We start from the raw sequence: 69,094 nt of genomic DNA on the forward strand, positions 1-69,094 counted from the left end.
ATGTCATTAATTACTTCATATGGGACTTATTATAATTAGGTACTTAATGAGAGTAGATATTAGTATTATTTATGAAATGTGAGGGAGTAAAATAGTAAATATTCCAAATCTCAACATAACTTTCGATAAAAATATAATAGTTTAATTAAAAGAAGTAAAATGGATGTCACTTGTTGCATCGATGGACAGGGCTTACTATGATCAAGAACTAAACCATAGAGGGCAAAACACATTGGCCTTTCCTGAAATTTAACAAGAAGATGGCGATTTTTATTAAAATTTCAAAATTTTTGCTTATCTCCTCGCAATTTTAAAAAATTTCAAAAATTTCTCTCAACATTCGATTTTTTATACAATTATAATTTGAGGGATTTGTATCTCTTGACAAATCTCAAGAAATTGAGTTTTGTAAAAATTTTGAAATTTTAAGAGAGATTTTTTGCCAAATCTTAGAAGATTATATGTTTTCACCAAGTCATAAAAGATGTAAATATTATTTACAAAATGTACACAAGCATAAGTAATTATGTCAAATTTCAACGGTGCCAACGAAATTTCTCCTATATGAAATATAGTTAATTTAAAAACTATTTCCCCTAGCCATTAAGTTCAAAGTCCTTGTTTTGCATGGTAGAGATGGTATATAAGGATTTGATTCAAACAATAGCTGAAGGAATTTTAAAAATATAAACCATTAATCAAATATTTAAACAAAATATAATCATTATAATAATTAACAAATTAAATAAATATTATATATATATATATTTAAAAAAAAACAAATTAAATATTTACTTTCAAAAAGGAGTTGCTCTTTATAATATTTGGCTAATGATGCCTATGCATAGACCCTATATGTGTGCAGAGGGGTGGTCAACTTGTGGCCCTTAGGGGCTAGGGCCCATAAGCCTAGTTGCAAATTGTAATATGCCTGCCCCTATATGGAGCATGGAGCAAAGGGCCCACTTTAAAACTTTTTTTTAAAAATTAAATTTATTTTTCTAAGTAATTTTTAAAAAATAATTATTTTAAAATCTCTAAAAAGATCGGTGCTCTATTAAGCTTTCTATTTATAGAAAACTTAACCTCGAGTTTTGTAAAAGCAATAAGTCCATTGTTTTGCGTAACTGCTATCAAACAGTAAAATGAAAAACTAAGTCGTATTACATTCTTAATTATCATGAAAGTAATAAATGGGTTCTTTGATTAAAGACGTTCAAATCATTGATATTGTGCTTCGTATGTGACAACATTAATGACGACGATGTAAATGTTTTAACGTGAAAAGTATCGATTGATTGAGTAAAGTCGCGTGTAAATACAAAAACCCACGATGTTCTTTGATAGAGTAACAAGTCCTCCAATGACGAGTTAATTAATATCCAAATCTAGTAACAAATTAAGTAAATGCACATTGCCCATATAAAAAAAATGAAAGGAAATGTTTTATTTGATTTGTTTAAAGAGAATATGGAGGGAAAAGAAGTAGGTGATGGGTGGACATATTCATTGAATGGAGAAGAGACCTCAAAGGAATTCTAATCAACATACTCGCTGATTAAAGAATCTTCAAAATTTTTCCAAAGCAACCAAATTTGACTCATCCTTGAGTTAGGTGTGCATGAGGACAAGTCATGGTTTGTGCTTTAGTCTAAAAGAATTATGAGTTATGTCCACCGTGGACTAATAATACGCAAACCATTTAACATAATCGTGATACTCAATGTGATATATATCTTTCACAAGTTGAGTCTTATCCTGAACATTTTGTACAAGGACCGAAGCAACCTCTCACCCTTTACAAATTGCTTTTGGTCAATAAAACTCTCGAACATTGAAGTGATGGATGGGATGAAATTAAATGGATAGTAGTAAGGATTAGGGTTTTGTATTTTAGGGTTCTTTAAAAATAGCTAATGGTTGGATTGAAGTGAGGCTTGAACTAGTAGATGAGAATGTGTTGGATAGTAATAAAGTTTGAGGGTTTTTTTATTTTTAGGGTTTTTCTAGATGGGTGGATAGTAAAACTGAAGGGAGTCTTGTGCTAGTAGGGGAGATGACTTGGGATGGGAATGAATTGGATAGTAACAAAGGCTGGCACAAAGTATTTCTAATACCTATTGACATAGGACAAGACAGGGGAGAGAAGACATGGAGAAATAAACACTTTACAGAGAGAAAACAAGGGGAGAAGGCTAGAAGAAAATTAAAAGAGAAGAGAAGAGAAGAGAAATAGAAAGCAAAGAAAAGAGGCAGAAGATGGGGAGAGATGGAGTTTAGATAAAAGTAAGTTGTTATTTTTTATTTTTTATTTTAATTTTTCTATAGTAAAAAAATATATTATAAAAATATGTTTGTTTCTGTTGCCAGTTTTTTATTTCTTTTACTGATTTTTAGCTGTTTACCAAAAAATCGAAAATCAAAATGCAATCTGTTGTCATAAATTTTAATAACCAGGAATAGGTTTTTTAGACTAAATTATTCATTTTATACATTTAAATTAAAAAAAATCAAAATTAAATAATCATAGAAATGTAAATATAACTAAAAGAAAAATATGCATAAATTTTAAAAAATAATAATATACCAATTATAAAGTACTTTTACTATTTTTCAATTGTCATGTCTAACAAAATTTTTATTGTAAAGTAAATTTTGAAAGTAGAACAAGTAAGTAAAATAATTATAATAAATTTTACTTTTATTATAATAACTTTTTTTAATGTGTATTATTCGTAATTTTATTATTTTAATCACATTTTTATAATATTTTCATTTAAATATGAAAATAAAAATTTATTTAATTAAGTTTTTAATTTGTATTAGTTTTATAAATGCTTACCAAATAGATTACTGGTTTTTAGTTTTTAGTTTTTAGTTTCTATTTCCAATTTTTGGTTTTCATTTCTGATTTTCATTTCTCTAACTTTTGACAATGATGCCAAATGGTCCCTTAACTATTCATCCTCGCAGCATCATAAGCCTATATTTATAAGCAACCAAGAAAACCTAAAGAAAAACAATCAAAAATTACAAAATTACTCCAAATTAATCAAAAACTATAAATTAATCCCAAATTAATTATCAAAATAAAAGCCACTATAACTGAAATATCCAAAGCAAGCCTACATGAACTAAAATTCCTAAAACATCATATTCTTGAACAAAGAAAAACCTCTAATTTTTAAATCTTTTGAGCAGAATATGATTGCCTGGAATTATCCATAGGTACTCCATCAAGAGTTTTTGAATATTTAACATACGAACACAATTATAAAGAAGGCCTTTGCATCCACAAAAACACAAAGAATCAACAGAAGAAAAGTGGATATCACTGTCGAACAATAATTGCACTTGCACCACTGCAAGTTTCCACTTACATTGACCTAATTTACATTTCCATTCACCATATTGATATTGGTGAGCCCTACCAAAAGAATTGTTGCAACAAGTATGAAGAGGTGGGAAGCTCAAAGTTGGAAACTTATCAGCATGCAGTACAAGAGGTGGAGATCCATGTAAATTTAAGCTTTTGCCTGCATGTAATTCAATTATCCTAACAAAATTTGTACAGTTTAGAAAAACAATCTGACCCTTTTAAGAAATAACACATATATTTACCAATCTTAAAAAGAACAAATGTTCAGAATTTTAGCTCAGAAGTTCTCTGAAGGAAAGGAGATATCCAGCAGGGAGTTTCCCAGGACAAAAATCGCAACCAAAAAACATTCAACACAAACAGTGAAGGGGGAAAGAATCTCAAAGGATGAAGAAGTCTAGAGAATGAATCAATATTTAGTATATTATTATAGGGCAACCCAGATATGTATCCTGGGGCCTGAAGAGTTTAAAACTAGTAAACCAACCACACCTTGGGTACAATCCATGAAACCCAAAACCGAAACCCAGGAAAGGGAATGAAAATAAAATAAGACAACAGATCTGACAACAGCCAGCAACTTGCTGGGATTACAGAAGGAAAAATTGAAAAAAAAAAATCCTTTTTTTTTAAAATGTATTTCCACATCATCTGGGACACATGATACAGTTTCTGATTATATCCCGCAAACTGATTTTACATCTCAACGAAAACTGAAAAAAGAAAACCTATATTTTAAAAAACTCAAGCTCAAACCTTGCATGAAATTCTTCGCAACTGCTCACGGTGATAATTCTTCAAACCAGTGCTCCAATTAATTCTAATAACATTTTCTTTAGACTGAAATATCCCAACAAGTGAAATGTGTACCAAATTCACAGGCGTTCACTGATTCACCTATAATAATCTTCTCATACTGAAATGATTATCTTCCTAGGCAGCAATACCTGAAACAATGATGATCAACATGATGTAAATACCATATACTCCAGGTGGGTAAGGTTTATCATTTACTGAGAAAGGTCAGCAAGTTTCAAAAAAGGTCATAGATATTAAAAAAGATGCATTCACACCCAAAACATCTGATTGCTCAGTATTTGCATTTTTATTTACATGGATTAAAATAGTCAGAAGGGCATGACAAAATGTCTGTATTCATGAACTGTGTAACCATTTCACCTAATCACCAATATCTTGGTGGGCAAAATTAGCTAAATTTAATCCCATGTTTGTGCAGCAAACTTGCAATTAATGGAAAAGGTGTTGGGGGGCAGAAGAAGGAGAAATGCATCTTACCTCTATTTGCTTGTCTATTAGTAACACTATAACCACCGACGTAGCCAGCAGAGTTTTTACTCATAACATCTGAATCCGCATTCCCAAGCCCATAACTAAATGAAACAGGCCTCTCCAGCTCTGAAGATGATGACCTCCAAGTGGAATTCCCATAAATTGAACCACCTTCATAAAAGTCTCCATATGCTCCATCATAACCACCATTTGAAGGAGCATATGAAGAATCTGGTGCCCCAGTGGTACTGCCATTTCTTCTGTAACCTGCGCCTCCTGACTCAAAATTGAGGTCTTCACTCCCATAACTAAGTTTTCCACAACTATAAACAGAACTTTTCCCCCCAATTTGAGTTGAGACGGGAGAGGAACCCCAAATTGCTCCAATACTGCCAAAAGAACTTGCACCAGTATTATTCCCAATTCCAGAGCCAATAAAAGGGCTGGAGTTTGCTGAGTTTGAAGCATAATTAAGACTATCATTTCCCCACAAACTACGATTTGTTGAACTCAAAATAGAGCCAGTTCCTCCATTACCCCCACCAAAACCATTGGGGCTACCATACCTGTTAGAATTTCCACTATAAAAAGAGTTCAATCCCCGCCCATAGCTAAGATTAGAACTAATGTTTGCACCTCCACCATAGCTCGGACTAAAGCCTGGCTCAAAATTCAGTCCCATCCCATAACCCGAAAGACCAAATGGGGAAATTCCACTCCGACCAACAGTCACAGGACTAGATCTGCCATCTATTTTAAGTCCATAGCCTCCGATCGTGCCTGGATTATAACCCTGAGTGTAACCATTAAGAAAGCTACTGACCTTACTCAAACCATAGTTGTATCCGCCTAATTGGCTCCGACTTGGCCCAGGAGATAATTCTTTGGGGACAGCTCGCTTGACCTCAACCATTTTTCCATTAAGTTCATGAAAAGTTTTAAGCAAAACTTTCTCTGCTGCTTCCTCTGAATCATAAGTGATGAATCCAAAACCTCTCGGCCTTTGAGTGTTGTGATCATACATGACAACAACATCTGTGATTGTCCCAAATTGATCAAAGTACTTCTTAAAGTCACTCTCTGTAACACTGGATGCTAAACCTCCCACAAATATCTTTCTTGTACGGGCAGGACTAGGTGACCCATGTATGCTACTATTATTTTTGTTCAGAATGTGTTGATCATCCCTGGGAATAGCTTTCTTTGCCTCAACCTGAAATAGAAAGTGCAATAACAAAAATGATATTAACATATTTTGAAATGACAAACAGGTAGATGTAAGCTTTTACAGAAGGAATTTAAAGTTTCAATTGATCTAGAAATGCCTCAAAAGTTTGAATTATCAAGAATTAATCATCACACTATTGTTCTGATATGAATTTATATTTGGAATTTAGAAGAATCTGAAAGCACCCGCTCTGCATGGCAGGCAAGGTAAGGTAATATATCTTGGATCTTTCTTAAGTCATTCTTATTTCTTACTCTGAAATCTGAATGAGGCCATCCATGACAAATGAGCCTCCAAAAGAAAATGCAGATACCATCATTTTAATTTTCATATCAGTATGAGAAAATAACAAGTTATGAATTTGTTCCATTTCAAACCACCATATAATCACAATGCTGAAATCAATTATTCAAATCATGATACATAATGCTCCAATGCAACAGTGACAAGAGAAACATATTAATTCAAACATATTTCTCTAATATCACACTGTTAAAAGAAATTCCACTTACAGTTCTACCATCTATCATGTGCTTTTCCATTACAACTCTTTCGGCAACAGCAGGGTCAGCGAAGACAACAAAACCAAAACCACGGGCACGGCCAGTGGTCCGATCTTTCATTATCACAGCTTCTGCCACTTCTCCGAAAGTTTGGAAATACTCCTTAAGGCGGTCTTCATTAGTGTCCCAAGAAATTCCACCAATGAAAAGCTTACCAAGTTCCATATCCATTCTACACATCCCATTTCCAATAAACCGATCAGCTAGATTTCCATCAATCATGATCAAACAAATTAAGCTATACAAAATTTCAACTTCAATCTCCACAATAAACAACGTAACCAATAATCCAATCTGCTAATTTCCAGTAAACATGATCAAGTAAATTTAAACTACAAAAATTTCATCTTCAAAAACATTTAACCAATTCTTTCTCCGGACCAACCAAAGTAAACATTGGACAAGGAAAATTACTATGCCGGATCTAACCCAAAAAGTACAATATAATAATAATAATAATAATAATAATAATAATAATAATAGTTCAATTCAAACTTTCCGTGAAAACATAAAATTCAATCTGCCATCAAGAACAAAAATATATATTGCAGAAAAGAACAATTCAATTCAAGCTTTTCATTTCCTTCAGAGAAATATACAATTCAATCTGTCATCGAGAAAGAAAAAAAAAATCCACAGAAAGCAGCAAAATGTGGATTAAAACTGGAGGAAAAGTCACTTGTAAAAAAAAACAAATACCCGAAATTTGAAATATTGTGATGAATAGATGCGAAATGGGTACGTTTAGATTCAATCTAGAAACTTCAAATCTTCCACAGATCAAAAATCAATCGACCCACAATCCTGGATTCCTGAAAATTGTAGAAAAAAGTAGAATTGGCAAATATGTAACGAAACAAAGTAACGGGAAGCGAAAAACAGTGGGTACAGATAGAGAAACAAATCATCTTGTGTGAAAATTTACCAATTGAGAAGAACCCAGATGAGAAATCGAGAAAATCTAAGATCTGAGGGAAGGCATAATAAGAAGAGAGGGCAATAAGCCCCCTTTATTCCTCTCCCTCTTTCTCTCTCTCTCTCTCTCTCTCTCTCTCTCTCTCTCTCTCTACGTTCTTCCAATGACTAACTGTCGCTGCAATTAGCCAAAACAAAATGAATGAATTTTATGTATCAAAGCAGAGAGAGAGAGAGAGAGGGAGAGGTGAGTTGGAGCAGATGGGCTTCTCTCTAAAATGGGCAAATATAATATAAATAGAGAGAGAGAGAGAGAGAGAGAGAGAGAGAGAGATAGGCTTGGCTATCCTCTCGTCTAAGAAATGAAGGGGAAGAAGATGGAAGATGGAGACTTCCCATTTTAAAGCTTGATTTTTTTGAAAATAAAGTTTACTGTTTTTCCTTCCAAATTGTTTTTTGTTTTTAAATTTAAAAAAAAAAATTATTACTTAACCATACAAAGATATTTTAGATGTTTGGCTAATTTGCAGTTATTGCCCTCCTTCATATTTTATTTACTCATTATTACTGTTGTGTTGGCTGTTCAGCTTCTTGCAATAATATAACTTTTCTTTTTTGAAAATTGAAATTGTATTATTTTTTCTTCTAAAAATATTTGTTGCTAGGCAAGAAAAACATTTTTTTTAACTTAACCATGTTCATAATAATATATTACATTACATACATTAATTATTTTTCAATTTTAAAATTTAATTTATATTTATAATTATTTAACTTTGTCGCAATTGTTCTATCTTAGGCTTTTACTAGGGTGAACTCTAATTTAATTTTTATAAATCTTGCGTGGTAAAATGTTAAGCTGCAAGCACAATTATTTTAAATTATTTATAAAGTTTTAATTTTTTAAAAAAATAAATTATTTTTTTCAATGTGTAGTGTTAGATGAATTTGCAAATGTTATCGTACTCTATTTTCTCTACAATCCCCTATTAAGTTTTTTATAGTCATCTATCTACGATTAATATTTTAAAATTTTAAAATTTTAATATTTTTTCTAAAATGTTATCAATATAAGTAAATAATCACTAATTATCAATTCACCAAAATCAAAGGTTAATTTCAAATTCAAAGATAATTTTCTAAGCTTGGACGTCCTTGATTTTTGGAAATAAGAAATGGTAATAGTGCAAAATTTAAATTTTTTTTTTGGACAATTTTTATTACCACATTAACACAATTATTATTATATTTTTTTCTAAGAGGCCCACCTTAAGTTGACTACACAAAGAAAGGTAGTTGATCTCCTATTTCAGTCATGATTTGAAATTAAAACATTTAATATAAAAGTTTCAAACTTTAACTATTGCGATATTCTTTAGGGACATCGCAGACCCATAAATTAATCGGAGGCCTATACTGAACCTAAATTAAAGAATAACGGACAATATCTCACCAGAGTTGGGTATGAGACAATTACATTTGGTATCAGGGTTATCCTGGGGATACTATCATGTGGGTAGATTCTATACAGAGTTGTAAGCTACTCTAACGAGTGCATCAGAGATCAAAGAGGAGAGTGTCACGGTCCCACATAAAATGTGTACTAAGGAGATCTTGAATTAAAAAGAATAGTTTAGACTTTAACTATATGAGGCATCTTTTATAGGATAAACCCTACTTTACCAAAATTGAGTCTAGGACAACTGATAAATAATTCATTTTTTATTTTATATTCCTCCCAACTTATAATTGCAACATAGTAGGACCACATTATTTATGTGAACATAATAATTTTTTGCGTGACAATATTGTCCCTCAAAAACCTATTACATGCTTTCTTCATGGGGAGGCAAGGGATGTTACATTTAATATTAACCCCAAATTAGGATTCAAGCATCAGTCAAACCCCAAAAAAATATTAACCAAAATTTAAAATATATATATTCAATATTTAATTATAAAAAATAAAAAATATCTCAAGTAATATTTGATTTTCTTAACTGATAATCATATTAGAATAATTTTGTATTTTTAATAGAATGTAATATACAAAGAAAATATAGTAAAAAAATAAATTTCTTTTTTTTATGGCAAATATTTGCATACATAGTTTATTGGAATTGTTAATTTTATTGTTAATCTGTTAATTAGTTTAGTTGTTAATTTGTTAGTTATTATTTTGTTTTTTTAAAGTTATCTTTACGGTAATATTTATACTAGTATTTATACTAATATATGAAATGAAAAATACAACTGAAATAATAACTAACAAATTAACAACTAAACTAATTAATAGATTAACAACAAAATTAACAATTCTAATATAGTTTCTAAATTGTTAATTATTAAAATTAAATCCTACATTTTTCAATATTGATATAATGTAAACTGGTTGACTCTCCATTCGAAGCATTAATAACATCGTGAACTTTGCTCCGTTATTTAAAAAAGACTAATTATTGCATAAATATATGGGCATTTTAGAAAGAAAAAAAAGCTGTTTAGGGCTTTTTTAAATTGTGAAACACATTTTTTATTCTTTATGTTTTAAAAAATTACAAAAAAATTATTTTCAATTTATAGAAAATTCAAAATATCCTTCCGTTATTTTGTAATTCGTATAAGATTTTTTAAAGATGAAAAATAATGCGACGCATTTGTAATTATTAAAAATTAAAATTATTCCGCAACTCTTACGTAAATAATTAAAATCAAAATTTAATATCTGTAATATCAAACCATTCAATCTGTAACACATGAGTAAAAACTGAACCATGGCCATATGGGTACGTCTGCAAATTGTTTGCAAGTTCAAGGGCTAAACTGCAAAATTAGAATATTAAGAGAATCATAGAGATATATTTAAGATAAATGATGATCACAAAAATCAATTCATGTCAAACTTAATTTGTATTAAACGAAAGAAGAATAACAATTATAAAGTATGAGACGTGTGAAGGACAGAAGGGATTGCTTGTGTGCCCACTCATCCAAAGAATACAACAGATGGGCTCATCAACATAAATATGTAAATTGCACATGCTTGAGAGAGAGAGAGAGAGAGAGAGAGAGAGAGAGAGGGGGTTTTCGAAAAATCGGAACTTGGTATGATTATACATTTAACAAATGTTAGGCAAATATTGATTACATAAAGATAGATTAAGGTAAATTTCAATGTTTTGTGATATTTTTGTGATGTAAATTTTGAACTTTAATGCCTTAAAGAAGAAAATACTTTTTGCATCTTAGGATGAGATGGGGACGGCATTAGTATTTTAATGTTGGAGGAAACAAGATAAAGTTTAATTAAAATTTTTTTTATGTGAATGGTAATGACAATGATTTTTGAAAAATATTAAAATTGAAATAAGACCTTTGAAGATATTTGTTTATTGTATGTTGAATTTATTCATTGTCATTTCAAGTACATAGAGCAAGTAAATTATAGTAGGTAAAGAAGAAGAAGAAGAAGAAGGAAATGTGGTAAAGAAAGCCAGAAATAAAAAATTATGAATAAGTTATAGTTAACTTTTATAAGAAAATCTTTGTATTGTTAAATTTTATGCTAAAATATCATGTATAAATTTTCTTCAATTATTTTTGGTGAAGCATAACTTGTCCAACAAAAGGGTATTTAAATAGAATTTGATTTTTTTATCATCATTTCTAGAGTAAATGAAACATGAAATATTGCATGTCACTTTTAAATCAAAGGTGAATGTAACGTCCCTCAATTTCTTAACATAAAATATCACATAATAAATAAAATGGTCAACTTGAACCCGTGGGTAGCGGGAACACCTATCAAACACAGCGGAAAACCTAGCAGCAGTAAACATAAAATCTCAAACATCCAATTATAAAACATAATACCAGAGCATTCTATATATCCTCACATACATCCAAATATCTCTAGGGTCAAACACAAAATAACTTTGACGCTATTACAAAATCTTACCCTTCTCACAGGGTAATCTCACTAGCTCAACGGCGGCCCTGACCCGCCAGTCTCTCAGGAGCTCCTGAAAAATTAATTAAGTTTGGGGGTGAGACACTTCTCAGTAAGGGAAAATAAACTAAATACAGCTGTGTGGCAACATGAATATTTAATGCATTTGTACGTATACAGTACATTTCATAATTCTATAAACATAATCATATCGTACTGGGTAAACATATATTTTCACATCTGTTACTAAATCATATCATACATAAAGTCATCTGTTATAACTGTAGTACTGAAAACAAACCCAAGATGACTAGCTAGCTGGTGTCATGTATTACCCCCCATGACTGGTTGTGCAGCCCGAAGGCGGGACCCGACAATGGCTGGCCGACCACTGACGAATCAAATATGTCTGTAAGTACGATGAGCCCGCCACACCTTGGTCCGGACTGCCAGGTGGACGTCCACACTCTACTGAAAGTCACATCGACTATCCATCTCCCATCCCCTCGTGGGACGGTAGCACTAATAAGGCCTCGTGCCAAAATTAACCCATAGCTACGGTACCGAGCTCCTGGTTTGAACTAAACTAACATCCTGGTTGTGAAAACATATAATATATGATCACACGTAACATCATTACGACCTCGTGCCGAAAACATAGATACGGCCTCGCGCTGAAATCATACATATGACATCGCGCCAAAATCATAGTAAATATGGCCTCGCGCCAATAATATAAATACGGCCTCGTGCCGATAGCATAAATACGGCCTCGTGCCGATAACATAAATACATGGCCTCGCGCCAATAACATAAATACGGCCTCGTGCCGATAACATAAATATATGGCCTCGCGACAAAAACATAGATACGGCCTCGTGCCGATAACATAAATATATGGCCTCGCGCCAAAATTGTTTCAGGTATATATATACTGAAAATACATCATTTATTACATAATCGTCAAAACCATCACAACATAACTCATATTTTCATAATACCTGAAATCATGCTTGGTTCGTAAAATCTTTCACATCATAATACATTTCACATAAAATAATATTCATGCCACACATAAGCTGTTAAAAGTCATACTTCATATTCTAAAATCGTGAATTCCTTACATCTCATACATACCTATACATTTTAATCATCATAGCAGTATTTTCCCAATCGTACATTTCATTCGTAATACACAACATAACATATGCTTTTCTGAAAATAAATTTACTCATAATCAATAATAATTTGTATGAAAAATTACTGCTTTAATTTATTCCCTTACCTGCCTACTAAGAAATTCCTTAGGACCCAAAATTTCACGCCCTTGGCGCCTGAAATTTAATTCCTACAATTTATATTTTCTCCAGATTAATTAATTTATTTCTCCAAAATAATACTCATCTAGCCTTCCCTAGGCTCCATATATCTCAAATTAATATTTAAACTATTATTTAACATCCCCACTTAATTTTTCAAGTTTTGCCTGCGGGTCCTAAAATTAGACCTGCGGCGCTCACCCGGGTCCTAAATTCCAGAAATCCTACTTCAGTCCCAAATGCTTAATATTTTAGCATTTCTAAATTAATGCTAATTAATTGAAAATAAGCCCCTTAATAATCGTCGCACCCCAAATTTGGGGTTTTGGCCCGACACCCCCACGAGAATTCCGTCCCACTAGACTTGTAGAGAATCATCCCTAGATTCTCGTGGTGGTGTCCGTTCGTCAATTGGGCTTATATTTTGCAAAAAATTAAAGAAAAAGGGGGAAATGGCTTACCCTAGGGAATACGCTTACGCCGCTCCTACCACCGATCCGCTCCGGTAGAAATGACGGCAGTAGCGAATGGAGTCCAGTGGTATTTTTGGATTTTCGATCGGGCGAAAATCCATCACGAAATCGATGAGAGAGGGAGAGAGAATGAGAGGAGAGAGAGAGAATGTTCAAAGGCCGCAGGAGCAGGAGGAGAAAAGAAAAGAAAAGAAAAGAAAAGAATGAGAAGAAGAAGAAGATAGATGATAGGGGGGGTTGAATTTAAAATAGGAATCGAAGCTTCAGGCGATTTAACATATATATAATAATAATAATAATAATAATAATAATAATAATAATAATATATTTAATTAATATTATTAATAATATATTTTATAAATAAAATAAAAATAAATTTTAATTAATTAATTTTTTTTCTTTTTCTTTTTTAATTCTTTTAATTAATTAATTAATTAATATATTTTTTTTAATTAATTTTTTTATTTTTATTTATTATTATTATTATTATTATTATTATTTTTGGAATCATTCTATTAATCTTTTATATCTCTTTTTTTTGGGTTTTTACAATGAAGATCCTATATTCTCAAGAATTCTATATCTTGGGCATCACAATTCCCGGAAGTCATGATGTTCGAGGGCATCAAGATGCCATGAACCAAACAACACATTAGGGGGCTTCGATCCCAATGACTAGAGTTTGAAACTTTTATATTAGAAGTTTCGAGTTTGACTATTAACAAATTTGATACATAAGATAGAATTTGCATAGAATATACTTAGTTAATCATGACAACAGTTCTTAGAGTGTCCCTTACCTTATTCTCAACCTCCCCTTTCATAAGTGAGCCTCCACTAAGTCGAACACCCAATGATTTAATGTCCCTCATTAATTGGGTTTTTTGCTTTAGTGTACAAGTTACAAACCGTTTATTCATCTTCTTAACTCCTTTTGAGGTTACTTACGCTTTTTTTATCACTTGAGGATGACTAAGAGGCATCCCTATTAATTAATTGCCATAGACTTCTCATTTTAACCTCTACCTTAAGTATGTATATATATATATCGAGGTAGAGCTTAGTTCTTGTTTTGAAGGGGCCTTTGGGTCATTTTTTTGCATCACATATGCTTACATCAAGATGGCCTTTGAACTTCAAAAGAGCATTTTTTCAGGCTTGAGAGTGTATTCCATAGTTCCACATTTTAGAAGATGATAGTTTTTCCTTTTGACCTTTATGTACAATTTTCCCATTTGTTGAGAGGACATTAAGTATTTATATCGAGGTGGAGCTCAATTCTTGTTATTGAGATGGCCTTTGGGTCATTTTTTTTGCATCATCTGTGCTTATACCAAAACGGCTTTCCCACCCACCCCACCCCCCAAATCTTTCCCTTGGAAGCTTGGATTATGGTGATGGTTGCCTTTTGACCCTTTTTCTGTACCTCGCATGCTTGGATTGAGGTGGCCTCTAGGCCTTTTTTTTTTTTTTTTTCCTTTTTTCTTTATTCACTTCTCTTATAATGACTGGTCCGAGGTGATCTTTGGGCCATTGTAACGTCCTCAAAATTTTCAGCATTTTTGTATAATAATAAATTACTCAAATACTTGCATGTAATGGACATCCCTATGCAGCGGAAAAACATAAATCACATAACCACATATACATGTATATACAATACCAGAATTTAGTATTTTCAACCATAGCTACATAATACATCTCTCTCTCCAGTGTCAACTACCCAAAAATACAAAACCCTACACAAAACTTACCTTATAACTAGGGTAACCAAGTGATCTCTATCCGCGAGCCTGATCTACTCGCCTAGTTGGCTCACTTGAAAAATGTTAAAGTAATGGGGTGAGTCGACGCTCGGTAAGTGAAAATATGCTATTACTAGTGTACGGTGACCGAGTCATAAAATAATAATAATAGTACTTAAAAATTGCATAATCTGGTAATTTTGTACAACACATGTATAATATCTTAAAACATTTGTGTCATCTGAGCTTTCTATCATTCATAGTGCTACATCATACTATATACAATAAAAGCTATAAAACTGTTTACATATACATAACTGCGTTCTTTCCCTAGGACTCTGTATGTCATGATTTGACCCCTCATAACAGGGTTGTGCGGCCCGTAGGCGGGACTTAGCTTGGTCAACCCTCCAGGTAAGTCATCATACTCTACACTACCTCAGCCTGGCCAAACTGCATCCACTCCTAAGCACGGGACTGGTTGCTACCTCGTCTAACTGGCCCCCTCTACCCAGTGTACTGGGGAGCTGCGTCCTCTTTGAGCACAGTTAGACTGTACCCACACACTATCTAAGATATGTGGTTGCACTCTATCTGTATATAGCAACGGTACCGTACTCTGTAAACTATATATGTCTGTAATGTCTCCACAGGGATCTGATACTATATAAGTACATCTATATATATATACCTTTGTTGTTTTCATTATGTTTCCAAAATAACCATTACGGTATAATTCTGTACTATAAATACTGTAAAATATGAGTAACTGTAGCATCTCGATGTTATAATTGTATAATCTGTTTTTATAAACTATGTGTTATAGTATTCAAGAAAACATAACATTCTGTAAAAACTATGATATACTGAACTGAATAAAGTCTATATAAATCTGTCTGTTAATCATCTATGAGTAACTGTATGTACATGCTATATAACATAATATGTTGAAGTACTATATAGATTTTACATCAGGTAAATATCTACTCAAGCCACACAACATTAAAACATTCATTCTGTAAAAACTGCATAATAACAGGTATATATGTATCTATGTAAACTTTGTTAATATTCTTAAAACCCTAGCATAGCATATTTACCTTACTTGATTTCTGCTAAAATCCCCTTTCTGTGACGGGTCCTACACCCCTAGGGTTCTCCACTCAACACCCTGAAAACCACATTTGTCAGAACAAAATATCAATATTTCTTGGTCTATATCATTTCCTACAACTGTTAGAAGGCCAAAAACTAAATAAAAGACCTTACTCTAGATTTAAAATGAATTCCAATTTCGTTTCACCAACGATTCGCTCCGGCAAACTTGTAGAGAACTTTACCAGGAGCATTGTGGTGACCTCAGATAGTCGATCCGGTGACTAACGGGGCCAAAATCGAAGAGAGATGAGGGAGGAGCCATAAAGGTAGAGAGAGAGCGGCGCTCATTTTCTGTGATTAAAATGAATTTATGGCTATTTATACTGTGGGATTCATCAACGAGCCACGTCATCTCGTCGACGAGTTCTTAAGTAATTTCGTCAACGAATCTTACCCTTCGTCGACGAAATTCAAAGTAGCCCAAATTCTTCTCTCATTATTTTATCGTCGATGAGTCGTAGCTTCGTCAACGAGGTCCCCTTATGCACTCATCGACGAACTCCCTATGTTCGTTGACAAAGTCGGTTGCCTTCTTCTGATACTGTTTCCATTTCTCTCCCTCGTTATTATTTAAATACTATTATTCTTCGGGTCACTACAACCATACCTTGGATGCTTTGTACCAATAGGTGGTATTTTTGTCTTTTCCAAAAAGGTATTTTCCAAGGTTATCTCCTCATGCCTCAGCAGCACTAGAGTCCTGCTCATTAAGTTTATTTCCTAAGATTACCATCACAGGTCTTTAGACCAATGTAACCGTCTTTTTCATGTGCATTTTCCAATGTTATCGCCTCCTATGTTAACAATGGTGGTGACTTGCTCATCAAGGCATGCATTCACCAAGGTTACCACCTCAAGTTCTCTAACTAAACTAGCCTTTTCTTTCATGAATATTTTATCAAGGTCAGCACCTTGACTAGGTGGCTTGCTTTTCAAGGCTATTTACCAAGATTAATTTTGGCCTTGTTTTTGGGTCAGTCTACTAAATTGGCATATTTTGGCCTTTTATGGTTAGTTACTTTGCAAAATGGGCTTATTTGGCTTCTTGTATCTAGTCATTTTACTAGTTGGACTAATTTGGTCTTTTGTACATGATCATTCTACCAAGTGCTCTTATTTGCCCTTTCATACATGGTCATTCTACCAACTATTTGGCCTTTCATAGCTATTCTGTTAGTTTTCTTTAGGTGGCTCATTTGCCATTTGTACATGCCCATTTTGCTAGGTTCTTCAATTGGCTTATTTGGACTTTTAAGCTTTCTAGTGAAATGGAAAGACCAAATAACAATGATAATAGAAGGTAAACTTGAGATATTGCATTCTTCAAAGATTTCTCCATTTGTTAAAACACACAGTACATTTATTATATTTATTTAAGCAAAATCATATGATCATTGTGTAAATATAATGTGTCATATTAGTATAGGCTATTTCATAAGTTTGACGGCAATGCACGATACCGTGAAATAGAAGAATGTTCCCCTACTATCGTATTATGACAACCACCTTCTAATAAATTAGTGTGGTACAAAAACTCCTAATCTTATCACAATCCCATAAAATTTGCATTATAACTATTGCGGGGTAAAAAATAGTTGGGATGCTTCTTCGACTCTCGTTGACCTGAAAGAAGAAAAGAACAAAGGCTTGGAGGACCCGGGGTGTACTCCGGGGGATCACTCCGATGCCTAAGTAAGAGGAAGGCTTTTAGGAAGGCTAAATGCAACAGTAGAATAGTGTTATTTGACTTACCTTTGTCTGTACTCCCAATCCCTTCTTATAGGGGCTTGAGTTGACCGCTGGTTGGCTCGGATTTATTGCGTGGGGGCGCGAATCGCTCTCCGGCCATAAGTGCGTGGGCCTATTACTCGGTTTTTAAGGGCGTCGGCGTGAATCTCTCCTCCTCTTTATTAGGTCGGAGCTAATCACTCGTCAGAAAGTCAGACCCGGAGAAAGTATGAGACAGGCGTTGACCTGCTTTTATTAGCGTGATTTATTATGGGCATATCAGTTGTCCCCCCCTCAGTTTCAAATTTCTGGATAGAATTTTGAATAATTATTTGTGTTTGCACCTTTCCATTTAGAAGTTTTAACACTTCCTCGTGTTCCCCTCTTTTTCTCCTTCTTCCTTTTTTTTTTTTTTTTGAGGAAGAATAATTAAGCAGCTCGTGCTGACTGTTTGCGCCGAGCTGTTTTGTCCGAACTGTTCGGGCCGAGCTCCTTTGTCCGAGCTCTTTTAAGAAGGACTCGTGCTGAGCTGTGTTTGTCCGAGCTGTTTTGTGCAGAGCTGTTTTGTCGGAGCTGTTTGGGCCAAGCTCTTTTGTCCGAGCTCTTTGAAGCAGGACTCGTGCAGAGCTGTTTCTTCCGAGCTGTTCAGGCTGAGCTCTTCGAGGAAGGATTTGTGCTGAGCTGTTCCTACCGAGTTGTTCGGGCCGGGCTCTGTTTGTCCGAGCTCTTCGAAGAAGGATTATTGCCGAGCTGTTTCTGCCAAGCTGTTCAGGCCGAGCTCTTTTGTCCGAGCTCTTTGAAGCAGGACTCGTACCGAGCTATTTCTGCCGAGCTGTTTGGGCCGAGCTTTATTTGTCCGAGCTCTTCGAAGAAGGATTCGTGCCGAGCTGTTTCTGCCGAGCTGTTCGGGCCGAGCTCTGTTTGTCCGAGCTCTTCGAAGAAGGATTCGTGCCGAGCTGTTTCTGCCGAGCTGTTCGGGCCGAGCTCTTCGAGGAAGGATTCGTGCCGAGCTTTTTGAAGAGAGACTCGTGCCGAGCTCTTGAAGAGTGACTCGTGCCAAGCCGTTTGAGAATGACTCGTGCCGAGCTCTTCGCGCCGAGCTCTTTAAAGAGAAACTCGGGCCGAGCTCTTCATGCCGAGCTCTTTGAAGTAAGACTCGTGCGAGCTCTTTATGCCGAGCTCTTCGAAGAGTGACTCGTGCCAAGCTATCTGAGAATGACTCGTGCCAAACTCTTCGTGCCGAGCACTTTGAAGAGAGACTCGGGCTGAGGTGTTTCTTCTGAGTTTTTTGAATAATCAGGCCGAGCTAACCAACCTACTCGGCTGTGTGGCATTACAACTAACGCTCGTTGCTTGGGCTTTCCGCGCGATGAGTCGTGCTCATCTGTTGGGTTGTTCTGGCCTTACGAGTCGTGCTCGTCAGTTCGGGCCATCCTCCTGATGAGTCGTGCTCATCTGTTGGTTTGGTCTGGCCTCACGAGTCGTGCTCGTCATTTTGGGCTGTCCGCGTGATGAGTCGTGCTCATCTGTTGGGTTGCTCTGGCCTCACGAGTCGTGCTCGTCATTTTGGGCCTTCCACCCGATGAGTCGTGCTCATCTGTTGGGTCGTCCTTCGCGTCTATCTCACTTTCCCGAGGCATCGGTGCACGCTTCTTTCCTGCGAGAGATACAAAAAAGCAGGTTTTAAATGCGTTCTACCTCGGAAAGTGGGTTGGAGGAAAGCATTATTGATGGCCATCCGTCCAACGTTGTGTCCGAGGCAACTTGGTGTTTCCGAGGTGGCATTTGTCCTCGGGAAGCCTCATCTGTGCACTTGTCAGAGATTTTCTGTGTCCTTTGCCTCCCTCGAGATGCAATCCTTCTCGTAAATGAAAATTCTTGAGATTCCCGCCAAAGGGATTCGTGCCCTCCTCTCTATATAAAGGCCAGTGGACTCCTTCATTCCACACTCGTCTTCATTCCAAGAGAACTGCTTCCTTCTCTATTCTTCTCCATTCCACAAGTCCCTTATTTGGTGCTAGGTATGCTTTCCCTCTCTATAGCATTTTTGTCTTGTTGTTCTTCATGTTCTTCATTGTTCTTGCGCTAGTTTTGTATGTTTGATCTTGTCTTGTAAGATTGCCTAGTTGTTTGTGTGAAATTTTACTGTCTTGATCTGTCTTGGCCTCCTTTCTTCTTGATTTTTGCTGTTGCTTGCTCGCTTGACCCTTAGGTTTAAGTAGTGTTTCCTTCAGGCTTGTTTTTTCATATGGAGACCTCCTCACAGCCATTAAGGGTACCTACAACAGTTCGGAGCGCTTGTTGTGAGCTCACCTCTTCCGACCTGCAAAAAGTTCGTTATTTTTTTGCCATACCATCCAATGTCACTGTTAGGTTACCAACTGCTTCCGAATCAGCCCTTGACCTAAAATCCGAGGAGCTCTGCCTGTATACCAATTATCTAGATTTGGGTCTTAGGCTCCCTTTTCCCTCATTTGTTTCTAACGTATTACGTTTTTATCGCATAGCACCATCTCAACTTGTTCCGAACTCTTATCTTTCGCTCACCTGTTTTGCCGTGCTTCTGCTCCGCTTGGGCCATCAGCCTACCGTCCCCCTCTTCAGAAGTTGTTTCCAGATGCAATCTCACTCTGCGGAGAAAGAGCTATATTATTTCAACTCTCTACCAGGTTATAAACTCTTCTCACTGGGCAATTCTTCCATGCATAACTGGAAGACCCGTTACTTCTTTGCGTCGGGAGAGCTGGATTACACAGGCTCCTTTGTCTGGTCTTCACCTCTTGATGGTAACGTGGTTATCTTTTTCCACCCTCTTTTGCAGGGCTTACACGTAGGTGATCCGTCTAACTCATCTTTTCTCCTTTCACCCCTTTTTCCTTTGTAGTTCGGGTGCGCCATCTCCTCCCCAGACTTTCCCCCGAAGAGCAGGCCATCCTTAAAGAACTTCGTGCCCTCTGTGAACAGGGGATTATCCCTCACGAGGAGCTGCGCCAGGAGCGTGTCCTCGTGCAGTGGGGGATCAGCCCCGTTTCCTCAAGTCATTCTCCCCCCTTATTATGTATATGTGTATGTTTGGTTGTCGTCTTTACTGTTGGTGTTCTTACTCCTTGTCTCTTTTATCCTTGCAGATATGGACTTCACCAGGTATGAATCTCTCATGGGAAAGGCTAGAAAGCAAAGGGTTAGCAGGAGCAGGAAGAAGAGAAGGGAGGTCGAAGGAGAATCCTCTCACAGGGATGCACCCGCAGTAGGGGATTCCGGCGCCCTTACTGATGAGGTCCATGCTGCTCCTCCTACGAACTCTCAGGCTCAAGTTGAAGCCATCCTCCACCAGCCGACCCATTCTGCCTCTGCTCTCCGTCGGGCTGTGCATGCTGAGGATTTTGAGCAGGCCCAGTGTACCCTTCCTAACGCCCTCTCGGTGAAAATCCGCCATACTTCGTACCAGGTGCCTATTTAAAGTGGACTTTATACTTTTGGACTTATGCATAGCCTTGCTAACTTCCTTACTTGGTATTTTCTGCAGCTGACGACGATGGCTCTAGCCCAGGAGGAGAAGGTCGTGGAGATGTACCTCCAGACCCTCGATGCCCGGGAAAAATATGTCCTTGCTCAGAACGAACTGCAAGAGGCCGAGGCCCGCGAGCGAGCTCTGCAGGCAGAGATCGATCATCTTCGTAGGGAGGAACTTCCTTCCAGAGAGGCTGCTGCAGCTGCTTCTGCTTCTCGAACTGCGGTGAAGAAGTACAAAGAGTCGAACCAATTCGTTATCGACACCTCCAAAGCTTATCGAATTGGTTTCAGAAGGTGCCGGGATCAAGTAAGGACTAAACATCCTGAGATTCCTCTTGACGGTGTAAGCTCTCATGGTTATGGCGACGAGAGTCCCGAGTCTGCAGAGGACCTAGAGGAGGATGAAGAAGGGGAGGAGGTGGAAGTTGGATAGGGGAGTAAAGCAAACTAGTATGTAGGAACCGAACATGTATTTTGAATTTTTCAACCTTTATTGTTGTAATGCAACTTTTTGTAAAAGACACTTTTATTACAGCGCTACAAAAAGCGGTTCTTAAGAATAATATTTCTTTAACATTTCGGAATTTCACGTGTTCTTGATTTCTTTCCCCCCCACCTCTTCCAACTTGTAGGTCCCGGGTTTTATCTCTGTGGTGACCTTGTATGGGCCCTCCCAGTTAGGCTTTAGCTTGTGCGACCCTGGCTCGGACGAGTTGTTTCGCCTCTTCCTCAGGACTAAGTCTCATGGCTGAAAATTTCGTACTTTCACGCGGTGGTTGTAGTACTTTGCTACCCTCTGCTGGTACGCAGCAACTTTTACACTCGCCTGATCCGGTTTCTCTTCCAGTAGGTCTATTTCTGATCTGAGCTCCTCGCTATTGGTCTGCTCGTTAAAGTATTGCCTTCGCCAAGAGGGTATCCCCACCTCTGCTGGGATGACTACTTCTGCGCCAAAGACAAGCATGAACGGGGTTTCCTCTCTTGCTGCTCTCTTGGTGGTGTGGTACGCCCACATAAGGGAAAGGAGTTCCTTTGTCCATTTACCTTGCATGGATTCGAGTCGCATCCTCTGTCCGTGCAGAATCGTCCGATTCATGTTCTCTACTTGTCCATTGCTCTGCGGGTGCGCCACCGATGCGAAGAGAAGCTTAATAGATAGATCCGAACATAACTTTTTGAAGCGGTCATTGTCGAACTGCTTCCCGTGGTCTGTAACTATCGCTGAGGGAATGCCATAGCGGCAAACTAATGAGGTCCACACGAAGCGTGTAATATTCCGCTCTGTTATGGTGGCTAGGGGTTCGGCCTCTACCCACTTAGTGAAATAATCTATTGCTACCAACAAGAATTTTTTCTGGCCAGTCGTCTGTGGAAGAGGTCCGAGGATATCTATCCCCCACTGAGCAAAAGGGCAGGGACTGATTAGAGGGGAGAGTAGACTAGAGGGTGCGTGTGGTACCATTGCGCACCTTTGACATCTGTCACATTTTTTGACGAGCTCAACCGCGTCTTTCTTCATTGTGGGCCAGAAAAATCCCTGTCGCATAGCTTTGTGAGCTAGAGCCCTACTGGCAAGGTGGTTACCGCATACTCCTTCGTGGATTTCCCGTAGTATGTATTCCCCTTCGTCTTTGCTTAAACATCGAAGGTAGGGCAATGTCAGGGATCGCCTGTAGAGCTCCCGGCCCATCAACGTATATCTTGCCGCTTTCCTCCTCACCTTTTGAGCCTCCTTATTATCTTCTGGTAAGGATCTGTCCTGGAGGTATAGGAATAAGGACGCTCTCCAATCGTCCTTGTTGAATTCGGACGCCACTGAGTTAATTCTGTCCTCCTCGTACGAGGGTTTTCCTATGCGTTCAAGATAGATAGTGTCTTTCCATTCCGAACCGGTTGCCGAGGCTAACTTCGCGAGTGCGTCCGCCTTTTTATTCTCTACTCTCGATACGTGTTCTATGTCGAACTGGGAGAATGCCTCTATGTACTCTCTTGCCTTGGAGAGATATTTCTTCATTCTTGGATCCCTAGCCTCGAATTCTCCTTTAAGTTACTCTACCACTAGCTGGGAATCACTCAGTACTCCACCCCTAATGCTTCCGCCAGGCGCAGGCTGGCTAACAGGGCTTCGTACTCCGCCTCGTTGTTGGTTGCTATGAACTCCAGTTTTAGGGCAAAGAGAGTTTCATTGCCCTCTAGGTCAGAAAGGATGAATCCAGCTCCCCCTCCAGCAGCATTAGAGGACCCATCAACGTGCAATGTCCACTCCTCCAACTTGGTGGATGACTCGGGGAGCCTTTTTGCTATAAAATCCGCGAGTACCTGAGCCTTGACTGCGGGCCTCGGTTGATACTGTATGTCGAATTCACTTAATTCTATCGACCACCTCGTCATCCTTCCCGAACTCTCCGGTTGCTGTAGAATTTGTCTCATGGGTAGGTTTGTTAACACGACAACCCTATGGGCTTGAAAATAGGGTCTTAATTTCCGCGCTGCACAGATGATGGAGAAGGCGGCTTTTTCCACTATACAATAGTTCTTCTCGGTGCCACTTAACACCTTACTTGTGTAATAAATAGGCTGATGCTTCCTACCCTCTTCATGGACCAAGACCGAGCTGACGGCATTCTCCGTGGAAGCTATATATAGATAGAGGTCTTCCCCATTCTTTGCCTTTGTCAAGAGAGGAGGGGATCCGAGGTATTGCTTAAGCTGCTCGAAGGCTTCATCCTGCTCTTTCCCCCATTCGAATCCTCCCTTCTTCCGTAGTGCTCTAAAGAAAGGTAAGCCTTTGTCCCCTGAGCAGGAGATAAACCTACTGAGGGAGGCTATCCTCCCGGTCAGAACTTGGATCTCCTTTTTAGTCCTTGGAGCCTCCATCTCCAGCAGCGCTCGTATTTTATCTGGATTTGCTTCTATACCTCTATGAGTCACCATAAAGCCCAGGAATTTACCTGCGGAAACGCCGAACACGCACTTTGAGGGATTCAACCTCATGTGGTACCGACGGAGGAGCTCGAACGTTTCCCTCAAATCTTTACAATGTTGCCCTGCTTCCATGCTCTTCACCAACATATCGTCCATGTATGCTTCCATTGTTTTTCAGAGTTGTTCTTTAAAAATCTTGTTCACTAACCTCTGATATGTGGCCCCTGCATTTTTTAAGCCGAAGGGCATCACCCGGTAGCAATATAAACCCCTTTCGGTGACGAAAGAAGTTTTTTCTTCATCAGCTGGACTCATAAGGATTTGGTTGTACCCTGAGTAAGCATCCATGAAGCTGAAGAGCTCGTGCCCCGAGGTCGAATCCACTAGCTGATCAATTCGAGGGAGAGGAAAACTGTCCTTTGGGCACGCTTTATTCAAGTCCGTGAAGTCTATGCAGGTGCGCCATTTTCCATTGGGTTTCCTGACCAGGACCATATTGCTCAACCACTCGGGGTAGTCCACTTCTCGGATGAAGTTGGCCTGCAACAGTTTCGTCACCTCTTCGTCAATTATTTTGATCCGCTCCATCGCGAAGCTCTTTTTTTTTTTGTTTTACAGGTCGGTGGTTGGGGTTGACCTGCAACCTGTGCTCTATCACAGTAGGGTCGATGCCGGGCATGTCTGCTGCCGACCATGCGAACAAGTCAGAGAATTCGTCCAAGAGTTCAGTCAATTCCGCTTTCAAGGTGTCGAGCAAGTGATTCCCGATCTGTATACTTCTCTCCTGGTGACCTCGTAGTGGTATGTGGTTGATATCTTCGTGTAATGTACTGATCTGGGGATACTCTCCTCTGACCTCCAGGTCTTCCACCATTAGAGCTTCTTTGGCCTCCATCTTCCCTTTCAAGGCCATTACATAGCAACTCCGGGCAGCGGCCTGATCTCCTTTGGCATATCCTATCCCTTGTGGTGTAGGAAATTTAACTTTGAGGTGGTATGTTGATGTTACCGCTCGAATTGCGTTAAGGAAAGGGCGACCCAAGATGACATTGTACACCGAAGGTCGGTCAACTACCAGGAACTCTGTCAACGTTGTTACCTGCTGCAGGGTCGTCCCTATTGTCACTGGTAACGTGATGATTCCCAAGGGGTGAACAGTGTCTCCCCCAAATCCTACCAAGGGGGTTGAGACGGGCTTCAATCGTTCCTTGCCGATCTTCATCCCAACCAAGACCGACCAGAACATGATGTTGGCCGAGCTCCCGTTGTCTATCAGTATACGTCTAACTATGTAATTGGCCACAAGTAGGGAGAGCACTAGTGCGTCATCATGCGGTTGCTGCACTCCCTCTTCATCTCCACTGTCAAAGGTTATGGCGTCACCTTTCTTGTTTCGTTTGCTACTAGTTTCCCCCTTTTCCATCGTCACCACCTGTTTAGCATATCTTTTGCGCGCACTCCCGCTATCTCCACCACTGGCAGATCCTCCAAAGATCACCGCAATTTCCCCAATAGCTTGCTATTCCTTCTCTTTTGCGCCATGCCTCCTCTGCTCGAATGGTTCCCTTTGTGGATTTTCTTTCTTGACAAACCTTGACAGATGTCCCCTTCTTATTAGGACTTCGATTTCTTTCTTCAGCTGAATGCATTGTTCTGTGTCGTGGCCGTGATCCCTATGGAATGCGAAAAACTTGGACATGTTCCGCTTATGTAGAGGCGTTCGCATAGGTTCAGGCCATGAGACGTAGTCCTTCTTTTTTATCTGCATCAGTAACTCTGAGCGCGGTACATTTAGAGGTGTGTAGGTGGAGAACTTGTTGTGCTGTCTTCTGCTCTTTTGACCTGTTTGCAGCGCACTAGTTTCGTGCCTTTTTATAGATCTATACGTGTCTCCAGATTCTCTGCTGTTGTTTCTCCTCTTCCGCTCAAGACGATTTCCTCTCGTGTCCATCATCTCCTCCAGGTTTATGTATTTCTCTACTCGGATCATTAACTCCCCCATGTCCACCGGCGGTTTTTTCCCTAGGGAGTATAAGAAACTTCTGGGTTGGAGAGCCGTTGTCAGGGCGGCCAAGGCTACCCCCATGTCTAAGTTGCAGATTTCTAGGGTCGCTATGTTGAACCGGTGCATGAAGTTCTTTAAAGTCTCCCGGTCCCTTTGCACCATATTCATTAGATGGCCTGTTGTTTTGGCAACTCTCCGGCTACTAAGGAAGTGGCCGATGAACATTTGCTCCATCCCTTGGAAGGAACCAACAGATCCTGGTCGAAGAGTTCGATACCAGTCTCTGGCGGTACTCTTAAGGGTGGTAGCAAACGCTCGGCATATGATGGCGTCAGGAGCCCCTTGCAGCTGTATTAACATTTTGAAATTTTCCAGGTGATCAATGGGGTCAGACAAACCTTCGTATCTCTCAAAGGTGGGCATCTTGAATCTACTAGGCAATGGAGCTTCCATGATCTCTTTGCTGAACGGAGACTCCGCGGACTTTAGGGACGTTTCACCATAGTAGGGCCTGGTTCTGCCTTCTTTCATCATCTTCTCTATGTAATCTATCTTCTTTATTCTTTCCTCGAGCTCGGTGGATCTTTTTTGGTTGACATCCACGCTATTTGCATCTTCTACCTTCTTATTGGGGTGAGTTTTCTCTTCTTTCTCCATTAGTTCGTCAGCTTGTTTGTCTGCGTTGGGTTTCTCTTGTAGTCGGGGAAGGACGTGCCCTTTTTGACTCTTCTGTTGTAAGAGTTGGTTGAGCATGTCCTTCATTTCCTTCTGGAAGGCAAGGAACTCCTCCCTACTGACACCAGATGAGTCGGAGGTCCATTGGACGGATTGGGATGGTTCTTTGGTATCAAGGAAGGAGGTAGAATTGCGCGAGGTCGGCATTGCTTGAATGTTTGAAAGTCGAGAGCAAGATAATATCGCCTCCTAAAAGTAACTTCCCACAGACGGCGCCAACTGTTGCGGGGTAAAAAATAGTTGGGATGCTCCTTCGACTCTCGTTGACCTGAAAGAAGAAAAGAACAAAGGCTTGGAGGACCCGGGGTGTACTCCGGGGGATCACTCTGATGCCTAAGTAAGAGGAAGGCTTTTAGGAAGGCTAAATGCAACAGTAGAATAGTGTTATGTGACTTACCTTTGCCTGTACTCCCAATCCCTTCTTATAGGGGCTTGAGTTGACCGCTGGTTGGCTCGGATTTATTGCGTGGGGGCGCGAATCGCTCTCCGGCCATAAGTGCGTGCGCCTATTACTCGATTTTTAAGGGCGTTGGCGTGAATCTCTCCTCCTCTTTATTAGGTCGGAGCTAATCATTCGTCAGAAAGTCAGACCTGGAGAAAGTATGAGACAGACGTTGACCTGCCCTTATTAGCGTGATTTATTATGGGCATATCAATAACACTTATTATATAATTAGATTCCAAGTGGTTGCATAGTGTAATATTCTATAATTTAATTATCCGTGCACCTTAGCGAATCATACATTGTTATTATGTATACAGGCTGCACTAAATACACGTTGTATCCCCTATGTAAACAATCTACACAAATGATCATGTAGCATATATGTACAACTTTCTAATGACCATAGTCAACTATTATCCATTTTGTGGCTTCAAATGATTAAGCTACTATGTGAGCCTCACATAATTACTTTGGTCATCGGGAAGAGCGCTTGTCCCAAAAAGGATGCAAGACATGGAATGCACAATATATAATTCATGCATTGCAAGTAATAATCAATCATTTTTTTTTTTTACTAAAAGATGGTGGTACCTCCATTTATTTATTAATATACCCTCACTTTTGACGGAAGAATACCGTGGTTACAAGTTAAAACAAACCATCCAAAACTAAACAAACAAAATTAAACATAACTAACAAAAGAGATAAAAACATAAAAACAACCAAAATCAAAACGAAATACACCAAACGAAATTCTAGAGTTGAACTAACGACGAACGGAAACAAGGGTAGCACTTGGATCGATTGAAATAATCATGTCCAAACCATCTAAAACACTGATCAGTCACATAAAAGAGCTTTTATGTGAGACAAGAATTAGGGGCATGTCTTCTAAGTAACTAATCTTTTAAAAGTGGTTAGAAGGTCCATCTCCATGAGTCCAAGTGTCCAACATAGGCAAATATTATTTATTAATTAACAATTCTTCTATATGCTTATTTTGAATTAAGAATTTAGTAGCTTAATAAGGATTGCCATGGGTTTTTAAGGATATGCGCGACTCCATATTTGGCCACCAATATATTGATCCTAAGTATCATCTTTCAGTCTTCACATCTATAGACCTTTGACAATCATCTGCAACCAAGAAAAATAAGAGAATCACTTGTATCGTTTTTAAAGGCCCCTAACAATTACTAACTTCTTATTGCATGTGATAGTATTTTGACTCATCACCTACAATGGATAATGTAAATGTAAATTATCATTTATTTTTCCAAACTTGGATATTTATATATAATAGCAATTTCATTGATTGATCATCTGTCCTATAAATTTATTTTGATGTTCTTCTTCCCTTATTCCTAATTATTCAAATTTTGAAATTGATTTCTTCAAACTTTTGAGAGAGAGAGAGAGAGAGAGAGAGAGAGAGAGAGAGAGAGAGAGAGAGAGAGAGAGAGAGGAGCATAGTTTTTGTTAAAAGGAAAAAGATAAAAGCAAAATTGATTGAAATTTTTATTTTTTCTTTAAAGTTCAACTTAGAAAATATTTTTATTTGAGAAAAAAGACGGAAACATATTTTCTCTCTGTATTATATACTCTTAGAAATAGAAAATGATAAAGAATTAATGCAAAAGAAGAATTAAAAGTAAATGAAATGTAAAATTATGTTTTTTTAATTGATTTACTGTACATTTTATCTTTTTTATCACTTTCATTGATAATCAAACTTGAAAAAACTACGACGATTTAGTTGGGGAAAATATTTTTTATTTTTATTTTAAATTTTTCAAAGAATTATAAAAAATGTAGCTTATTTTTTAGTTTTTCAACTTTTTTTTTTTTAAAGTTAGGGAATAAAGAACTTGATTACTTGGGCAAAAAAATTATTTTTATTTCTAAATGTTAAAATAATTATAATTTTTTTTTTAATTTTTACAAAATAATATCAGGTTGTATTTTGGTGTCATGAATTTTGGAACTTGGTTTTGGATACATGTGAATTGGTAAGAAACTCAATATAATTTTTGCCACAATTTACATAAAACCAAATTCAAAATTGGAATTCTACGATCCCAATGACAAAGTAAAATTCAAAAAATCTAGAAGACAATACCAAAGATTTTTTTTTTCCGCTAATTTTCTACACAAAATAGAAAGCAAATGACATTTTTGTAATTATTTTAAAATTAGAAATAAGAAATAAAACTATTCCATAGGAAAATAATACTAAAATATTTTTAATATTATTTTTGCTTTTTGCACACAAATGTTATAAAATTGAAAAATTAACTAACTTTTTTTTTTTTTTTTTTTTTTGTAATTCTTCGAAAAATTGAAATCGAAATTGTTTTTCATAGCTATCCGGTGCATAAATTGCTTGATATATATATATTTTAACATTTTCAAAGTTTTCACAATATTTATCCATTTAAATATCATCTAAAAAACTTCACCAAGCTCAAATGGCTTATTAAAATTAATAAATATATGCTATTAAATGTCAAAATTTTACATAAAATAATTTTTTATTATGCCACATCATAGCATATCAAGTTTACATAAAATTTACCACAAAATATAATGTGAATTTAATTACTGATGATACGACCATAACTCCTTATAGTAATACGAACGTTATAAAAGAAATTAATGTAAAGTCAACGATTTGACAAACTGACAGCTGCATATGCAATGTATTAACAATAATTTTATGTTTCCTATATTAGTAAATATTTATAAAAGTATGGTTGAAGATCAATTTTTTTTAATAAATTTTCAATTAATAGCTTATAACAGGGTGCATTTATTTTTCTTTCAAACATTATTCATAATGTTGCCTTAAAGAATTTAACTACTATGGATAATGTTTAATATTAAATTTTAATTTTCACCCATAAATGGGAGTAATTATTATATTCTACATGCATTTTGGATATTATAATTAATTTGTTCCCTCTAAAATTCTTCTCATGAAGAACTTGGCCCATTCAAATTAAGGTTCCAATCTTTCTTAAATTGTTGAGAGGCTAAAAATTCTTAACAAATCAGGTCAATTGGTAATCTAAGTTGTCCAATTCAATTCTCAACAAATCAAATCTTGCCACGTGCACCATTCAAATGGTAAGGAAAATGACAATAAATCATTTGTTGAAAATATTTACTTGCGAGTAATTTTATATTAAAAAGAAGAAAAAGACGAGTTAAATGTACTTTTGATTTTGAAATTTTTTTTAAAATTTTCCTTTTGATCATTGTACTTTTTGGTAATGTAGTCATTATTTATTTTAAATTGATATAGTCGTAATTTTATTCCACTAATTATACTAATGACCACGTTAAAAAATTATAGAGATCATGATAAATACTTTTAAAAAAAAATTAAAGTCTAAAATGTTTTTAACTAAAAAAAGTTTTATATATAGATGAATTCAAGAAAAAAAAATTTGGGGTTGAGATTAAACATCATAGTACCCATGTGAGTACAAACTACAGCCACATATTTTTTTCATGATAATGAATAATATGAATATATAATTTACTTTACCAAAAAAAATAATTTAATATCTAATTGGGGTTACTTAAGTGGTAGGGTAAAATTGAGCTTTGACAATCTCAAGATTCTAGGTTTCATTCCCCACTTGTGATTTGCCTAATGAATTGATTGAAATTAAAATATATATATATATATATATATATATATATATATATATATATATATATATATATATACATCATTAAATGAGTAGAGATGTATATTTTTGTAGCCTACAAAAATTATGTAGGGATGGATTTAGGAACAATAATCACATACGGGCAAAATAAACAACCAAAAATTGAAACATTGGATTTACGTGGTTCGGCCGAATCGACCTATGTCCATGGAATACACACAATTTCACTATAAATTAAGAGAATTACAAGAAGGAGAAGGGGGCTACTGCCCTCAACTTAATTCTCTCTCTCTCAACAAAGATTCACTCTGCTTCACACAACACTCACAGTTCTACTCACTCTATGCACTCTGTTCTGCGCACAACACCCTCTGCACTCACAATGTTTTTGCCATCCTACTCATAGCGCATATTACACACACATAGGCATAGCTGCAGAGGGTGGAAGTTAAAATAGGTGACTTAATTTCAATGCAAGTGGGCTGGGTAGGCAGTCGTTGGTCTCCAACGTCAACGATTGCGGCTGGGTGGTGCAACTGGCTACTCCATTACGAGCCACACCCTAATTTACCGATATTAAGAAGATGCAATTGTTAAATCTACGTTAGTGCAAATTAACTCTGTAAAAGTTCAAAGTTCGAAGTCACTTTAAAAAATTTAAAGGGTCAAGTAGTAATCCTAAAATTTATAGGGAACTTTAAGAATTTTTTTAAAGAATAAAAAAATTAAGAGTAATGACATTGACTTGTCAAAAAAATAAGGTTTTAAAATCCAATTGCCTTCTTTGAGATTCGCCAAAAAAGACACCAACTTGCCCTACAAATTTGAATTTTTTTAATGATATCTCTTGAGCTTAGATAAAAAGATGAGGACCTCTCCTAAGTTTTCAAAAGTTTCAATTACATCCTTTGAGATTTGATAAAAATACACAAATATCTTCTAATATTTCAAAGCTTTCATGAATTTCCCTTAAAGTCTTAATATTTGATAGAGAAAGAAGTAAATGACGGTCCGTGAAAATCAAATGCTATGGCATTTTTAAGAAGATAAATTATGACTCAAAGATACGGCGAGATATTAAATCTTTATGAATCATAGTTTCAATTGCAAGTCAAACAAACCTACTATTCACATTACAATTTTAAGTTGAACTATTTAATGTGGATTGATGCAAATAAGTCATGCGCCTTACTTAAACTTCATGAGTGTTCTAATGATCCTGTCTAAGATCACACCAATTCTACTCTGTACTCGCATTATTAAGTATGCTCAAAATTTTATTGCTCATAAGCATAAATAAAAAATAGAAAACAATAACGACCATCCTAAATTAACATAAATTAATAATTATTTCCATATTTGATTTCCGGTGGGCAAGCGGAGTTGATTGGATAATGATCGTTGATCCTGTTGCCCACCTTGTCAAGAAGTCGTTGATTTGCTGACTCACCGAGTCATGACTCCCGACCCTTTAGCTTCTTCATCCCAAGAGCCATAAGGTGGAATGGACGGTCCGGATCTGTCCAACGCTAGCGGATTTTACCGTCTCCGAGGAATCCTAAGGTCACAAATACACGGTTCTACTATCACCCCGCCCCCGCCTTTCTCCCTCTGCAAAACCCTACACCAGTCGGGCAATCACCAGTCCGACTCTCTCTCTCTCTGATGGTGGCTATTTCGAGAATGAAATCACTGGTCTCTCCTACATTCTCAACCTTCTCTCCTCGCGTCCCCAAAACCACGTCTCTACGCCTCTATTTCTCATATTCTCAATCCCTTCTCCGTAAAATTCGCCAAACCCCACATTCTCTTCCAAAACCGATTGCGGCCTCGTCTGAGCCCCCAATTCCTATGAGCTTTGCTCAAAATCGTAGTTTTGCTGCGGAGGCGTCTCCGTCGTCTTCTTCTGGAGAAATTCATGTGATCGTCGGCCCAATGTTTGCTGGCAAAACCACCACTCTTCTTCACCGCGTCGAATACGAACGCAGCTGTGGAAGGTTCGGATGTTGTCTTCTTTAGCTTTATTAGTGAGCCAATACTATGTGTTAATTGATTTTTAATAATTAAAAAATGAGGAACTCTTATAATGAGGCTTTGCTTGCTGAAATTCATCAAACTAGTTCATGAATTTTTACAATATTATTATTTTAAAGATACTTGTTTTATTATGCGATGTGCAGTCCTATGCATTATTCAGGACTCAAGTCTAACAGAGATATTTAATTTTAAGAAAGAACTACAATGACTTGGCTATGAGTGATTATTAAGTTTGATTGTCTGATCTCTGTCAGATTTTAGATAATTAATTTAATTTCTTTTATATTGCCATTAATTTTCATAGAGTAATGAACAATCTGGTCGAAATAGTACTACTCACATAAAAATTATTTATAATGGTTAAGCAATCTTAAATAATAATTTCTCCTTGATTATAGCTCTTTCAAACAGGCTACTTGTCTTTTCTTTTCTCCCTAGCTGCCTGTATTTTCTTTCTTCTCGTCCATTTCAGAGTGGATAATGGTAACAAGGTTCAATTCTGGAGGATGCTTGGGTGGGTGATCGATGAGCTCACCACCTTGCTTATTGCTGTTGATCAGTTTGTTCCGTTTGATGGGATGGATGAGAGGGTTTGGGAGGGTGACTCCTCAAGACTGTTTTCTTCCACATCCTTTTTCCTTCACCTTGCAGAAACTCCTCACCCAAATTTTTTTCCCCTTTGGAAGGTAAAGGTTCCCTTCAGTTCTGGCTTTCATCTGGATTGTGACTCTTCAATAAGATGATAGTACACTATGTGTTATAGATGAGGAGAATGTATAAAGTCCTGATATCTGCTTCATGTGCTGCTAAATGAATGCAACCAATACTCACCTTTTCCTATATTGTCGAATGGAAAACTATAGTTGTACTGCACCTACTCGTGCTTTGGTGAAGCTGGGTTGGTGCCTAGGTTTGTCGTAGATTTCTTACTAATGAGGGTATGGGGTTTTGGGAGTAGCAAGAATGGTAGAGCTTTATGGAATTGCATGGTTTTTGCAATCCTGTGGACCCTTTAGTTCAAGAGGAATGCTAGAACCATCAAAGATCGTTCAACCTCTCCTAGCTTGTTATGGGATAGAGTGGTGTTTTTGACATCTTTTTAACCTTTTCATTTGGTTTGTTTTGGGGCTGCTTTCTGTTTGACCTTCAAATACATTAATTTTTTAAATAAAAAACGGAGAAAAATTTTAACATAAAATTGCATTTAAATCAGTGTCTTCAATTTTGAATGGGAAACCATTCGCTTATGTTTTAATGTTAAATCAATGAAAAAGTATTATTACTTATGACATAAATGATAGGAAAAATCTAAATCTAATGTTACGAACAACATCAGCCATAGATATCAATATATCATGTTAGTTGTGGGTATTGTGGTTTTGATAAGTTAAAGTACCCTCCTTTAGCTCAATACAACCCACAATATGTAGAATTCACCACCCATATCTAAAAGGTTGAGTAGATCATGCTGATGTCTACTCATAGCATGATATGCTTCTTTTAATAAGTGTTTTTGGCCAAATCAAGTTATTAACAGAAATTAATACTTCGATAATTTAATGATTCAACCAGTTCATCATAGTAATTGCACGTAATAAAATAAAAATATGTTTTATAATGATAAATTAATAATAAATTTTGTAGAGAAAGTGAATACTTAAAAGCAAAGTAACTTTAAATAAAACAATTAGTAATGACGGGCCCTTCGGGCATCATATTTTCGCCAAGTTTGCCGTACCTCCAGCCCATATGTTACGTGACCATAATATTTTGTTACGTTCCACCGCTCTTACGCCAGAAATAAAAGGTTCCACACAAGCTCCCGTTCTGCGATGTGGTGGCAGGATCGCTAGGGGATTGGCTCCGGGTGAGACATGATTGCAGTATAGCATTCTATATAAATAAAAATTACAAGTAATGCAGAATCTAATTAATATATGTCAAAATATTATTTTGACTACAAAAAATTAATAGTCTCTTGTTGTTGATTTTAGTTACCGCAATTATATTAGGGCTTATTAATATATAAGTGACTAAATACTATACAATATATTAAAGGGTAATTAAATGGAGATGACTGTACTTAAATATGAACAAATATCTTGATGAAACCTATAAACAAAAAATCAACGATATTTCTTATATATATATATTTGACATTTCAGCTTTATCTATTTCACATTTTAATGTGCAGAAATAATATATGAAATGTAATTATTTTGATAGTAATTAGGGTAAAAATGAAATTAAATTTTAATAATAAATTACAAAAAATAATATGGTAACATGGGATTAATGAGTTTATATCAAGATAATATTCTTACTGAAATATTACTGATCTTTATTCTTCCTAAAAAAAATATTCTTACCAAAAAAAATATTTTCTTACTGTCAATTTCAGTTATTGTGACTACATTAGACTTATTAATTTATAATTTACTATTTTTATATTTAAAAAACATAAATGATATTTTTAAAGTAAAAAACAGAGGTTTTTTTTTTTTTTTTACGAAAGAAAAATACTTAGTTTCTGTGCGCTCACATAATATATAAGCGACATATTGCAACAATAATACTTGGTCCAAATGTTCATTCAATTTTATTTTATTTTTTTGGTGCAAGTGAAAATTAATTAAAATATGATGTAGAAATATTATAAAAAAGATCAAATAATAAATAAAATGTAATTATTTTGATAGTAATTAGGGTAAAAATGAAATGGAATTTTAATAATAAATTACAAAAGATAATATAGTAACATGGGATTACTTAGTTTATATCAACATAATATCTTCTTTTTTTTAAAGTAAAATACTTAGTTTCTGTGTATTCACATAATATATAAGAGATGTGTTGCAACAATAATAGTTGGACCAAATGTTCATTAATTTTTTTTTTTGGTGCAAGTGAAAATTAATTAAAATACGATGTAGCAAAATAAATAGTTTGCAGTGATGCCATAATTAAATTATGAAAACTATTTTTCACAGTAAGTAAAACAAGGATTGCAAAGGCTTTCCACAACATCCATAAATCAATAATTTGTCTGATGGCAATTGATAGAACCCAATCAAGCCTAGCACAATAAATTAGTCAATTTAGTTGTCACTACATAATATGGATATCGTAGTGTAGGTTGTCATGGTGGTACTTTCCTCAAATCATGGTTAGAGGCTACTCAGATATAAAGGTGAGAGATTAAAGCAAAACTCTCTTGCTCTTAAGTTTTGGCATAGCCATCCTCTTTGGCTCCAGTGCTGCCATCACTGTGCATGGCCACTGACATTGCCACTCTCTTGCTGTCATGCTGTGGTAGTTGCTGTCACATACACTGCAATTTAGGCTGCCCTAGACCTAATACTCGGTAGTTGTTCCTTTCATTTTATATATGTGATTTTTATTTAGAAAATTTGTGAAGATTTTATTTTAGGGAAAGAAAAGATAATGATTGGAGAAAAGAACATGTGCCCAGAGAAAAGAATGCATAATTGGAGAAAAATATGTTATAATAGCCATGGTAACATATTTAATTAATCGAAAAAAATTATAATTTTCAGATTTTTAGGACAAAAATTGGACTGTATTAGTGTTTAACTGTAATGGGATTGTAATTTAGTTATTGCTTTTTTAAAAGAGTTAAAAATTCAAGAAAAAAAGGATTATGAGAGCAGCTTTTTTTATGCCTGATGACATGTAAATCTATTGGTGCAAAATTATATATAGATGTTCGATTATTTATTTACAATATGCAGATATGCTATTATTTGGGCATTAAAGAACCATCTTTTTTGGCTTCACCCATTAGACTTAGCTTTACAATCATATGGACTATTAAGTGTTAGAATCATTGAGATTTGGTTTTATGTATTGTAATTTATTAATTTCTAGGTGTAGAGGGCTGATTGACAACTTTCTTGCCTGATTTACTTTCATATTCCTTGCTTATCCTATTATTTTGCGAGTTTTGCTATTTTCATCTTTAGTATTTTTTTTCACCTTCTGTTTGATTGTGGATAAAATGAAGGAAAAGAAAAGAATGTAAGTGGTTTTTCATTCCCAAAGTGTTTTATAGGTCATGTTGTTTTTGGTTCCCAAATAACAAATACTTGCCTCAATTAAACCAAACAGCATATTAAGATCAGTTTCATGGAGTTCTGTGCTCTCTTAGCTCCCAAATTATGAGAATTGGAGTTTTCTTATCCTTTTCTGCTTTGTCTGCAACCAAATGGAAGGTGAAGCATTATAATTCCCAACTATTATGGTCTTCTTGGTCATATGTGATTATCAATGATGAAATATTCCCAGTTTTCAGGCCAAGTCCCCTAAGAACCTCCCCCATTTGGATAAAACACTTAAGGATCTTTGTTATTCTGGAAGATTGACGGAAGCAGTTGACATGTTGTGCCGCACAGGATCACAGGTGGATCCACAGAGTTATGCCCTTCTATTGCAAGAATGTATCTTCAGGAAAGAATTTAAGAAGGGGAGGAGAATTCATGTGCAAATGATTATTGTTGGATTTGTTCCTGATGAATATTTGAATGTCAAATTGTTGATATTGTATGCAAAATCAGGGGATCTAGAAACTGCCAATATCCTGTTCAATAAACTGCTGAATAAGAGCTTAATCTCATGGAATGCAATGATCTCTGGGCATGTACAAAACGGTTTTGATGAAATGGGTTTAAGTCTTTATGAAAGGATGAGACAGAGTGGTTTGACACCAGATCAGTTCACTTTTGCCTCAGTATTCCGAGCTTATGCCTCATTGGCAACTTTGGAGGATGGCAAGCGAGCCCATGGTGTCATGATAAAGAGCCAGATAAGGGAAAATGTTGTAGTTAATAGTGCCCTCATGGATATGTACTTCAAATGCAGCAGCCTAAGTGATGGGCATCAGGTATTTGATAAATCTTTGAATAGAAACGTTATCACATGGACAGCTTTGATTTCTGGATATGGCCAACAGGGAAGATTTGAAGAGGTTTTGCAACTTTTTCACAAGATGAGAAGGGAAGGTCTTAGACCAAACCATGTTACTTTTCTTGCAGTTCTTTGTGCTTGTAGCTATGGAGGTTTGGTTAATGAAGGTTGGATATATTTTTCATCAATGATGAGAGATTATGGCATTCAACCTAGAGGTAAACATTATGCAGCCATGGTTGATCTATTAGGGCGTGCTGGGAAGTTAGAGGAGGCTTATGAGCTTCTTCAGAATTCACCATGCAGGGAACATGCAGTGATGTGGGGTGCTTTGCTTGGGGCTTGTAGGATACATGGGAACCTAGATCTGTTGAAGCTTGCAGCGAAGAAATATTTTCTTTTAGAACATGAAAATCCTGATAAGTATATTTTCTTGTCTAATGCATTTGCAAGTTTTGGGTTGTGGGACACTGTTGCAGATGTTAGAGGTACGATGAAGGAATTGGGGATGAAAAAGGAACCTGCTTATAGCAGGATTGAGGTCCAAAGGGAGCTCCATTTCTTCTTCATGGGTGATAAATCTCACGAAGAAAGTGAGCAAATATGTCAAATGATCAAGCAAATAACTTGCATTCTGAAAGATGCTGGCTATGTTCCTGATTTAAGCTGTGACTAGTTCATATTACAGGATAGGTTCATGTCCTCGACATTTCTTTTCTTTTGTGGTTTATTATTTGGGAGATAGAAAAGCCTTATACCTTGAACTTCCTCCTAGCTGTTCTGTGGAATTTGTCAGAATCTGAAGTTCCCATATCAATCACCTCAAATATGGTGGGGGTTGGGACTTGGGATCATCAACAGGAAAATTTATAAAAAAAAAAAAAGGCATGTTCAAAGTTGGGTAATAATTAGCAGCGGTTTGATGATTATCTTTGAGAATAACATGCGGAGATGGTCATGTGCATTCCTTGAGGTGCTTTACACTGGAGCTCCTTGAATTTCTGGTTGAATGATGGAAAGGGTGAAGTCTTGATAAGCTGACTCCCTGTAGGCTTGAGATAAGAAAGTAAAGTCCTGAACTTCGTAACCTCCTGCAGAGCCAATAGGTGTTCCACATGTCGTGGTATCTATTTCCAGCATTTTACTGGGTACAACAGATACTTGAGAAAAGAAAATTCTCACTGTTTCCCTAGCTGGTTGGCCTCCTTAAATAATGCTCCATTAGAGGCTGCTGCACAGGATTCCCAGACTGCCATATTATTTTTAATCTTGCAAGCTCATGTCCTTTGCGACCCTTATTTTCTGTGTATTTGATGAATCCTTACAAGCTTTTCAGTAGATTGGGCAGTTTTTGTTGGTTGGGAAGTTTCTTGACTAGAAGAATGCCAAGAAACAAGCCCCACAACCTATATATTGTTTGAATCCCTCAAATCAATGTCCTTATGCATCCAGATGAGTAAAAAAACAATTTTTTTAGGATTTCCATTTCAGAAGTTTGAATGAAAGCGAGGTTGCTGAGTTTACTTGTTTATTGGGTGTGTTGAATTCATTTTTTCCTACTACGAGAGGGGGATGCAAGGCTTTGGATTGGGGAATCTTCAGGTTCTTTCTCTTCAAAGTCAATTTTTACTCATCTTACTAGCCCTTTCTGTTTGAGCAAAGCTCTTTGGAAAGCAAAAGTTCCTCTTAAGATCCAGGTTTTCATCCGGACTCTTGTTCTCAAAAGATTAATGCGAATGATTTGCAACAGGTAAGGTGCCCTCATTAAGCTCTCAGTCTGGATGTTTGTGTGACATGCTGTGAGGCAAATGAGACTATGGTCATCTGTTCCTTCATTTGCCACATGGCAAGGTATTTGTGGAACGGTTTGTGGTGAGGATTTGGTGGCTCTGCAGAATGGTGAAGTTTTGGGGTTTTGGGAAGAGTAGAAGATGGACTTTTTGGAACTGTGCACTGTTGTCAGTTGTGGATACTTTGGCTTGAAAGGAATGCTAGAATTTTCAAGGACCAGAAGACTTCTCTGATTTTCCTTTGGGAGAAAGTTAGGTATTTTGCTTTTTTTTTGGGGGGTGGCCATTCTTTTGAGGTTTTGGGGGTCTATCACTGTCCGATATTCAAATGGATTGGAAGGTTTGTTGTCTTTTATTGGAGGATGTCTTATCCTTTTTTACTTGTAATTATTTATTTTTTTTTTTATCTTAAAAGAAAAAACTAAAAAAGGTTAATTTTTATTTAGGGTAGCAACTATTTTGATGCAAGACCTAAGTCATCACTCACAGGAGATAAATCTTAACACTCAAAACTCAATTCATAATGTTCAACTCCGCACAAAAGCTCTCACAATCGTAATTTTACAAGCGTAATATGCCTAGGAATCATGCAACTAAAATTATGAAGCCTAGATATTAATGGGATGCTTATAAATAAAATCTTAGAATCTACTAGATTATTACCTAATGCAGTGCTATTATAAAAATGTGAAAAAAATAGGACCTGAGAAGATAATAAATTACAAGATTGCCCAAAATTCTTAGAAATTCCACGTGATGAATTTGATAGACATGCAGCTCATATTTGCACCCTTCTTCCCTGGTTGGTAAAAATTCAACCCTGAATCCATAACATTTGAAAAATAAAGAATTGATGAATGATATAATCCGCATGCTTCAAAAATAAAATTACAAGATTACCCTTCAATTTGGTCTTCAAAGTCCACCTTTTCTCATGATGATATGAGAAGGAAGTGGGAACTTTGAAAGGGGGAGGGGGGGGAATGAGCATAGCCTGATTTTCATGCTCTTGTTTAGTGATAACTAATGGAGAACCCCGTAGATTGTGATACCATGAGTGATCGGTTATATTTGTTGGTTCGATATCATGTGCTGGGACTATTTTTGTTTGCTCCCTTTTCTTTCTTGAGTAATTTTTTAAAATTTTCTAAACCTATTTTTGTTTCCTTCCTCTTCTTTCTTGAGCTATTTTTTAAAACTTTCTATCTGGTTCATCCCAGATTTTGTTAGGGAGATGTCCTATTCTCCTTTCTGTATATTCTTAATCTATTAATCAAATTATCAGAATTTTTTCTAGTCATTGTCTAAATTCATGGTATCAAAAATCGAAGTGCGATGGCCGTAATGGTGGTTGCGTAATGGTATTGAAGGTGAACGAGCCCTTTATGGGATGATTTAATGGAGGTGCTGGAATTCATGGCTTAATGGACCGTTATCCAGCGTGACGTCTGTTGCGGTGCTGTTATGGTTCTATAACGTCTGTTATGAGACATTACACCAGGTAGATGAAGAAAAAGGGTCTTCGATTCATTTTTCTCATTCTTTCAGCTTGAGACCTTGGTGTGAGCATTGTTTTCCAAGTTGACATAGATAGTGAAACAATAATGAAAACTTGGGGGGGGGGGGGGGGGTTTTCAGTTTTTGATGTAGAAAAGGAAGCATCTTTACTAGAATACGTGTGCAGCCCATTGCTTGATCTCATTTTGTGATTTTGGCGAAACCAAAGGTTGGTTTTTGTGGGGGGGGGGGGGGGATTAGATGAAGCAAAAAATATCACTTTTATTTATATCCATAGATAACTTATTGGGTGGTTAGTTATATGAATAAGTTCACTAATGACCAAGAATAGCTGTGTTTTGGAAAGGCATGGCCGTGGTCGCTGTGGAACTGTGGAAGTGGTGGGGCAAGTGGTAGTGGTCAAAGAAGTAGACATGAACATGGAGCATCTTACAATCCCCATGGTGTTTGGCAAAGTTTTGTAGATTTTGCCATTGGAGACTCATCTTCTCGCAGCACTGATAGTGAGAGCGGAAGCAGGGGAGCCACAACCCATATGGGTCATATCAACATCCTTCACATCCACAATATTATCATCCATAACCCCTAACCCTATACTATTATCCACCCTGTTATCTAGGTCTATGCTATCTTATGCCTATATATGCTAACCCTACCCCTTGCCTATTCCGCCATATCCACACCCTTATCCACCACACCCCAAGTACAATTCCGTGGAGGATACAAGTCAAGGCAACAATCAATTCTTCTCCATCTTCGATTTTAGTATTGTTCTTCTTTATCACCATCACAATATCAAGAGCAAACCAGAGAGATGCTCATAATATGGATCCTTTTTGTTAGTAGTTTGGAGTTGCAAGTCATCTTGGTAGTAGCTATCATAGTGAGACACTGCGAGTGATGAGAGAGATGAAAGTTGTGAGAATCCTCCATGTCATTTTGTATGTTTGTAGGGTGGTGAGTTGGGAGTTGGACTCCGGACTTTGGGGGTGGAGGAAGATTGAGAGTGGGAACTAGAGTGATCCATGCTTTATGTTTTTATGTGATTATACCATGTTTTGTGTGCTAATTGATTTATTTACATGTTTATGACTTGTGTATTTATGTGGCTGTTTGTAATATGAAATATGAAGCTTGAAGCGTGCTCCGAACTATGAAGTTTTAAGTCATGAGCAATCAACTTGTTTATGAAGTTTATTTTTCATTATATTATGATTTTTTCCCTTTAAAATCAAATAACTAATTTAAGAAATTTTTATTCGCCAATAGTGACTTGAAAACCTAGTTGACATTCAGAAGTTGCAATATTTGTTGCATGTAGGTTGATTAAAATCTACTAAAGTGGGTTCTTGGGTCAAGACATGTGAATATGTGTGTTTTCTTCAAGTTTGCTAGATCAAAAAATGAGTTCACGGACATGGCATCCATTAGTTGTTATGTAACACCAGCAGCGGCTGCAACCATCACACCATCACCATTACACTGACTGTTAAAAATCATGTCAATCAAACTACTTCTATGCTTTTACCAGTAAGTGTCTTTGGGGAATGATCTAGACCTGTTTTTCACTATGTGCAGGTGGTATAGAAGTGTAACATGTTGCTTGTAGGGCATGCCTTTTCTCATTTTCCATAATAGCCTTTGACTTTTAATAGCCCACTGAGAGCAACAACCTGCAAAAGTTCTGATATCTTTCAGTAAATTACAAACTAAGTTGATTTGCACTAGTCTTCTCCTAGTAATTGCTGGCATATTTATGAACATTTTTCTAAGATCATGCCTGAAAGTTGGTTGGTTAGGAGTATTTTTTTTGTACATTATATGTTTTCAACTTTGGTTAGTCTTCACTCTATCCTATCTATACAAGTTTAATTTATGCATGTACATCTATACATTCACTTGCTTGGAACCTTGGGACTGTGTGTTCAAATTGGCCTCGAGAGACTGTGTGTTCAAATCGGCCTCAAGCCCTTAAAATGATGTAGTTTGCATGGAGGAAAATTGTATTATCCTTTAAATTAGAAATTTGACAGATTAGGGACAATTATAGGATTATTTAGTTGCAAAGAGGTATCTTGCACAGAATAGAGCAATGGAGGTTATGGAAGATGTCAATGGATGAATCCTCAACCACCCACACTTCATGTTCTCAAGAAAATTTTTAATTGATCAGAATGGAAAACCAAAATGGAAGGGAATGGGTTTGCACATTAAGTGTGCCTAGGAAAATGACTATTCTTGAAAATAATTGTTTTTAACTTTTCTAGAGTCAAGACCTTTCAAATGAAATTTGGAACTTGACTCCTAAAATGAATTTTGTTAATCAAGTTGGAGTTTTGGGAATGACATACTTTGACTAGACCATAATAATGACACCTAGATAACAATAATTAACTACTAGCAAGGTAAAGAGTGGACTGACTTCTAGAGAATATTTAATATTACCTAATGCTTCACAGGTTCAGTTCTGCATCATTACACTTCCATTAAAAGAAACTTGCCTCTTGCCATTTTAAATGATTCCCATATTTCAGCATCACTTAGTAAAAGCTCCTGTTTGCCTATGCGAGAGCTCCAATAATCGGGCTTTCATTCCACATTAATAGAAGTCGAGTATCATTATTTTCTTTAATTTCCTGCACCTCCTTGATTCTCTTTTTTTTTCCCACATCTTCTCCCTTGTGGTGGAGATTTTCCCTACTAGGATCTCGTCATGACTGCAGTTCACAGGCTGATTCCTCACTTGTTCCTTTCTAAACTTGCAACGGCTATCAGCAGACTCATTTTGGCCTATGTAGATTTCCCTCAAGCTCCTTGAACATCCCAGACAGTTCCAACATCCTTGGCATCTAAAACTTGTTCTTGTTGTTACCTCACTCTTGATTTGAGTACCAACTGCTTCATCAATTTCTTGTGGAATAATATGCTGATCATCCATAGCCTTATTATTGTGGCATACTTTCGTGGGAATAGGATTGAAATTAACACAGATTGCTTTTGTTGTGACACCACTCATATCTTTAGGGTGGTAATTTTACCAAGAGCTTCATGCAATATAACTTGATTTTCAGTTGAGGAAGTACTTGTCATCTTTGTTAACCCATTCTCCTTGTTTGTCACATTAACATCTTTCAGGGGCTTTGGCACTGGCTTATTCTTCTCATCACCGTTTTTGACAGAGTAGGTATTGTTATGCTCATCCATGGTCTTAAATTTCCAAGAAATTGTTGAAATTTCCGTCGAAATTCCTGATTTCCGTCACACTCAAAATCAAAATGGCAGTCGATTTCCATCTTACATAATTTCCATTGAAATCGCAACGAATCATCTGAAATTTATCGAAATCTCGTAATTTTAGCAAAATTTGTCGAAATGTTGACTATGCAATGAAATTTGCCCGAAATTCAAATGAGAGATTTAGGAGTGAATTGAAATTTCTCTCTTAATTTATTTTATTTCTTTTTATTGAAAAAAAAAGATTATTACAAGTGTTTTTGAAATTATATGAAAAAATAAACTTACAAGAACATTTTATTTAACCATTCATATCTAAGTTATCATTATTTGTATAATAAATAATATTTAAATGATTTATGAATTTCATTTTTATTAACTAAATATGTCTAATGCACATTATCTTACAAATACTTTTGATACACATACTGTATTACAAATTTTCCACCTCATACACAACATAGATCATAGATGTATTTAACATGTAATATATTAGTCCTAAAACTTACATTATTGTGCCTGCGAACCATTTCTAAAGTTTCACAAAGAATTCCATGCTTTACTACTGATTTTTTTTATTTTTTCAAATAGAAATTGTCGAAATCGAAATTTTCGTCTGAATTTCCGTACTTTTGGAGCTTCTAAATTTGATTCAAAATCGAAATTTAAGACCTTGTGCTCATCATGGACAGCTCTTTGGCTGCTTTGCCAAGAAAACCTAGTAGAATATGGTATCTGTCCATAAGTGCTACAGCACACAAAACAGACTATGAGAGATTCCAATTGGTGGACCATGCACCTTGTTGTCCATGATTCACAAATACTTGCTTCTCTTTATCAGACCAAAGAATGCAATAAGGCTGTGGGTGCTCCTCCGCTTCAAGCTTCACTATTTCCACCGCTACCTCATCAATCGAATACTTGCAACTGCCATTGTGGATTGCTTACAAAGCTTTTTCCATGCTATGCATCTTGTTCTCAAATAAATCGTCTGCAACCAGTCATGATATTTTCACAATATGTCCTTCACTCTTCTTTAGAGGTTCTACAGCCATATTACTCATTTTATCCACCATGGTCTTCCTTCCAGTAACAATTACTAAGGGTGTCTTTGGCATCTCGAATAATATCTTTGAAATGTAAATGTGCAGCCAAATTTAATGATTGAGGCTTGAATACCAAGAGTAAATACGAAAAAAAAAAGCCTTGGTTTAAAAACAAAAAAAGGAAAAACAAAAATGGGCTATGTGAAGGACAATAGAAGTTATCAATATCAAATGAAGCAGCAAAAATGGAGCACACAACCCAACCCAACTGAAGGAACTGCTTTGCTACCAATTTGACGCAGTCTGTCAGATTAGAACCTGGCAGATTAGGGATAATTACATAGACACTTTGTGGCAAAGAGAGACCCTCTTGTGAATACAATGGTGGAGGCTATGGAAGGAGTCACTGGGTGAATCCTCAACCCACACTTCCAAGTTCTCGTGAAAATTCTGAACAAATGAGAATTGATAACCAAAATGTAAGGAAAATTCTCTACTGCCCATTGATTATCAGGGCTGACGTAAATATAAGTGCATAACACTCGCGCATTAAATTTGCATAGGAAAGTGACTACTATTGACTACAATTTTTGTTTTTTTAAAACACTTATTTTCTGCAGTCAAAATACCTTATAAATGAAGTTTGGAACTTGACTCATAAATAAACTTCGAAAATGAAATCGGAACTTTGGGAATGACATGCTTTGACTAGAGTAGCAGAACATAATAACGAAACCTAGATAATAGCGAACAACACTTATTTTGCTACTAACAAGGCAAAAACTAGACTGACTTCTAGATAATATATACTGATGCTTAAGACAATTAATAACAACAATTTGTGGCATATTTATGAACATTTTTCCGAGATCGAGGCTGGAAGTTGGCAGGTTAAGATTTTTGTTTAATTTTCCATTGTATATGCTCTGAACTTTGGTCAGTCTTTGATCAGAATCTTATCTTTGGAAGTTTAATATTTGGTTTACATCCACACATTCACTTGCTTTGCACCCAGAGATTGTGTGTTCAATTTGGCTTTGAGTCCTAAAGGAGCAGAATGAGTTTTGACTTTATCTAGATATCCAGATTATTCTAAATTTTGGAATATGTACAACTGGTTATTTCTTATGCAATTGACTTGCACAGGGGAACTGTAAATTATCAACGAAATTTGTATCAGAAAACATTATTAGGGTTGTTCTTTATATCATTTCCTTTTTTATTTATTTTATTTTATTTTTGGGTTTTTTTTTGTGTTTTTTTTTTTTTGGGGGGGGGGGGGGATATGATATGCAGAAATGTAGCAATAATAAAGTCAAACAAGGACACGAGATATGGATTGGACTCCATTGTGACTCATGATGGGGCTAAATTTCCATGTTGGTCGTTGCCAGATTTGTCATCATTCAGACAAAAGTTTGGTCCTAATGCTTATGATGAGGTACACATGCCAACCTTTAAAAGTTTGGTCGTTGCCATGATGGTATATATATGAACAGTGAAATCTGTGTTTAAAATTAAATTCTTGTGCTGATTTAAATGAGAATAAATAGTTACTATTCAAATTATGCAAATCACCTATGAGTTTGGTGCCCAATGAATCTAGGCCTAAGTCATGCAGTTTCAGATTTGAGGCTTGAAAGTTTGTCAGGCATTGAGGTAGTGTTTGGTTCCCTGATCCTCCAAGATTCCTGGGAAATGTGATGCCAATAGCATCTTATTCTTGTTTTTCTGAAAGAAAAGTAAGCTTTATTAAACCAAGAGAGGAACAAATAGAGTAACAGGGAACCAGAAGCCCTAAACTATAGGAAAAAAATACACAAACATAATGAAGTTAGTCAAGCCAAATCCCCCAAAGCACTGCACATAGATGCCATCCCGTTCTTATATTTGTTTTGGGATCGGAAAGTTACCTAGTGGTAATATTGCATTCCACACTGAACAAAAATATATACATGACATCTTATTAGCAGATAGAATTCTAGGAAATTGCATTCCAAGAAACATCTTTCTTTATGGAACCAAATGACACCTGAATTTTATGCCTTCGTGCCATCCCATTCTTGGTGTACTTTTTAGCTGTTGTTTTTACTTGACAGTTAGATGTAATTGGTATTGATGAAGCTCAATTCTTTGAAGACCTTTATGATTTCTGCCAGAAAGCTGCTGACCACGATGGAAAAACTGTAATAGTGGCTGGTTTGGATGGTGACTACTTGAGGTACTGCCCAAATTCCTTTTTATTTGCATCAAGAGGTTATTGCTCATTCCTTATGAGAACTTGCTCATCGCCCATAATTAACCCACTGCCCACCCTCGTCACCCCATTATTTGGAGTGCAAGTATGCTGTGTAGTTTGGATGTATTTGTGATTATATCTTCCTCCAAACTATCTGCGTCATAGTATTTTTTATACTTCAAATTTCATTGGCAGAAGAAGCTTTGGTTCTGTGCTGGATATTATTCCCCTTGCCGATTCTATAACCAAATTAACTGCTCGATGCGAGATGTGTGGGAAACGTGCTATTTTCACTTTAAGGAAGACGGCGCACTCACAGACTGAGCTAATCGGTGGGGCCGATGTCTATATGCCCGTGTGTCGCCAGCACTATGTCAGTGGTCTAGCTGCCATAGAAGCTGCAAGAACCGTCCTTGAATCTCAAAGGGTACAATATGGCTGATTTCACATTCCTCCTCTTCTGCTCATTCCACCATTGTCTCTGGGATGTGTTCTATCTCACAGTTTGTATGGCATGCTCAAAATATATTCTTAAATTTCACCCATTTAGTAGTAGGATTCTTACCCTATGTTTAGGGAGATCTTGGATTTGGATTTGTATTGAATTTTGAAAAGTGTAATATAAAATTGTACTAAAGGTTGTCTTAATCCATCCAAATGCAAATCCAACATTCGAAATCTATGCTCCCGAACACAATATTGTAAGTACTTTAAAAGTTGAAAATTGTTTCTTTCTAGTGGAGTATGTGAATTGTCATATAGATGGTATGAATGTGATCTAACCAGTGACACTTTTAAAATTTGTTTTCAATGTGTACATTTGTGTAAAAAGAAAGCACAAACTCAGGGCTGTAAGAAAGAAAGTACTGAGCGTTGAGAAGGGCATTTTTCTTTGACAGTGACCATCCAATTCTGTCTCATTTCCATTGTTCTCCGAGAACCAAGCCAATGCTCAATGGTACTTATAGAACTCATGGCCTATACTTCATATTTATGACTAACATACTGTTGAAGGCCGAGGGAAATTTGCATTTGTTGGGGTTCTAGACTCTGTGTTTAGAAAATAGAGGAAAGGAGCTAATTCTAATCTGTATGGATTGGATAAGTGATGCAAAAATCTTGGCGCAGTGGCGTTTGGTACCATTCATTTGACATTTGGGGCGTAAGAGTGAAAATGATTTTACTAGGAGCATTCATCAATTTGCATTCATTTCTGAATTCTACCACAAAACTTATATTTGGTTGAATTGCAATTAGAGTTTTAATATCTTTCTAATAATATTTCAATGAAGGTAGATCTTTATGAAGAAGCATATGAATATGAAGGTTGGACCCATAGGCCTATTGTGATTGTGTTATGAAAATTAAAGCGTAGTTAGGGCCCTGTTCACAAAAATCATTGAATGTTTTATTTTTATAATATTTGTATGAATAAACAAACAATAATAAATAATTTTATCACCATTTGCTTGTGAAAATGATATTATATTTTAAAAAAATTTAAATAATTAGAAAAACGAAACCTTTTTTTTTTTTTTCAAATTTATAGAAAAAGAGAAAAATAATATATTATTATTTTTCTAATTTTTAATTCTTACTTTGTGTATGAGACCATGGAATTTGTATCTTGTACTTTAATTTGTGCGGATTATGTGTACAGTTTCTTCTATATCTATTCAAATTTAAAAATTCAAGTCCTAAATTCCATGATCTAAGATATTACCTCATGTAATTTTCAGAAAACTTAAAAACAGGTTATCTCTTTTTGTTATTATCTTAAAATATAGAAATACAAAATGAAAAGTTTAAAATTTTTATTTTCTATCTTTTTAATACGAGTGTTGAAAACTAATAAATAAGCTAAATATTTTATTATTGTTTGAAAAACTAAAGAATGAAAAATATAAAAAAAAAATATTTTCACACCTAAATCGCCCCTTAAGTACCCTGAACCCATGTGAGAGAATAATAGTTTCTCTCGTATTTTTCATAGTGTGGTTGTCCAGATGTAATGAAGAATGAGTTATCGAGCATACGGAGAAGGTTTTTGTTGTCTTGAACTTACATGTTTTATATAAAAATACACAATTACAAGAAAAAAGTTTAAGGTGTTTAATTGTATTTTTTATATTTTTTAGTGTATAAAGACTATTTATACTCTTATTCTTCAAATAGGATTTTTCTTTTTTTTCTTTTTTTTTTTTTGGGTGACTTCTTACCAGTTACGAGCGGATAGGACCTTAACTACTATTTAAGTCAATAAATTTTCTTTTCGCTTAGCTTGAGAAACACCAGCAAGCCGCCCTAGCACCGTCGGTAACGCCGGAAACAACCGGCCTCCGCAGAACTGGCGCCGCCTCTCTGTCTGTCGCCGGCATTCCGCCTGGCTCATGTACTACGGCGCAACTAAATCACAACATGGCGCAACGAAATGAAGCAATTGGAAGGAAAAGGCGAGAGAAGAGATTGGAGGGATTTTCCCAAGAAGCAACATGCTCTGATGCGGGGGCTGCAGGCGTCGAAGGTGTCAAGGACGATAACGCCGTTGTTGATATCGGGTTTTGAAGGACTGTGCTATGGCACTTTTGCTTGAATCTATCGCGGTTCGGTTAGTTTCTGAAATTTCTGAGTTCCCCATTTAAACTCATGTTTAAGAGTAAGATACGTTCTTCCCATTTGGCTAGAAATATACAATCTCTGTCCAAAAACCGTCGTTTTCCAATTTTCCTAAATTTTGGCAGTAGAAGGTATAGTGATATTGCCTTGACTAGAAATGGGTCTGAGTCTGAGACTGAATGGGAGAGATTACTCAAACCTTTTGACCTCGAAGAGCTTAGAAAGTCGCTTGCCAAAATCACCCCTCACCAGCTTTGTAAATTGCTTGAACTCCCACTTGATGTTCCAACATCAATGGAGATATTTGAAAGGGCAGGCCAGCAAAAGGGCTATTGCCATTCATTTGATGTATACTATGTTCTGATTGATAAACTCGGGGCCGCCATGGAGTTTAATGTCATAGATATGCTGTTATTGCAGATGAAAGATGAAGGGATAGTTTTTAGGGAATCTCTCTTCATCTTAATCATGAAACATTATGGAAGAGCCAGTTTGCCTGGTCAAGCGACTAGGTTGCTGTTGGATATGAGGGGTTTATATTGTTGCGAACCCACTTTTAGATCTTATAATGTTGTATTGGATATACTGGTTGCTGGAAATTGCCCTAAAATTGCCCCCAATGTGTTCTATGAAATGTTGAATAGAGGTGTTTCTCCCACCGTCTACACATTTGGTGTGGTGATGAAAGCACTTTGTTTAATTAATGAGGTGGATTCTGCATGCTCGCTTCTTAGGGATATGACAAAACATGGGTGTGTGCCTAATTCTATAGTATACCAAACTCTAATACATGCACTGTCCAAGGTCAATAGAGTGAACGAAGCATCTAAACTTTTGGAGGAAATGTTTTTGATGGGTTGTGTGCCAGATGTAGATACCTTCAATGATGTCATCCATGGCCTTTGCAAGCTCAGCCGAATACATGAGGCAGCAAAACTGGTTGATCGGATGCTTCTGAGGGGTTTCACACCTAATGTTGTGACTTATGGGGTTTTGATACATGGGTTATGTAGAACTGGGCAAGTTGATGAGGCAAGGGCCCTGCTGAACAAAGTGCCAGAGCCAAATGTTGTCTTGTACACTACCTTAATTAATGGCTATATTAGATATGGGCGGTTGAATGAAGCAAAGGCTGTTCTGCATGAATGCATGTCAAGCGTTGGGTGTGGCCCCGATGTATACACATACAATGTACTCATCCATGGTCTTTGCAAAAAAGGTTGTTTAGGTTCAGCACGTGAATTGGTGGATGAGATGATAGTTAAGAATTGTGAACCTAATGTAATAACTTACACAATATTGATTGATGGGCTTTGCAAGAATGGTGCACTAAAGGAAGCTAGGGATGCTTTGGATGAGATGTCACGTAAAGGAATTTATCTAAATACAGTGGGATACAATTGCCTAATCTGTGGGTTTTTCAGGGAAGGGATGGTCCATGAGGCTCTGGAAATGTTTCATGATATGCCAAGCAAAGGATGTAAGCCTGATATATTCACATTCAATTCTCTAATATTTGGGTTGTGCAAGTTTGATCAAATGGATGAGGCATTGGTAATGTTTCAAGATATGTTTTTGGAGGGTGTTATTGCCAACACTGTGACCTACAACACATTGATTCATGCTCTTTTGAGGAGAGGTGCAATCCAAGAAGCCCTTAAGCTTGTGAATGATATGTTATTCAGAGGATGCCCTCTTGATGAGATCACTTATAATGGTCTAATAAAGGCACTCTGCAAAGTTGGGGCTGTGGATAAAGCCCTGGGATTGTTTGAAGAAATGATGAGGAAAGGACATAATCCCAGCAATATTTCTTGCAACATTTTAATCAATGGCCTCTGTAAATGTGGTAAAGTACGAAATGCACTTCAGTTTTTGAGGGATATGATTCACCGAGGTCTTACACCAGATATAGCCACTTATAACAGCCTGATAAATGGCCTTTTTAAGATAGGACGTGATCGAGAGGCCATGAATCTCTTTGACAGGTTACAATTTGAAGGAATTTGTCCTGATTCTATCACTTACAACACTTTGATTAGTTGGCATTGCAAAGCTGGCATGCTTGACGATGTGTACATAATTCTAACCAGAGCTGTGGAGAGTGGGTTCATACCTAATGATGCAACATGGTGTATATTGGTCCGCAACCTTGTTAAAAGGGGGGATGAGGAGGGGAATACCTTTTTTTGGCGCTTATTTTAAGTAGCTGAAGGGCAGCTTCTACTCTCACAAGTAGCATCTTTGTTTGCTTTGTATTCTGTTCAACTTTGCTTAGAGTTGCTTTGCCCGTTTGTATCATTTAAGATCTCCTTTTTTATGAGTTTGTTAACACCAAAGTTTATATCACACCAAAATTTATATCATTATTGAATAATGAAACAAAATGTCTATTTGCTTCCTTTTCTTACACTCTATGACACAATTCAGTTGAAATATTAGGATCACCAATTGTGCTGGTTATCAGTTGAGCGATATTACTGCTACTTTGAAAGGCAATTCACCTTTTCTTGGTTGTTGAATGACCAACACTTACGATAAAATATTACCTATCCTTCCATAGAATGCAATGTTAAATAGTTTATACTTGGACCACTCACTCTCTCTGCCCATGGTGCCTCTCTCTTGTCTCATTTATTTCTACTTTATCTCTCACCATCATAAACTGACAGGATCTCTCTCTGTTTCTATCTCTGTCTTTTTGATTAATCTCCTTTCCCTTCCTTTTTGAGTTATTATTTTCTTCTTTGGCACAGTTGACACTTTAGTGCTGTGTAGTGGCTTGCTGTTATTAACAATGTTGTTTGATCCATGTCAGTCCAGAATGGCCATGAAGATAGTCAAGCTGTTAGGCTTAGAAGCTTGTTGATTTGCAGTGATGGGTTCTGTCCCTTTCAAAGTTCGTCAAGAGAGCTCATGCCAATGGGGTGAAAGTACTTGCTCTGATCGATCATGATACAATGGCTGGCATCCCTGAGGCCATGGAAGCAGCTTGTAGATTTGGCATCAAGGTAATGCTGTGTTGAGATTAGCACAATATTTTTCTGAAGAGGGGGTTTCTGAATTGAAAAAACTAGATCACATCATTACATATAATTATGGGTGCTGGCCAACAAGATTGATGAAGTGGAGAAATTTTTGGCTAACATTAGGGATGGCGATCTCCTTTGTGCATAAACCTTGCCTCAAAGTTGAATGATCTCAAATTGCTGCTCAAGCAGGAGAATGTAGCCAGTATTGTAGGCAAGGGAGTTGCCCCTGAGAGACTACACATGGCTCATGCAATGGTTGAAGCTGTCCATGTTGAGAATTGTTCAGTTCCTTGCTCATTTATGGGAAGTGAGCCACTTTCAGAGGAAGCAGTGGGATTTATCCGTGATACAGGGTTTGTTAGTGCTGGTTCGCCCCTGAGCATTGAAGAATCCCATTGCCATCATCGGGAGGTTAAGAGATGCAGACATTCATGGTCTGGAAGTTTGGAAGTGATGGAAATCTGGCAGCACTCAGTGACCTTGCAGATGCCTATGGTCTTATTAAGCTTGGAGGATCAGATTGTCATGGTAGAGGTATGCATGATGAATCTGGTAGGAAGCATGAATCTTCCTGTGTTAGTCATGCATGGCTTCCTAAATATAGCCCAACCAATCTGGCACAGTGCATTTCAGGACATTACAAACAATTTTGTCAATGAAACCTCTTATGCAGAATTGCAGCAGATCTTAAAACTTTATAATACCCAGTGCTGTAAGGGGGTTTCCAGCTGCAGAAAGGACATGATTGAATTATGTGAATCTTCTTGGTTGACAGATGAAAAATGGCAAAATGATGAGCTTGAGGCCAGCAGATTGAAGCTTTCCAATGTTTCTATTTGCTAGGGAAAAAAGGAGTCAAGTCCTTTTGAGTCAGTGGGCCTCTTATACATTGTTTTATTGTCCTATTTCATTGCATTCCCTTATGGTTTTCTGATTTGATCATGCTTTTGGCGTTTCTTCTGTTGATGTGGGACATTTGTTGTCTGTCAGTACATTCTTTTAATCTAAAAAAGCTGTTGGGCTTAGAGAGCTGAGTGCTGATTCATCTCTTCAGCCAGGTTTTGTCCTCTCCTTACACCTAGTTCTTGGTTTGTCCCACTAATATCTTTGTTTGGCTTCTGAGAAAACACAAGGAAAAGAGTGAAACATAGAGAAAAGAGAAAAAATGAGCAAGTTTTATGCTGTTTTGGCTTTCGAAGAAGTGGGGATTCACTTAGTTGGTGTTTGGTTTGCTTTTGTTTATGACATAGCATGATTACAAGTTTTTTGTCAAAATGCCTGGGAGAAACATAAACACCAAAGAGTTGCACTATTGTCAATAATTGAATGAAAGCTACATATGCTTTGCTTGGAAATGTGATTTTGAAAGAGTGTGTTTGAATTTGGATGGCCCAAATTCAAATACACTGTTTGGTTTTACTTTTTAAAGGGTGAATTTTAATTTAGTTAAAATACACTGTATTTTGAAACCCCAAATACATTGGTTTGAAATTACCTATGAACCAATGAATTTCAAAAACAATTTCATACATGAATCCCTCGCGAGCCTTTCACAGTCAAGAGTTGAGATAGGGTATGGGCTCATCATCTTCTTGAATATTAAAAGACTCCATGAGCGAAGCTCCTGCAAGACAATCCTGCACTCCATAGCAAAAGTGACAAGTATGGGCTCTTCTTCCTCTTATCCTCTCTAACCATAGCTGATCTTGACCGTGTTTGATTCATAGACCTCTCTCTCTCTCTCTCTCTCTCTCTCTCTCTCTCTCTCTCTCTAACATGACACATGAATGGCTTCAGTATAGGATTCAACGAGCTTAAGGGATCTGTAAGACTGTCATCTCAACCCTTTCCTTCTCTTTCGCTCTCTCTCTCTCTCTCTCTCTCTCTCTCTCTTTGAATTGTGCAATTGATGATTGTGATATATGGGTTTATTTGTTGACTAGAGATTTTTTGTGTTCTGAGGCTATTGCGATTTAGAGGTTCAATCTTGAGCTACTTTGATTTTTTGTGTTCATGGAACTTTATGATTATTGTCATAAATTTTTAGGGTTTGATTTGTTTTTGTTTTTATCTTGAATTTGGCTGATTAAGTTTAATGTGTTGGTGTTCCTTTAATGGAAAATTGTCAGTATTCATCCAAGCTCAACGAATGTTTCATCTGACCCAAGTAAATTGTTGTCATTTTTTTGAAGTATTCATGAGTTAAGAGTGAGGTTTTAATACTTGTCAATAGTTTAAATGAAGGGTGAAACCTAGAAAAGGTTCTAATGTTAGAACTGATAAGAGTTGGTTCCATTTTGAATTTCACCTTTTAGAGTATAAAATGATCAATTAAAAGGTTTTATTGAACAAGTTTCTGGTAAGGTGGTTTCCTTGGTCAAGTATGGACCCTTCATATTAGAGCTTTCCATAGTGTTAAGATAAACAGGGGGCTGGATCAAGGCTCTCACAAAAACATATCCTCCATGGATTAAATAAGTTGGGTATGTGAAAAGAAGGTTATTGAAGGCGAAGAATATTGTTCATTTAGTATTGAAGACCAAGGATATGGTAATTTCAAAAAGCACCTGTGCGCACACTAGTGATAGCACCACATTTTTAGCTTCTGGGCTAATCTTTGAAGCCCCTTACAGTTTGTGCAATTGTGGGTGGCATTCTGGAGCTCCAACTTGGTTAAATATGGATCCATAGATGATATAGACAATATTAACAAAAGCAAAAGCTTCTCTTTTCACCACTTGACAGCATCATTACTTGTAATGTCAATTTGGATCCACCTAACTCTTGATTCCAAGAATTAAACAGACAGGAAATGCTTCAGCTCCTAAGAATATGATCTCAAACATGTTGTAGGTCCTCCCTTTTTAGTGCAACAAAAGAAAGTGACTTCTTTTTGTCATCCCTAACGCTTTCCAGGTTTTTTTGTTCAATGCATGGTGTAGCCAGGATTTATTTTTGTTGTTTGAACCAATGTTCAAATTTTTTTATTATCTTATTTTACTTGTGTACCTTTTAGTTTTCATTTAGTGCTTCATATGATAATAATAGATGACATGTTTTGCATAGATTTTATGGGTTTCTATTATAATTGATCTCTACAGCCGTGGTGCAAGCGAGTTTCATTCTTACTGGGAGCAGCCATTGGCTTTAGTTTAATTAAGTACTTGAGAAGACAGTGTTTTCTTATGGTCAGTGATTTAGATTTCATTTTTTAGGGTAGCTCATTAAAACCATATTTCCTAGATGTTTCTTGCATTATATTGATGCGTTTTTTTTTTTTTTTACTTCCTCTAGTTCTAGTGTGGAGCATGAGCTGCTTGGCGTTTTATCAATCAAAGATTAGGGTTGTGGTCCTTAGGATTTTTATTTGTATTTGTGTGGTGTGATGCAAATGGTTTCCCCTCACATGTGTATATGTTCATATTCTGCAACGTCAAAGAAGTGAATTTAATCCATGAACTCTTGCGAAGCTGTAAGGGCTGGAGAAACAACAAAATTTAAGCCATTAGAGTCCACTGTTGTTTATTTTACTTATTTCAAGTTTTACTTGTTAATATTTTGTTGCTGTGTTGAAGATACAAAATGGCAATAGTCTTAACACGTGTGTAATAATGTGCTTGGTGCATTAGAATAAGAAAACCCAATTTTTTTATCATTTTATATTTCATATATAAAATATTGAAAAGAAAGATCTAGCCCAGCATTATTCACAATTTTTTTCTTTTGCTCTAAAATTATTCACAAATTTGGTTTTTGTCCTAAAATGTTTTAACTAATTGCATATCAAGCTACCAAAGAACTGATGGTATATCAAAACTAAGAAAAGAAAGTACTTAGTCACAGTTCTTAAATACTCCTTGTAAGGGAAGGGGAACATCATTAGTTCTTTCCGAAAAATGTGTTGTTAAGACACATCCTAAAAAGATCATAAGCGAAGATCCTTTAAGCTCAAGAATTGTGTGACTCATCAATATTAGAATCATAAGATACTTTCAAAAGTCATACCCTAATCATCATGCCACTATTAAAGATTTTGGGAGGGCAAATGCAATCTGGGTTTAGGTTTAGCCCCAACTTCCAATACTTATGCATGAAGTGGCCACTTTCAAGACTTGAACTCGTACACGCTTGGTAGCTCAATTCTTTGACTGTTGCACTAGGAATAACCAACAATAGATCATTTTTTTTTCTTTGATAAACAAAGAATTGCATTAAAAGAGAAGAATGTACATTAGAAAATTAGAAATAGAAAAGAAAAAGGAAAAAAAATACATGCAGAATAAGCAATCCTCCCATTACATCAATAAAAACTAGTTACGAAGAATGCAACATAAACAGAGAATTAAACTCAATGTAATAGGGTCAACCAATCCCATTGCAAGTCTTTCGGTGAAACATGACAAAAAAACCATTTGCTGACACCCACAGCAAAGCAAGATATACCACTCTACTCCAAAGCAAGTTGTAAGTAGTAGCCGCACATTTGAGTATTCTAGTGTTCCTTTCCAACCAAACACACCAAATAATAGCCATAATAGTGCAACCCATAGACCTTTCGTATCCTTTCCTTTGCCAAAACTCCTAAAAGTTATGGTATAAGAGGCCTTCAAAGTGTATGGGTAGACTCAATTTTCACCAAATATACCAAATAACTTATTTTAAATAGCCAAAGGGCAATGAAGAAAGAGATGTGCACAAGTCTCTTCACTCCTCATGCAAAGGACACAAATGTTAGGGGATAAGACCTTATTAAGTCTTCTCTTCTTAAGCAAATCATTGGTATTAATTCTTTCAAGTGTCACAATCTAAATGAAAGATTTTATTTTTTATGGAGTTTTAGCTTTCCAAATCAAAGGATGCAAAGCAAAAGGATCCGCAATAGAATCACAAGGCAAGTAGGTGAAAAAAGATTTACAAGAGAACTCCCTAGAAGGATCTAAACTCCAAACCTTGTTATCACTCCCTAAATGAACATGAAAGGAATCGAGAAACTTGGTCAAAAGAACCATCTTTTTAATCTCTCTCTTATTTAGATCTCTCCCAAAATAGAAGTTTTAAGAATGCCCATCTTCTTGCAAAAGAAGAAAAGCATAAATTAGGGTGTCATGAAGATTCGATAAATGAAAAAAAGATGAGAAAAAGCACTAGCCAAAAGCATCTCCTACACCCAATAATCCTTCCAAAAGTGAATATGCTCTCCATTACCCTTTGTATAATGCATTTAGGAAGGAAATAATCATAAATTTGAGACACAAACTTCCAAGGACTTGAATAAGACTTTAGCATCCCATCCATTTTATGGCATTCAAATTTATTGCAAATTACTGTATGCCAAAGAGAATTAGGTTCTAAAGGAAAACATTGTAACCATTTCCCCGCCAAAGAGATATTTTTGAACATCAAGTTACCAAGACCCAAGCCTCCCTCTCTTTTAGGCCTACAAACAGTCTTCCAACCTACAAGATCATCTCTACTACCCTCTCCCCCACTAGACCATAAGAAATCCCTCATTAACTTCTCAAGCCTCCTTGCTAATCTCATGGTGATTCTAAAAAGAGAGATGTAATACAAAGGGATAGAAGATAGACAAGCATGGATAAGGGTAATACGACCCCCTAAAGTGAAGAATACTCCTTTCCACTTGTCCAAATTCCTTAACCACTCTCTCAAAAATAGGGTCCTAGAAAGAGTCCACATTAGGATTACCACCAAGGGGGACACCTAAATAAGTAACAGGCCAAGACAAAACATCACAACTAGCTAGCTGCAAAAGAATCCACATTAACACCCAAACCTACTAGACCACTCTTAGAGAAACTAATTTCCAATCTAGACACTTTCTCAAACACTTGTAAGATAGTCAACAATTAGAGAAGTAGCTTACGTTATTTGGTAGGAAAAAATAGTAACATCTGCAAACTAAAGATAAGAAAGGATGCAATTCTTATAGCCTACATTAATCCTCTCCATCAATCCTTTATCGATCCCTCTCTCAATCATCCTACTCAAGACACCAACCATGATAGTAAAGAGAAAGGGAGAAAGAGGATCTCGCTGCCTTAGGACCATAGACACATGAAACCAAGACTTGGCCTCATCGTTTATTAAGATAGAAAAGACCATAGAAGATAGACACCCTCTAATCTATTTCCTTTACCGCAAGCTAAAACCTTACCTTATCATAAAGATTTCTCAAAATCTAATTTCAACAGAAAACCCCTTCTTTTCCTACAGGCAACATCTTCAACCACCTTATTAGCTATCAAGGTAGCATTTAGGATTTGTTTGTTACCTATAAAAGCACTTTGGCTAGGAGAGATACTATCCTCCAGAATAATAGCCAACCTTTTAAATAACACCTTAGTCAAAATTTTACAGACACTAGGTACCAAGCTAATAGGTCTAAAGTCCTTGACTTTAATCTCACAATCTTTTTTGGGGACCAAGGTAATAGAAGTGGAATTCAAACTCCTTCCCACCACTCCATTGTGAAGCAATCCAAGAAAAGCTTTGAGGAGGTCTCCTTTTAAGGTCTCCCAACTATCTTGAAAGAAAGCCATTCTAAATCCATCTAGCTTAGGAGCCTTTTCTCTATCCATCTCAAAAATTGTGCATTTAGTATCCCTTTTCTCAAAAGGTCTCTTTAGCCAAATAACTTTATTAGTTGATATAGGATGCCAATCTAGCTACTCAACTATAACTTTGCCTTCATCCTCCTCTAAAAAAAGATTCTTGTAAAAAAAAAATTCAAAAATCAAGCTAGCAACGTGATTAGGATCCCTAATAACCTATCCCCTATCATTCTCAGGTTCTTTAATAAAGTTCTTTCCCCTCCTACCAATCGCCACCCTATGGAAAAGCCTAGAATTATAATACCCATTCATGACCTAATTCATTCGAGATTTCTCTCTCCAACTCATCTCTTCTTTAAAAACAACTTGTTCAAACTCATTAGATAATTGAAGTTGTCTACCCATAATATCCTCAAAAAGAGGTCCCTCAGCCAATTAATCAATCATACCCAGTTCCTCAACAATTTTTTTTCCTAGACCAAACAGCACCAAAATTCTCCTTATTCTAGTTTTTTAACTTCTCCTTCATATATCTCAATCTATTCAAGAAATCAAAAACCTTTCTAACCTTCCATAATGCATTCACACCATCAATTTGTAACCATTCTTTTAAAATCCAAAAGAGTCAACCATATGTCTTCAAATCTAAATGGAGTAGGGCCCCATTTAACAAGATTAGATTCAAGAACCAAAGGGCAATGATCAGAAATCACTATGGGGAGTACTTCTTGAGTAAAGATGGGTAAAGTATTTTCCCATTCAGTGGTAAATAGAAACCTATCAATCCTAGTAGCCATTGCCCTATTGCCATTTGCAAACCAAGTAAACTGGGCATTCGAGAGGTGAATATCCTCAAGTTACACTCCCTAATCAAAGTATCGAAACCCTTATGCTTGAGGTGATTCTAGATCCTCCCAAATACTCATTACTATACCTAATAACATTAAAATCACACCTAAACACCAATTGGAAGGGGGGGGGGGGAACACATTCCAAAAATTGCAGCTAGTTCATCCAAAAGATGCCCCTCAATCGAGGGTTATTTGGTCCATAGATTAAGGTGAACCACCATCAGCCCTTACCTTTGACATCTAAATGAACAGAAGCAGAAAAAGAACCAATAAGAACATCCAATTTGCTTGCAAATATGGTGTCCCAAATTATCACAACACCCTCTGAGGAACTCGTTGATGCTAACCAAACCCATTCTTTGAATTTAAAGTCCTAAATGGTCCTAACAAGAAAACTATCCACCACCTCTAATTTAGACTCTCGAAGCATAACTAGGTTTGTGGCTACTTAAACAATGATATCCTTAATCTGACAATTATACCAACACAATCAAGACCCTTAATATTTTAGCTCAAAATCTTCATTCTACTACCTTACTACCCTTAATTCTCTCAAGATTCCCCCCTTCATAGTTAATGGTAGACGCTACTTTCGCAATTCTTTTCCCACTCTCTTTGTTTTGTTCTAAGGGAGATAACAACCCTAACAATCTAGCCTAAAGGATTAACTAGAGAGCAACCCAATCTGTCTATAAACTTTTGTGGGTCCTGACTGCCTCTCTTTCCCAGTCTCCCCTAAGCTGGTAAATCACCAAGGTTGAATCCCCTTTGACCTTCAACTTCTGTACTTTTCTTGATCTATAGTGCCATTTGCATTCATAGAGCACAAACTTCACACTTAGTTACATTGTTCATGCAAGGAAACAATAATATGGTTGTCACTAGATAGTGTTTTTCATTGGGAGAAATCAATACTGCTTTGACACCATGCCCCAATGCATTAGATGCCCCATCAAGCATAATGACCCATTCATTGCCTTCATCTTCCTCGATGTGTAATATTGCCTTAACGTCTTTGTCTAGAAAATTGAATCTTATGGGTTCATAGTCCTCCACTACCCAGTCAGCTAGGTACTCGGCCACTACACTATCCTTGATGGCTTTTCATAGATGGTATCGTACTTTAACAAAGTACTTGCCATCTAGCCACCTTTTTGATCAATGTTGGCTTCTCGAACACATACTTTATAGGATGCATCTTTGATATCAGTCACGTCGTATAGTAGAGAATAATTGAAGCTATTATTTTGTCAATATCACCCAAGCACTCTATACATGTGAAAAAAGTGAAACTTAGTTGCCTGACAAAGTTACTTTCTCAAGTAACAAAGTTGTCACGTAAAATTTCTATCACTTTTGTGTGCAATCAAACATTATTTATGGGATGCTTAAGATTTTGTTTAAATTGTGCTTCCACTCTAACTTCTATTTACCATATCTACATTATGAGTTCTTCGCGTCGAACCATGTCGAGTCGTTATCACGGCTATATTGTTTCATACACTCCCAATGGCCTATTTTCTATGACGGGGAGAAATTGTAATTTAGGAAGACATTTTTATTATTCATTAAACCCTCATGAAGTTGAGTCTGTACATATAGTGTTAACTATGGACATAAAGTGAAAATATTGATTGCAAAAGGCAAACAACTTTGTAGAGCAATTACGGTTGTTGAGTGTTGTGATCCCTAAATGCAAGACACGTTCTATTCAATGAGATGACTACTTATCGAAGAGACGAGCGTTGAACGTGATAAGATAGGAGAATAATCGTATATGTGTTCGTATCAATTGTTTCGAGAGGATATGCTCCATTATGACTTCTACAACTCGTGATGCTTGGGAGGAAGTTGTTGCTTCTATTTTTAATTATCCATCTTGCGAATTAGACACATTAATGTCTGATGAGGATGAGTTAGTATTATGACTCAGGGGATGAAAATTTTTTTCTATGATTTCTACACTATTTTGTTATTGTATGTCTGTGTCTCATATACAGTGGCATGTTCACTTTATCTTTTTTTTTTTTCTTAATTAAATGAGTTAATAAGTTCATGTTAATTACTATACATATAGGTTTACTAAATGCTTACAAGTGTATGTAACGAAGTTAAAATGAAGAAATAAAAATGTTGATTGATTTTTATTATTTTGGAATAAAATTACAAATTTACTATGCACAAGGAAAAAAAGACATATAATCACGCCCCACAAGGTGGGAATCTCTTTTGTCTCTACGGTCGCATACACAATTGCTATAGCTCAACACTATTAGGATCTGCTGCATTCGTACGTTGTTGTCTCCTACCTTGATTTGCATCCTCCTGTATATGGGATGTCTTCTGAATGTCCTCTTGTAGGAGTGCATCATCCACCAACAAATGATCAAACGAGTTAAATGAGATTGGTAACGAAACCGAGAAATGCTACTATCGCTAATGTGTCAAGTAGATTGGATGTGGGGTATGAGGGAATAGACTGCAATGGCTCTAGTATGTATGGTGTACTACTGGATGCCCTATATGGATCTTGAAAACGTCTGTATTAGGTATATGACCAATGCGTGTGCAAAGCAGAAGCCTCAGTGTGCCAAGAGGATGTGTGTGCAGGTATGTCCGACTCAACCACCTGTATTGGATTATCTTCCTCACAAAATTGTGGCGGCTCAACTAGTCCTCCACTGTCCTCTAATGCGACCCTCGCCTCCATCGAGGTCCAGCACGACCTTTTTTGCGTAGTGGCTGCTAAACACCTACGGCGTCATCATCGGTTGCTGCATCATCTCCATCGTCATCATCATCCACTCATGCCCACTATGCAGGGCCACCTTTGTGAGCTAAGTGACAGGCCTCGTCTACAATGATCGACATGCAAGATGATGCCATAGGTCTAGCTGGACACTTTGGGACGTAGTTGGATAGCTGAACATTCCCCATCATTTGCTTTTTCAAAAAGAAGTTACAACAAAATTGCTTAGTTGTGGAAAATAGTTATATGTTAACAGAGCAATTGCATAACTTTTTCACTCAACACTACCATATGTAGATCGGCGAACCTACTAATGAATCGAATGGTGATGGACCCATACACTGACTGTATCCATCCTCATCCTTAGTAGGGTAGGCCTAGGGATGGGGTTATTCGCCAATATGTGTACGGTATTAGTCCAATAGCCGCTCCCACATTTGCAAATAAGGCTTACAATATGTGGGTCAATTGGTGTTTATATGGTCGTGTTGATCAAGATCGTGCAGATTTGCATGCTGAACATCTAAGTTGTACCCGTATAAGGTGGATGGGGGATCTACTACCTCAAGACAAACTGCCATAACACTTTGTCTGATAAGTGTCACTCAATAATCTAAAAGTAGAACAGTGGAGTACAAACAAACCAGACTCGTACCCCACTAATGCAGATATGTAATAGTTGCATGTAGATCTCTGACATGTACAACATTTATATAAATTACAAAAAATCATGCATGTAAGAACAATACTTGGTATTAACTATTGACATCATACGATAAGAATGTTAATAGAGATTGAGTATGTGATCCGTATGTATAAGATCTATGTCATATCTGTATAAATGTATAGTATGCATAGGGACATATGGAGCGTGAAATGAATATCATCACCTATAACATATTATTCACATAAAACTGATGTAAGTAATGGTTGTCGACACCCCAATTTTAACCAGGCTACCCCAAGAAGACTCAGTACACTAAAAGTTGACTTTATGCCCTGAAAATTGGAGGACCCTTCTGAGAAACCCGATTGAGTCTCAGTATGTTTTCAATGAGTCCCATTGTTTTTACCGAGTCTTGGTTTGTTTTCAATGAGTTCCGGTGTCTTTACTGAGTTTCGATACGTTTTGATCGAGTTCTAGCCATTTAAAAAAAAATATGGAGTCCGGGGTCCTATTTTCGAGAATTAAGTTTCACCCTTTTCAAAGCCGAGTCTTTCTGTTCGGGGGGATAAAAGGGAACATTAAGAGTAAAAAAAAAAGAAGAAAAGAAAAAAAAAAAGCATCAAAATAAAAAAGAAGAAGCCTAATTATTAGTTTATTATTATTGATATTTTTCTTATTACTATTATTAGTTTAGGGTACTATTATTATTATTATTATTATCACTATCATTATCATTATTATTATTAGTAGTAGTAGTAGTGTATTATTATTATTATTATCACAACAAAAACAAAAAAAAAGGGCAAAAAAACGATACAAAAAAAAGCTTATAAAGTTCACGCACACACAGCTTGGGGGGGGGGGGGGGGGGAACTGTTCATCTTCTTCCTCACCCACTCCCATTCTCTCCTAACAGCAAACACCCCTCTTGTCTCTCTCGCAGGCTCGCCCTCACAACCCATCACCTCTCTCGTTCAACCTCACCTTCGGCAACTCACCCAGACCCTCCATTCTCGGCATCACCCAACCACCTCACGGCCATCTCGCCAAACCTCCATACCCGAGCACTGCTCCTCACCTAGACCACTCGAGCTCACCTCCACGGCCACCATCCACAGTCTTCAACTCTCCCCGTGCCAGCACCACCATCCTCCGATAGCCCCCACCATCATCTCCGTCACCGCAATCCGTGAACCAGCACCACCATCACGGCCAAGCTGGCAGACGAGCCGTGAACTCGCGACCACCGTCTCCCTCACCAGCTGTTTGCCTTTGAACCACCGCAACCATCATCGTCTCCCCTGCACCTGCACCAGCACCAGCACCAGCAGCCCCCTAGCCTTCCGCAGATCCCATTCACCCACGCATCAACCTCCATACACGGCCAGCACCCAGCACCTCACACCAACTCCCTCACACACCACATAGCATCTCCCTCGCTGGCTCTCTCATCTCTACCCCATCTCTTTCATTTCCACGGCCACCATCGCAGCCACCACTCTCCATCGTCACCTCCCAGCACCTCCACCGCCTCCAATAACCACCACGGCAACAACCTTCACCAAACCCGACCACCCTCCTGCAGATCTAGTCACACAGCACACCCTCGCTGCTGCTCCTCCTTGCCGGCGTCAAGGCGAACCCGAACATCTCCAGCAAACTGTGTTCACCTCGCTCCACACAGCCGTACCCGGTACCACAGCTCCCAGATCTGCGGCAAGCATCATCATCCTCGGCAATACCACCACGGCCGTGAGCACCCACAGGCTCCCACTCCCTTTTCTCTCGGCTCTCCCTCACTTCCACCCTCTTCTCCGGTCATCCTCATCTTCTCCGGCCATCACACCGAGCACTGAGCCATCCTCCATTTCTCTCACTGCACCACCATATTCATAACCACGTGTAGCCCTCGCTCAACCTGCAAACATCCGAGCATTACCTCCACCCCAGCTGCAACACCAGCAACCGTCTCTGTAATCGACCTTGAGAACTGGAAGCCTTTGTCATTTCAGCAAAAACAAGCAGCATCTGCGGTTAAAGAGTTTAAGATGATAGAGGAGACTGTGGATTAATTCTTCAGCATCAATCTTCCAATGGTAATCACACATTGACAAGCTCTATTATCTATAATTTTCCACACCTTGGATACCTATCTGCTGAAAGTGGCTGACCAGTTGGTTGAGAAACTTTGTGTTAGATTGAATACTGTTCAAGAAAGATGTTTGATGAAATGCCGCAAAGAGATGCAGCTTCTTGGAGTTTGATAATGGTATGTTTAGTTTGATTTTGTGGCTGTTTGGAGTGGTTATTAAACCATTTACACACAACACACGCTGAAAACTCACTAACCCACACCTTCACACACACATTTGCGCACACATCACACACTGTTAACTCACCATTCCACGCGCACTGTTTGAACACAGCACTATGCACACTACTAACACATGCACACTAGGTGTTTGACATAAGTCCCCTCTGACCATTACACACACTATTCACACACCATTACACACACTGTTCACACACCTTTTTCACACACTGTTTACATACTAACTTAATTACTTACTTATATATTAATTTATACTAACTCTTACTAACATTTATTTATTCATTTGAATACTAACCCATTTATTTATTTACTTACATACTAACTTTTTTAATTACTCGTATACTAACATTTTATTTATTTGCTTGCATTCATACTAACTCTAACCCATGCATACTAACATTTATATCATTGCTTTAATTTTTATTTTATTGTCAACTAACATTTATTCTAATCCCTTACTAACATTTATATTTCTTGTATACTAACATTTACATTTCCTGCACCCTAACTTTTACTTATTTGCATACTAACCCTCTTAATTTCTTGTATACTAACATTTATTTATTTGTACTCTAACATTTACTTTCCAGCACCCTTTTAATTTCTTGTATACTAACATTTATTTACTTGTACACTAACTTGCATACTAACTCATGTTAACTTGTATACTAATACTTGTATATTATCCCCTTTACACACATTTATGCAGACACATCTTACACATGTTGTTTACACACATTTATGCACACACATTTTACGCATGTTCTTTACACACGTTCATACATACATTAACACTCATAATCATACACACTTTGCATGCCCACACATATCATATGCATGTCCATTCACATACCTGAATACACATAACTCACGCGGAAGGCAACGCGTGTTGACTTGAGATGGTCTCGACCAAGACCCTAAACTGGTTTTCCCTGGACCAGTCAATGTTTGACCGGTTCACTCCCCTCGAACCAATTGGAACCGATTTTCTTCATTTTATTTATTTAGCATCATTTCAATGTTTGAAAAGTTCACAAAAATCCACAAAAATGTTAGAAAAATCACAAAATTTTTAGAAAACTCCAAAAAAATATTTTCAAACTTTGACTTCCATGGTTTTTGTCTTAATTTTATTTGTGCTATTTTAAGATTCGGGAAAAATATTGAAAAATTACAAAAACCATAAAAAATGTTTTCACACTTAGAAAAAATCACAAAAAATATTTTTTTAGGCCCAAAAAATCATTTTCATCTTGAATAAATTCCAAAAACCTCTCGGAATATTACTTTTCACTTAGAAACTTGTATAAAGATTTCAAACCCCAGGAGTGTATTTTCATAAACTATTTTCTCGATTTTCCATCCCGATGATTGCAAAGGGAGGCATTGAGCTTTTAAGAGTACGGTATGCCCCGGTTATGAGGGAACACCTATATAATATCTGTTTTGTGCATTTTCTTTGATTTTTGAAAGGGAGTAATTTTATAAGACTTATTAAATTTATTTTGGGATAATTTTCGATTAATTTGGTACCGTTCTTAAGAACGGGCGCGTATGAGGTGCTAATACCCTCCCCTCACATAACTATACTCCCGAACCCAACTCTGGCAACGCAAACCGATTCTACCCCTAATGGGGTAATAATCAAGTGTTCTAACCGACAATGGTTATAGGACTATATGCAGAGATAATTCTGACGGCAAATGGGTATAGTTCATCACCCACACGTGTAGGAAGATGTGGTTGTCCGAGTCTAATCGAAGCAATAAAGGGCATTCGCTCCAACACCCAAACTTATAGAAGGAACAAAGGTCCTCCTTGTAGACACCCCATTTTTTCCCAAGTCTAATATAACAAAAGTTGTTATTATTATTATTTCTATTATCTTTATTATTATTTTTACTATTATTATAATTTTTTTATTATCTTACTTTATAATTATTACTTTATTATTATTACTATTATCATTATTATTATTATTATTATTATTAATTACTTTTACATATTATTTTATTATTTCTATTGTAATTATCATTATCTTATTAATTATTATTTTACCACTACTATTATTATTACAATTATAATTATTATTATAAATATTTACCATTACTATTATTATTATCTTAATTATTACTTTATTATTATTATTATTATTATTATTATTTAGTATAATAAACAAAATAAAAATGAGAAAAAAGAAGAAAAGGGTAAGAGAGGGGGGCGGAAACCTAGAGTTCCTCTCCCTATTATTATTAATATTTACCATTACTATTATTATTATCTTAATTATTACTTTTTTATTATTATTATTATTATTATTATTATTATTATTATTATAAACAAAATAAAAATGAGAAAAAAGAAGAAAAGGGTGGGAGAGGGGGGCGGAAACCCTAGGGTTCCTCTGCCCCCCCTGTTCTATAAAATCACTACTCACACAC

At 36.7% G+C, this 69,094-nt stretch overlaps 6 protein-coding genes across 10 annotated transcripts; 4 read left to right on the top strand and 2 right to left on the bottom strand.

Annotated features, from left to right (window-relative positions):
* Nucleotides 1-3,784: 3,784 nt before the first annotated feature.
* On the bottom strand, nucleotides 3,785-7,745 carry LOC131153118 (heterogeneous nuclear ribonucleoprotein 1-like). 2 transcript variants are annotated; one of them, XM_058105184.1, is made up of 5 exons: nucleotides 7,386-7,745; nucleotides 7,160-7,272; nucleotides 6,410-6,632; nucleotides 4,676-5,882; nucleotides 3,785-4,326 (listed from the first exon to the last, which is right to left on the bottom strand). In XM_058105184.1, exons 3-5 carry the CDS (start codon nucleotides 6,629-6,631, stop codon nucleotides 4,313-4,315), a joined length of 1,443 nt encoding a protein of 480 aa, XP_057961167.1. In that variant the 5' UTR covers nucleotide 6,632; nucleotides 7,160-7,272; nucleotides 7,386-7,745; the 3' UTR covers nucleotides 3,785-4,312. The 2 variants fall into 2 exon arrangements, with proteins under 2 accessions (XP_057961167.1, XP_057961166.1); XM_058105183.1 differs by having other exon boundaries at nucleotides 3,785-5,882; nucleotides 7,386-7,719.
* Nucleotides 7,746-22,002: 14,257 nt separating this feature from the next.
* Nucleotides 22,003-23,274, bottom strand: LOC131152986 (uncharacterized). Its single transcript, XM_058104989.1, has 2 exons — nucleotides 22,746-23,274; nucleotides 22,003-22,481 (listed from the first exon to the last, which is right to left on the bottom strand). The coding sequence occupies exons 1-2, from the start codon at nucleotides 23,272-23,274 to the stop codon at nucleotides 22,003-22,005; spliced, it is 1,008 nt and encodes a 335-aa protein (XP_057960972.1).
* Nucleotides 23,275-32,475: 9,201 nt separating this feature from the next.
* Nucleotides 32,476-48,579, top strand: LOC131153305 (thymidine kinase a-like). 2 transcript variants are annotated; one of them, XM_058105519.1, is made up of 4 exons: nucleotides 32,476-33,044; nucleotides 46,892-47,036; nucleotides 47,695-47,816; nucleotides 48,030-48,579. In XM_058105519.1, the coding sequence occupies exons 1-4, from the start codon at nucleotides 32,713-32,715 to the stop codon at nucleotides 48,274-48,276; spliced, it is 846 nt and encodes a 281-aa protein (XP_057961502.1). In that variant the 5' UTR covers nucleotides 32,476-32,712; the 3' UTR covers nucleotides 48,277-48,579. The 2 variants fall into 2 exon arrangements, with proteins under 2 accessions (XP_057961502.1, XP_057961503.1); XM_058105520.1 differs by having other exon boundaries at nucleotides 32,530-33,044; nucleotides 47,755-47,816.
* LOC131153304 (pentatricopeptide repeat-containing protein At4g16470) lies at nucleotides 33,754-40,309 on the top strand. The gene has a single exon (XM_058105518.1). The coding sequence runs from the start codon at nucleotides 37,481-37,483 to the stop codon at nucleotides 38,681-38,683; it is 1,203 nt and encodes a 400-aa protein (XP_057961501.1). The 5' UTR covers nucleotides 33,754-37,480; the 3' UTR covers nucleotides 38,684-40,309.
* Nucleotides 48,580-50,076: 1,497 nt separating the features above from the next.
* Nucleotides 50,077-57,040, top strand: LOC131153308 (uncharacterized). Of its 3 annotated transcripts, none has more exons than XM_058105522.1 (2): nucleotides 50,077-50,442; nucleotides 53,269-54,563. In XM_058105522.1, exon 2 carries the CDS (start codon nucleotides 53,723-53,725, stop codon nucleotides 54,323-54,325), a length of 603 nt encoding a protein of 200 aa, XP_057961505.1. In that variant the 5' UTR covers nucleotides 50,077-50,442; nucleotides 53,269-53,722; the 3' UTR covers nucleotides 54,326-54,563. The 3 variants fall into 3 exon arrangements, 2 of the variants coding, with proteins under 2 accessions (XP_057961505.1, XP_057961506.1); XM_058105523.1 differs by having other exon boundaries at nucleotides 50,079-50,442; nucleotides 53,274-54,563; XR_009136213.1 differs by lacking the exon at nucleotides 53,269-54,563 and adding an exon at nucleotides 56,777-57,040 and having other exon boundaries at nucleotides 50,099-50,442.
* On the top strand, nucleotides 50,436-52,837 carry LOC131153306 (pentatricopeptide repeat-containing protein At5g64320, mitochondrial). Its single transcript, XM_058105521.1, has one exon. It carries the CDS (start codon nucleotides 50,481-50,483, stop codon nucleotides 52,653-52,655), a length of 2,175 nt encoding a protein of 724 aa, XP_057961504.1. The 5' UTR covers nucleotides 50,436-50,480; the 3' UTR covers nucleotides 52,656-52,837.
* Nucleotides 57,041-69,094: the final 12,054 nt, after the last annotated feature.

This window comes from Malania oleifera, chromosome 4 (assembly GCF_029873635.1).
Source record: "Malania oleifera isolate guangnan ecotype guangnan chromosome 4, ASM2987363v1, whole genome shotgun sequence".
Lineage (NCBI taxonomy): Eukaryota > Viridiplantae > Streptophyta > Magnoliopsida > Santalales > Ximeniaceae > Malania > Malania oleifera.

What these genes read in the sequence shown, in the direction of transcription:
- LOC131153118 (XM_058105183.1), bottom strand. Translation starts at nt 6,631, where the DNA reads ATGGATATGGAACTTGGTAAGCTTTTCATTGGTGGAATTTCTTGGGAC. An exon ending in ACATGATAGATGGTAGAACT is followed by an intron (nt 5,883 to 6,409) that starts GTAAGTGGAATT and finishes TTTCTATTTCAG; the next exon opens with GTTGAGGCAAAGAAAGCTAT.
- LOC131152986 (XM_058104989.1), bottom strand. Translation starts at nt 23,274, where the DNA reads ATGAAGAAATATCTCTCCAAGGCAAGAGAGTACATAGAGGCATTCTCC. An exon ending in GGTTGAGCTCGTCAAAAAAT is followed by an intron (nt 22,482 to 22,745) that starts GTGACAGATGTC and finishes GCATTCCCTCAG; the next exon opens with CGATAGTTACAGACCACGGG.
- LOC131153305 (XM_058105519.1), top strand. Translation starts at nt 32,713, where the DNA reads ATGGTGGCTATTTCGAGAATGAAATCACTGGTCTCTCCTACATTCTCA. An exon ending in TACGAACGCAGCTGTGGAAG is followed by an intron (nt 33,045 to 46,891) that starts GTTCGGATGTTG and finishes TATGATATGCAG; the next exon opens with AAATGTAGCAATAATAAAGT. An exon ending in GTCCTAATGCTTATGATGAG is followed by an intron (nt 47,037 to 47,694) that starts GTACACATGCCA and finishes TTTACTTGACAG; the next exon opens with TTAGATGTAATTGGTATTGA.
- LOC131153304 (XM_058105518.1), top strand. Translation starts at nt 37,481, where the DNA reads ATGTTGTGCCGCACAGGATCACAGGTGGATCCACAGAGTTATGCCCTT.
- LOC131153306 (XM_058105521.1), top strand. Translation starts at nt 50,481, where the DNA reads ATGTTTAAGAGTAAGATACGTTCTTCCCATTTGGCTAGAAATATACAA.
- LOC131153308 (XM_058105522.1), top strand. Translation starts at nt 53,723, where the DNA reads ATGGCTCATGCAATGGTTGAAGCTGTCCATGTTGAGAATTGTTCAGTT.